General features: G+C 40.6%; 4 protein-coding genes across 7 annotated transcripts; all 4 read right to left on the bottom strand.

Annotated features, from left to right (window-relative positions):
• Positions 1-23,840: 23,840 nt before the first annotated feature.
• Positions 23,841-33,928, bottom strand: elmod1 (ELMO/CED-12 domain containing 1; the record flags this gene model as incomplete). Its single annotated transcript, XM_083986601.1, has 10 exons — positions 23,841-24,016; positions 24,448-24,581; positions 25,342-25,392; positions 27,873-27,941; positions 29,344-29,477; positions 29,602-29,731; positions 29,950-30,047; positions 30,217-30,245; positions 30,566-30,711; positions 33,912-33,928. 10 exons carry the CDS (start codon positions 33,926-33,928, stop codon positions 23,841-23,843), a joined length of 984 nt encoding a protein of 327 aa, XP_083842727.1.
• A 2,315-nt stretch (positions 33,929-36,243) lies between these two features.
• On the bottom strand, positions 36,244-42,096 carry LOC310997035 (heterogeneous nuclear ribonucleoprotein A/B-like). The gene is made up of 9 exons (XM_083986605.1): positions 42,012-42,096; positions 40,495-40,695; positions 39,730-39,898; positions 39,259-39,417; positions 38,450-38,581; positions 38,210-38,306; positions 37,896-38,042; positions 37,394-37,484; positions 36,244-37,166 (listed from the first exon to the last, which is right to left on the bottom strand). The coding sequence occupies exons 2-8, from the start codon at positions 40,668-40,670 to the stop codon at positions 37,414-37,416; spliced, it is 951 nt and encodes a 316-aa protein (XP_083842731.1). The 5' UTR covers positions 40,671-40,695; positions 42,012-42,096; the 3' UTR covers positions 36,244-37,166; positions 37,394-37,413.
• A 3,349-nt stretch (positions 42,097-45,445) lies between these two features.
• On the bottom strand, positions 45,446-47,740 carry btg4 (B-cell translocation gene 4; the record flags this gene model as incomplete). The annotated part of the gene is made up of 4 exons (XM_083986814.1): positions 45,446-45,649; positions 46,133-46,421; positions 46,942-47,079; positions 47,568-47,740. The coding sequence occupies 4 exons, from the start codon at positions 47,738-47,740 to the stop codon at positions 45,446-45,448; spliced, it is 804 nt and encodes a 267-aa protein (XP_083842940.1).
• A 6,717-nt stretch (positions 47,741-54,457) lies between these two features.
• On the bottom strand, positions 54,458-70,162 carry slc25a14 (solute carrier family 25 member 14). 4 transcript variants are annotated; one of them, XM_083987211.1, is made up of 9 exons: positions 69,978-70,162; positions 69,293-69,397; positions 68,352-68,490; positions 67,273-67,367; positions 61,826-61,911; positions 61,527-61,622; positions 60,985-61,109; positions 60,618-60,831; positions 54,458-60,386 (listed from the first exon to the last, which is right to left on the bottom strand). In XM_083987211.1, the coding sequence occupies exons 2-9, from the start codon at positions 69,354-69,356 to the stop codon at positions 60,345-60,347; spliced, it is 861 nt and encodes a 286-aa protein (XP_083843337.1). In that variant the 5' UTR covers positions 69,357-69,397; positions 69,978-70,162; the 3' UTR covers positions 54,458-60,344. The 4 variants fall into 4 exon arrangements, with proteins under 4 accessions (XP_083843337.1, XP_083843338.1, XP_083843336.1 ...); XM_083987212.1 differs by having other exon boundaries at positions 69,293-69,386; positions 69,978-70,153; XM_083987210.1 differs by having other exon boundaries at positions 69,293-70,153.
• Between the last annotated feature and the right edge of the window lie 1,927 nt (positions 70,163-72,089).

Below are 72,089 nucleotides of genomic sequence, written 5' to 3'. Positions count from 1 at the left end.
GATCCACTGTTTGATTATCAAAGGCTTCAAATGCACGAACGGGAGGAGGCTCAGCAAAACAGCGGCCGTGACCGGACATGCAGAGTCGGCCGTTGCTATGGAGTCCCTAGCAACGGTCCGCTCAGCGGTGGTCTATCGAGAAATAAACACCGCAGAATATTGGTGATTGACCAATCAGAATCGAGTATTCAAGAGAGCCGTGTTCTAAATGCAGATAAGGTAGTGTAAGTTAAGTATCATTAACATTAGACATTTTTGTTCATACTTTAATCGATTCAGATCATATACCAGGTATTTTTTTGTATAACCACTTGTATGCTAATTCATTTTTTGATCGCGTCCTAACGAAACACAGTCACACACATCACAGCATAGGCTACTGCTTCTATTTCACTCACTGCAGTTTTACCTTTAACTGCCTAGCCTCTGCTTTGTACCTTATTAGAGCCCATCCTCTGTCTCCTGAATGCTAATGTGTTCTGAACAGCACAGCTGCTCCCTGTTTTATTTAAGGCCCTTTTGTCAAAGTCCAAATTAAAATCTAGTGCATCAATTACATTTTCCAGTGTGGAAAAAGTGTCTGCTGAGGTTGTCTTCAGGGGTAGATCTGAAAAGATTTTGATTTTGAAATTTTACAGTTAGCTTAAGACCCTGTGGTCCCTCAGCCCCATATCTCATTATCAAGTGATGTCTCTCAGTTTAAAGGGTCTACTCTACTGTATCTAAGAAGTCTTTTTTCCCATTTATATATTTATTTTACCTATTGTGTGATGGAATTGTCAATCAGCTTGTGGTGAAAAACAATTATCTGCAGAACACTGCATGTAATTATGTCCTTCCTAAAACTGAGACGCTATGCAGCTTTCTGAGACTATTTGGCTCCAATCCTTACCTTAATACACCAATCTTAGCAACTTACTTGCTCTGTTTAGAGTGGTGACACTCACCATTAACAAATAATATACATGTGCATCTCAATACATTGGAAAAGTCCATTTCCAGTAGTTCAAATCAAATAGCCCCAATACTGAGTGCATAAAGGTGGACATACTGTATATTTCCGAAGGCCAACATTTCCATGGTGGATATGACTGGGAAACAACCACCCTCCATGCCGCTTCAAAATGTTATCAGAGCTCTCATCATGAATTTCCACCGTTGCCCCATTAACTTGGATTTATGCTTGTGTGTCCTGTTTCACTGAAGCATCGACACAGATGCCACCAGCGTGGGCAGCTGATTTATAATTCTTCGACTGACTGCAACAATGGATGGGCTGCACATTGTCAACCACGATGCTTTAATTACATACTGTATACCAGTATGTTAACTCATTGAGTGCCGCGCTCCTTTCCAAAGTTTTAGTCAAGTGTACCGGCAATTTAGACCATTTTTGACGATTTTTGTAGAGCCACAGTGTATTCTATATTATTGCCACCAACACATACTGTGGCTCATTTAAAAGGTGAAACTTTCTGCTTCAAATGGCCACAAACCGTTTGTTTCTACGTGACTCCGTTCCTGAGAAAACTCAAGCTAAACATGGCTGGTTTTCATCAAAATCCCTGCTTTTTTCCTAGAAAAGGAGATACAGCGTCTTTTATGAAAGGTGCTCTGTTTGTGCCTGTCGCTCTTCTGACACTTGCATTTCTGGATCAAAGGGCTAGTGTAAGATAAATATATACAACAATTGTTGTTCTATTCACAAAACCACCATTGGGGGGGGGGGGGGCGCCACTAAACAGCAATAACACAGACGCACCATGCCGTGTCACAGCCTCTTGCCGCGGAATGTGATGGTCTCTCGGCCAAAACAGGTCGGGAACACCGGTCCCACCACCGGTGGTCGTGGTTCTTCTGTGGTACGGGTCGGTGGTGCCGGCCTGCTTTGGCCGAGAGCAGGGCTGTAAACTAAGTTTTGGCTCACCTGCCAAGGGGACCAGTAGATGAAAAAATCTACCGGCCAAGTACATTTTTTACCGGCCAAATAATAAGTTGCCTCTTTTCGTTACATATACATCAGTTTCAGCACTTTTCATTGAGATAACAGTATTTTATAGCAATATGCTTAGAAAAGAAGCCAAAGCCAAATAAATTGTAATCTTATTGAATAATCAAAACATTCCAAATTGGGAATTGCAAAACTAACAAACGAAACACTCATTCTATTCTGGGAAGGAGGAGATTGCCTTGCACAGCACAGATCAGAACCTCACAATGGTGCCGGTGGTGTCACTCATTTGTATTCTGTTACTCAGAGATGTTCACAAGTCTTTTTTCTACTAAGAATACTGCACAGCTAAATCTAAGAAATTCAAAGCATTTACTGTATTATTATCACTCCTTTATTAGCATATTAGTTGTTTATTTAAATAGGCTATTGCAATGCAATATGAAGAAAACACACAATGAAAGCTTTCCTTTAACTCTTTCGCGACCATTGACGAGTAAACTCGTCACAGCCTGCCGAACGTTCACGACCATTGACGAGCAAACTCGTCAAAACCGTTTTTTTACAGATTAAGATAATAGACACTCTGAGGTACCCTGTGTGTGAATATGGTAGTCCTCTGATATGTAAAACTGTTTTAAACTAAAATCAAAACATAATGTTTTTTATAAACTGTGTGATCTTGGTTTTGTTTGAGTAATCGTTCTCCTTGAATGCTGCTGTGGGGACAGCGTGCAGCGCTGTGCGGCTGTCGGCTACAGTGTTGCAACTTTCTCGCTGAATCTGGCGACTTTCCAAACCCTCTTTTGACAAAAGCGACCGACGACAAATCTGGCGAGTTTTTCCGGTGTTGTTTACAAACGTTTCTGGTTCGGAGACTCGGATCTGAAAGCCCGTTATCTCTGCTGTTTTCACGGTGCAGCGGAGCGGGCGCTCTGCAGCGGGGGCTGAGCAGCGGGGGCTGTGAGCGGCCGCCCCCGCCCCAGAGCGCTCATCGCCGGCCAGTCACACAGCAGTGTCCCGGAGCTGCTGCGCTGCGGCCAGAGACCCACACCGCTGCACCGCTGCTCTCCACGCTGCCACACCCCCCAGATTTACCTACAAATATATTTATTTAGCCGTAGAAATGATTTGGGAGACATGCCACACTGCAGAGTAGCGGTAAAATGAGCGGATTGCCACTTGACACAAAAGTGCGTTTTTCTCTGAAACTAGAGCGGGAGCTCCGTTTTTGGAGAAACCCAGCTCTCTTCTCCTCCTTCGTACTCACGAACGAAACGGCAGAAAAACTCGCCGTTTTTTCGAGAAGCACGTTGTAAAGTCACTCTTCAACCAAGTGAAGACCGTTTGTTTCTAGGTGACGTACATAGTTCGGTTCGACGTGAGATAAAAGGTAAACAAATAGCCAAAAACATGTGGTCCTGAGCGGATGTGCTGAAGAATTAGTGTGGTCGCGAAAGAGTTAAAGAAAAACCGTATTCTGAGTCAAAAAAGAATCAAGGCTGCTCTGCCTCTCTGCATGTTTCTGAGAGAAGAACTGCTGTTATTATTATTTTTTAATTAGCTCAGTCAACTAGTGGGGGCGTGTCGACACGTGCAGACTTCCATACGGGCCTTCAGTCATATTTCGCAGCAAAAAAACAAACAAACAACTTAGCCTACAGTAGCCTGATATGTGCCAGACCAGTTATGCAGCAGTCCCCGTGAAGGAGGGCCAGACAACAAACGTTGTGCCTCACCTGTAGGCTACGGACGGTGCGGCTATAGGCTAAAAAAAAAAAAAAAAAAAAAAAGCGGGTTCACAGTCACCTGTCACTCACCCGCAGCTGACTGAGCTGTCAGAGGAGCTCTGCTGTCCCTCTCTCTTGTGTTTGGCTGCACTCTGGCACGAGGCAAAAAAAAAAAAGATTGTTCACGAGTCCCAAAACACGAGTCCAAGTCAAGTCTGAAGTCTCTGTGTGTGCGACTTAAGTGCAAACTGAGTCCCCTTCTCTGGTCTATAGCTCCGTGAGCGCGAGAGAGATAGGCACACATGCGCACACACACACAGCTGCGGGGCAAAAGCGCTGTCAACCGGTGCGGAGAAATGCATGTCTGGTGTGAAAGGGAGGGCTCCGGCTCGCGCGAATTTTCGGTGCGCTGCATCCACATGCATAACTCGGTTTGCAACAGCCGAGTTTCGGTTTGCAACAGCCGAGTTATGATGAAAACTTCCAGATCATGAGTTTTTGATCGTCATTTATTTCAGTTCTGCTCGTCGTAGAGTCCCCAAATTTACACATAAAGCTGTGTTAAAGTGTCTATTTTCATAATAATAAAAAAAAAGCAAAAAACATAAAATTGCGTTTTTGGCACTCAACGCATGGGAACAAAAAACGAGAAATTACGTGGTTGGCACTCAATGAGTTAATTGTGTTTCCAAGCAGTGATTTTCCTAGACCTCACCACAATATTCCGCTATTGAAAAAGATTATTAAACCCTTGGCTGCACACACAGAGAGGACCGCCCCTTTATGCCGTTCTCTCTCCTCATTGGATAAAGGTTGTAGGATACAAGGAAAGTTTTCTCCTTGGCTTACAGCAGAGCAGAGTGACTGACAGACCCGTGTTTCAGACCAAACACTCTATATAAGTGATTCCTGTCGGAAGATATAACTATTTAACACAAATATTCCGCTTACTTCTGCTTTAAGTTCACCTTGACCCCCCCCCTCTGGACGGGATGACATTTTCACTTCTATTTTGAAAATAACTATGATGTGACAGCTCTGTTATAAACATGTGGTCATTTGTCCCTACTTTTGGATATGACCAGTAGGGATGGGCATGATTAATCGATGATCGATTATTAATCGTTAAGAATTTTATCGATCACGTTAATTTTCTATCGATTTATTATAAGGGATCATGTAGAGGGCAGATGTTGTTATGGAGAAATAAACCCTGGTTTTATTTTTTCATAACAACCAATAAACTCTATATTATTATTATTACATAATATTATTATTACATGGTTTAAGAGTGAAATCATTCATTAAATATGACGGGGCGCGCTTGTGTCGCGGACTCGGTGCAACAGAGACGAGAGCTGTGACACCGCGGCTCCGCCCGCTGTGATCAGCAGGTTTGGTTTTCAGCAGCAGTGTGGAAGGAGCCTCCACTCTATCTGTAAGTTACAAGCTACAAGTCATTTATCTAACATCACAATTAGTCCGAAGCTGTTTAACTACGGTTAAAATGAAACTTAAGGTAAATATCCTGCATAGTTAGTTCCTCTTTTCTGTGCTCCTGTGATCAGAGCGCCGCTCCGCCGTCTGTTGGCTACAGAAATAACAATAAAACACACGCTTTCACATTTTGAAAGTGCTTGCAATTTCTTTCGTACAAGTGCAGCCAAACACAAGGCTGAAGAGAGAGGGACAGCAGAGCTGCTCTGGCAGCTCAGCTGCAGGTGAGCCAGGCAGCGCAACAGTGCTTTTTTTTTTTTAAATGCCGGTGTCGGCACCGTCCCTACAGGTGAAGCACAAGCACACAGACGTCCGTGTACGTTGTCTGACCTTCTTCCTTCACGGGGACTGCCCTGGATTACTGGCACACGCCATAGCCACACGCATTCTGTTTTTTAAAATGAATATTAATATGAATATTAATATTAACGATTAATCGATAATTGATCGTTCATTTTCCCGATGATCGATCAAAAAGATTTCTTCAAATGCCCATCCCTTATGACCAGGAAGCAGGTGAATCAGACCATAGATTTAGTCAATTTTAGTCATTTATATATGTGATCGTTTTAGTCAGTTTTAGTAAAAAAAAAAAAAAAAAAGTATAGTCTTTTTTTTTTTTTTTTTTACTTTTTATTTAGACTAAAGTATAGTCTTTTAACAAATTAATTCAATAAGTAGGATATTAGGGTAAGACTTCTCGAAACGGGTGTATTATTTTCTGATGGTACTTCTTGAGTCAAGTAACGCTGATAACCGCGCATCTTATTGTCAGTGACGGTAACAGCGTTGTAACGGGGGAAACATAACTCTTTTGATTACTTGTTAGTGAAAAAAGTAGCGCCGTTAGTAGCGCTGTTTATTTTAACGCCGTTATTCCCATCACTGACCGTAATGGAGGAACATCTTGGTCATGGATAGCATAAAAAAAAAAAAACATCACAGTTGTGGAATGGTCATGGTTTTAACAAAAAATGAAAATGAACAGTTCTGATTATTGTTTTTTTCTGTATTGTGGAGCCATCCATTTACTCCTAACTCCTCCTGATGCTCCTTTGCTCCTGTCATAACTACTAACGCCACATAGGTCGCTCAACAATTTAACATGACAACATATCTGGAGTCAGTTTTTGACAGACGGGTTGAATTAAATATTTAGTTAAGGAATCATGGGGTGGCAGTGGCTCAGGAGGTAGAGCAGGTCGTCCAATAATCAGAGGGACACTACAACAGTCACTGTCCTTGGGCAAGACACCTTACCCACCTTGCCTCATGTGAATGCGTATGAATGTTTGGTGGTGGTCGGAGAGCTACAGATGTAGCTTACCACCACTGGTATGAATGTTGTATGAGTGAATAAAGGTTTCTGTAAAAGCACTTTGGGTATTACATATAAAAAAAACACTATATAAATGTAAGCCATTATGTTGTGGGTAAAATCGGCTTGGAGGAACTAATCAACACATTATTAAGGTTTGAGAATAGTTGTAATCAGACTTTAACAAAAAATCAGTTTTGTTCAACCTCATGTACCCCTTCTTTTGGAAGGACGCGTTTTGTTTTGTTTTTTCTTCTTTTTTTGATGTGTTGCTGATTGAAATAGACTCAAACTTTGACAAAAAATGTTGACTCTTGGTTAGATATGGAATTAGCAGTCTCCATCATTTCATTGTCATCTGTCATCTTTTGTTACCATCATATATTCTATTGCTGCTAATCATACCCATAAACGTACTGTTTATTGTTATAACTAATGGTGTCACTCTTATTCCCCCCAGATGGACCAATGTTAGTGTTAGATATTCCAGGAGAAAACTTTTAAAAACACTGAACGTTTAAGGATTAAATGGTCATAATTGTAGATTTTGCAGAAATTCAGTAAAAGATGCTGCTTGACTGGTGCTGAAATATGACAAGTGACTTCTGCATTTATTATACATCACATGGTCCCCAACTAAACTTGGTCTTGTGCAAGGAGGACATCAGTAATCATATGCTGTTTGAAAAATTAATAGGATGTGCTTGCTGTCTCTAAATTACCGTCATGGGTGCTGACCATAGGTTGCTGACTCATGGATTAGGGAAACATTGAGGCAATCCTTTTCATGGGACTTTCACTGTTTTCCTTTCTTTCCATCTCATTTTTCCTCTCACGGGGAAGGTTTCTAAGATGATTATTCATACATTTACAGCTACTCTGTTTTCACACATTAGTTCTGCTGTGTTGTTTGAGAGTACATAGTACATAGACACACGTAGACACTCTTGGATCAGTGCAGCGCCTTGCCACAGACGTGGGAATTACCCAAACGCTATACTGCTCAGGAAGATAATGCAACACAAATACAATCAACCCCTACCAATGAGCAAAAATTAGCATTTGCACATGCTAATTACAAATTATGATAAGGACAGCGAAATTAACCAGGAGTAATGAGGAAGTGGGTCGTAGAAAAGATGACATTCTGATGGTGATAACGACAGCGACCCATTGATTCCTGATAGCGTCAGTGATGAAGAAAGCGATGCTACTAGAAACGACTGGATTATTATAATGCCAATATGCAGCTCTATTCATCATATTAGCTCATCCTCTACTCTGATGAGCATGTATGAGTGCAGTGGTGGGATTATGCAAATGTAAAATTGAAGAAGCTGGCGGTTTCCCTGGCAGTCGACTTCAAAGCGGCCAGGACTGGAGATGGAATTAGTGCTCTGCCTAATCCCACTGGAGGAGGGCGGGAGGGGGAGCTGCACTTTATTAATGCACCAGCAAGCTTAATCAGAGACGGGAGAGGAAGAGGAAGGAGTGGTGGGTAAAAAAAAAAAGAAGGTATAAGACGGTGACAGAATGAAAAAAGGAGGGGAAGTAAAGGAGGTGAGAAGGAGTGGGAGGGCAACGAGGATAAGAGACGCAGACTGTTGGAGAGAATACGGATGGATCGTGTGTTTGTGAACGGGGAGGAGGAGAAGAAGTGCAACACAACAAGGAGCGGATCAAAGAGAATTTTTATGGCAGACCTGGAACACTGTGATTTCCCTAACACGGATACTTTTCCTGCCAAAACACCACACCTGATATTCACTCCAACAGCAAGAGCACATCAGGGTGGGAGCTGAACCTTAAGGGCAGATCAATGCACAAGCTGCAGATGCTTGAAGTCAGGAAGCTGATGTCAGTGTATCAGCAGGAATCCACAAACACACACACACATAGAGCAGAATCACAGAGCAGGTATTTCAATCATTCCTCCATGAATCACACAGTTTGGCGTGGACTGTATTATTAGTGGGATCATTAGGGATTATTGTCCAGCATCTCCATGTGTCCAAGACAATGTAGGACTTTATTAGTCCTTGTTGAACTGACACTTCTGAGAATTCATGTGGTTGTGACCTTTACAGACAAAGTGATGAACTGTATATTGGTGCGTCCTTTAGCTATTCACAAAACAGCATCTCAAAGACACATGGTCAGAGTTTTAATGAGAAACCCTGAGACCCTACTGGATGAACCACTTTATTTTGGACTAGAACTACTACAATTATTGCCATAGTTAAATCTATTTGTAAAGAAATGAATTTTCATCTATAACAGCTTGTTTTATTCAGCACTTTATAACCCAGTCTTAGGTCAGTTTACATTTAAAAATGACAAAGAATCAAATATATTTGAGAAGCTGGAATTGGTGACTAAAACACTTCATCAAAAACAAAAGAAGTTCCACACCATTTTTCAATTCATCGACTCAGTGATTATGGAAGAAACCATTGTAACGGTGTTTCACCAACTATATCGGCAGCAATTATAATAACCAAGCAGTAGACTAGGCACAGGAGCAGAATGAACAGAGATAGATTTTTTACCAAAACGAGGTGTACTAAGCAAGACGGCAGGATGTTCAGCAACGGGTCAAACACAAACAGGCCAAAGTCCAAGAACAATCGACAGGTCATCAAACAGAGGCTGTGGAAGGTGTTTACCACAACAAACAATCTGGCAAAGAACTTAAGGACAGGCAGGCACACACTGGAGTTAATTGACTTAGAGGAAGTTGGAGAGATGGGGTCTAACTGCATTTGAGCCGAAAAAATGCCAATGCATTTAAGACAGTCTACTACACTACTACTACTACAGGATATTAACGTACAATTGAGTTGAGGCAGAACATACACAATTGGTTGTAATATGCTATTAACAATCTGTCTTCATGTCAAGATAAATATTAAATGTATCACTTCATCATAGGTCTTGAGGATCCTCATAAATGTTTGCATAGACCGCAGGATGGATGGATTCTTAACCATAAAGGGAAACCATTTAAAATCATGACTTATACACACATACACACACTGTACCTACGTGCCTCTTGTTAACTTAATTTAATGTCTTTATTGATTGTATCTCTTCTTTCAGCTCATGAATGCGAATCACCTGATTGTACTTGTGATGCTGTTTGCTTGATCTTAGTTATTTGTTTCAATGAACCACCTGAGCTCCATTATGCCATGAACAGCGTTTGTATTTGTGGGAGTGACAGGGTGTCCTTTTTAATCAAGTGCATCCTGGTGAGCAATGATAAACCACCACATGTTTACGGTCCAACAGCCCCTCAGGCACTGTGGCAATGACTGGCAATATGTCACAGTAGTCACAAATGCCACATGTGATGTTACTGGGACAAACCCTTGGTGAGGTGGCATGAGGAGAGGAATGCTAGATTTATGGTAAGAGCAGTTTGTTGATAAGCATGCCTGAGGAATTAAACAAAAGATGCAGATGATTGTGATAATGACGCTGATGCTGTGAGAAGATAACCATGAAATCTACAGAGCATCTTAACGCTTCTAAAAATACACCTCAGGTACCAAATACTAAATACCCTAGTTGAACTGCTTTGGCAAGTGAACACTGAAACACTGAACTTTATGTTGTTTATGTTTTTACAGTAACTTTGAGTTGCAATTTCAGACACTTCAACGCGAAGCTGGAGTTGTTCAAATCCAAGCTAGCATATACAGTAGTTTGTCCTCTCAGTGTGTAGTGATATTAAACAGGCTGGCCTAAAACTTACATCAAGATAAATTCTCACATTTACTTTAAAAAAAACACATAAAACCAGATCTTAGAAAAACATTATTACTTATAAATTTGATTGATCGTTTAGTCAATGAAACCTTAGGGATATTGCAAATGACTAAAACAATAACCACTTTATCAAAATGGTTAATGATTAATTTCCCATCAGCCAGCTAAATTGATGAATCTGATAAACGACGACTGTCGCTGAATTTTAAAGCTATCCTTGATTGAAAAGCACAACATTCAGACTGGTTATTTCTTGAAGATGACTTGAACATTGAGGACTAAATCTACAAATATCTGAATACAAGACAGTCAGTAAATTCAGTTTATTGTCCATTGATGAGTCTGTTTCCTCATTTTGTCAGAGACATGCCACAGCCAGTTCTACAGGAGAAACAAATTGGAGAACATGGACATGCCTCCGCTCACATGCATCTGCTTTATTTATGAAATCATGGCATGGCCCCTGACTCACAGATCAACCCATTTGGACTCATATATTGATGTGTAAATCAGCCCGCAGTGCTGGTGACTCTTTGATATACACACAGTTTGATTCATGAATTTACTACCTCGTACTGCTGTATAACATTATATCTGCATGACAGCCCCAGAGTGCTTGGAACGGCTGCAGCCGCCTGTGCTTAATCAATAAGGCAGCGCTGATGAATTTAACATGATTAGAGCTGCACATATGAAATCTGTGGCAGGAATTTCCCTCTTTGTTGGCATGAAATTGATTATGTTGGAATACAGGGGAATTGATTTTCTTGGAAAATGAGGCACTTCCCTTCATTCATGAAGAGACCATTAAAACTGAGCAGATTACTATTATGACAAGTGCGTGTTTGTATGTGTCTGTGTTTAAATGCTGATAGAGAACCAAACTGTCAAAGCAGAGAGTGTGTAAAACGACTGGACTGCAGACTCATTCCCACATTCCTGGCTTCACATGTGTGCTGCAGGTAGAGCAGGGCTGATGCAGTCCACTGAAGGTAAAGGAACTAAATTATGTTGCCCACTAGCACCTTCACATGGTCGTTCCCAGGTACTGCTTCACTGCCTGGAACAATAACCGATAATCTCCCCAAGGTGAAATTTCATACTGAGGCACTCTGTCATGGCGGTGACTTTGTTGATGGATTTTTGAGAGTGAAACACAGCTTCTGGCGAAGGCTTTTGTTGGCTGTGGTGAATAAAAAGAGCTGAACTACAAAGATAGGGCACAGGGCGTCATCAATCTCTTTCTGTCACAAACACACACACACTTCAAAACTGGGTTACCTCTTTTTTTTGTTCAGTTGAAGTCATATTTCTTTACAACTCTCCGAATTCAATATGACAATTGCTATTTTTTTCCTCATATCTGTTTCATTAGCTGTGAGTCACTAACTTTGTCTGTCGAAGGAAGGATTACTGAACGGGCTCCAGGGGGGTAAGTGGGTCCCAGAGCCTTGGTTTTGAAGTGACTTTGAACATTTCTTGTTGGAAAGTCAATCAAACTGCCACCATGAGACATAAAAGACGAAACCACTACAAAGAAACACAAAAAGGCCCAAAATGACCATAAAGAGACACAAAATGACCTTCACTGCTCTCGCCTTTCTCATTGGCGTCGTTTCCAGGCAGCTGTTTTCAACATAAAAGCTCTAAAAAGCCAATGCACACTGCCTGCTCAACTCCACTGTGAATACTGGACTTTAATTCATCACCAATATGACCCTGAATGGATGACAACGCCAATACTAGTGTTGTCAGAAAGCCTAAACACAATCAGAGTTCAAGATCCATGAAGTCAGAGATAGCTAGGAGACCAGCCCCAGGGCTGAGTCTGACTGAGCAGTGATTCCACACAGTCACTGAATCATTAGATCCATTGAGACCCACAGATGAGGAAATTATTTCTTATACTAAACACTACTGTTACTGTCATAATTTGACAGTTTTGTTTCTGCTACTGGATAAATATAGTAGGTGCACATTTAAACTGTGTCTAGTGTTGTGTGATGTCATGTTTTGACAAGAACAACAACCACCATGCCCAATCTGGAGACAGGAAGTGTAAAACATTTCATACAAGTGGCGCTGTTCCTTGAAAAACATTGAATTCTAGCTGGGTCCTTTTGCAACGATGAATGATGTTTTAACCGCAGGGGATAGAAAGATTAGCATGGGAAATAAAAAATTTAAATGATGGGAAATATATTTTATGATAATAGACATAAAATAGTAATAATTACAGACTTTTTCTTCGTTTTCCTTCCAATTTGCTGAGGACTGTCTGGTATCTCCTTGGAGGCCCTATTTTGAAAACCACTGGTATAGGGTATCTTGTTTTTCAATCTGTTGCATGTCTTTACATTGACAGCATATTAGACAAGGGAGGAGCCAATTTTAAGTATCAGGAAAAAAATAGATTAGCTCCCATCAAACCTAAACAGTTTCTACCTGCTCAAATAAATCAAAAGGGGCCCAATGAATGGGAAATCACCCAGTGTGACAGCACTGTTCACCAGTGAGGTGACGATATGTCGGGGTTTGTCTCCACTGCCCCCATGTGGACAAAGAAGAATCATCAGTTGTTTCAGGTTTACCCTTCAAATGCTGTTTGCATTTGTCCTTTGCAGCAGTTGGCTCAGTATCAGTGACTCCCCCCTCCCTTCCCCCATCAGGCTTGGTTGGTGATGGAAGAAAGCCCAGACCTTTGCCCTTCCTGTATGTCAATTCCTTTAGCAAGTTTTCCCAGCATGCATTTCATCTGATAGACTGCCTCCTCAATGAAAGGTCGCAGAAGAGATGTGAGGAGAAGCTGGTTGTTCTCTGAACCGTCATCACTGTCACCGCGCTACAGTGACGTCTGACATGTCTTCCCCAGGCTCCGCCCACCTCGCCCTCACAAGCGACGGCTGCTTGAATTATTCTACGGCTCGTGTCTCAACTTCTTAGAAACATCTTAGCTGTGTTAACCCTTAAAGGGCCTGCAGCTTTTTTGATGTTTTCGCTCATTAACTTCAAAGTGCGTCGATCGATCTCCACCCTCCCAGGTTCTGTTCATTCAAACTGCTGGAAGAGACTCACTTAAGATGCAGTCATCATCATCCATCTCCTGCGATTTGTTTGTGCTAAAAGTTTTCTGAGGTCAATCCCCAGAGTGTTTGAGAGCTTTTTTAGCAGTGCTGCCTTCATGTGCACATGGGTTTGAATAATTTAAGCCCACAATTGTCACAGTCACAACTGGAGTTTGTACACACAGGTCTGTGTTCAGGTTTAGGCCACAAAAGCTTTTTGAGGTTGAGGTTGGGGAGAGACTGAGACTGTGTCAACAAGATCTGGTCCTCTATCTTTTAGCCGCGTCTCTGTCAATATCTAGGTTACTGATTTTTTGTTTATATTGTGTTTTATCAAAATTTCTTTTCTGTGTCAAGTAATTGTTACACAGAAAACCTCACCATTTTATTCTTTCAAAGAAACACTATAAGGCTGCAACCAACAGCTGTCTTCATTATGACCGCGGCTGCCATTTATCTACTTGTTAAGTCTGGTTCCAGTTCATACAGTACATAACAATTTTTGTGTCAAATAGAAGATAATTAATGCAAATAGTGACCTGTTAAGCCCTAAAGGCATGGAATTTACTATGACTAATCTTTCTTGTGAGAGACTGCATACTCAGTTACAAAATTGAACACAGAAAAATTCTTATGTACTTACAGTAAATAACCTCTGGCTGTCCACTTGCAGTATCTTCATGGCCCACACTTTGCAAATCACAGGTTTAGTCTATAGAAAGAAAAAAAAAAAGTCTGTCATCTCCTGAAGCCAAAGTTGACACATTCAAAACCCAAAACGACTTTACCATCACTGAAAACTGGGGAGCTCACAGTTTAGTCACATTTGAGAAGCTGGTACCACTGGATTGTTTTAATAAATGACTTCATCAGTTAATTAATCAGGAAATCAAACAGGTGCAGAAAGCTTTAAAAGAGTCTCTTGAGGAGAGTTTTCAATGGCTGGATGTTACAACGCTTTATAAAAAACAACTTCTTAGTTGTTTTCCCTGCCAACATGTTTTTGTTGTGTGAATCAGTGAGATGTGTTTTCCGAGGGCAGACAGCTTAAGAAGTGCTGACTAAAGCAGCGTTAATGTGTGGAGCTCCAATGCTGCCCTGCAGTTCTGACTTAGCTCTCATTACCACAGAGTTTGTCTGGAGCTGATCCGCACTAATCCACTGCTTTGATGTGGTGTACATGTATCTCCACTTGCATTATCATTACACACTGTAGCTTGCTGCAGCCTCTCTCTGATGTTAGGAGACTAGAAACACTCCTGAATGTGGCAAAACATCCGTCTGACAAACTTTTGTGTTGAACCGTTTGAGTTTTCCCACAGTAAGACTAAAAACCGCGTCGACAAGGCTGAAAATGTTTGTTCAGCTCCACAGAAGAAAGTGTTACTGCTGATTTTGCTGTTCTAGGAGCCTGACCATGTTCGTCCTGAGGATGTAGTTTACTGAGGTTTTCTGATGCATAGTTGCTTTTTATGGAGCTAGGTCCGTTGTTGTAGGAATTATAACAAAATTATCATTTGTTCAGATTAAAAACTGTCATTGATGGAGGTCAGTGCCTGCAGAGTGGGATGTTAATCAAATGCAAAAATCACACTAATCCATTTTATTCCCTGTTACATAAAATAAAGACAGTCTCAGACCCAATCCCAGTGTCCGATTTTGAGGCGAGTCCATGAGCAGAGGACATGAGGGCTTTTTATGAACGCTGTGTGAGTCTGCATCTCTGCAGACGTTGCCTGAGGGAAGTAACTGATGTTCATAGCATTGTGACGTCAAACTAGCGGTTACTGAGGTTGCCAGGAAGTGTAAAAGAAACGGAGAAAAATAGAAAATAATAAGAAAAAAATAATAAGGTAGAAGGACGGTGAACAAACAACCCTGAATGGGTCAAACCCGGACACTGACGTTACTGTGTGTACGGTAGTTATAAAGACAGGACAATAAACTCCAAATACACTGTCATCAGATCTAATCCAACATTATTATTTTGTTTACAATCAGGGACTAAAGAAAAAGAATAAAGAAGGTCAAATCAAAAGTCCTAAAGCCACATTGGCATCTTCAAGGTAACATGATATGTCACCAAATGCTGCCTCCTCCTCTTCGTACTGTTTTGAGCCCTAGCATCCCATTTCTTATTCATACCTCTACCCCTAAGCCATGCAACAGAGTGGCAAGAGGAAGAGGTAAAATATATTCTCCTACAAACATAGACACTACATGATACAATAATACAGCTTCAGCAAAAAAGGATCTAATTTAACATAATAAACAGCATAGCTACAAGTGATACAACTGTTCTATAAAGAACGAGGTGGTAATATATAAACACATGGTGTTTATAGTGTTGCACTCAGTTGTTCTCACAGTGAAATGACAGATCAGAGCTGCCTCCTCTCTCACCTCTGCACAGCTGTGTGAAGCGGGTATGAACGCCGGCAATCGTCAGTTTCAGGAAGTTACTGAAACAGTGGGGCACAGGCGTCTTTAATCCAAGGCCGCGAAGGTGTAGAGGGAGTTTTCCAGAGCTGTCCCACCGTCCGTCAGGGCAGCCGATCAGATTATCCAGACTCCGACCTGCCTGAGAGGCAAAGTGTGGAAACATTCCAGATTCATGACCACGTTAAGAAACAATCAGAGATGAATTTACTTCAACTCTAAATAATGGCAGCTGCATTCAGTGGTGTAATATTTTACTAAAGCTTCACAGATCAGTTATGAGTTTTAATGAGAAAAACACTCAGAAGACTAAGATCAAGCCTGATTTAACGAATGTTAACAATATAGGACCAGTTTTATCATATGCAGCAGAACTAGTGACTTGCATGTTAAGACAAATCCAGCAGGTTTTATGTTTCAAAAATCAATAAAAGATATGGGTCAACCTCAACAAAACGTTCTTAATAATGGATTAACACCAACCTTTTATTAAATGTTTTAATAACCAACAACATCCATATTAACAGCTCAGTGAAGAGTGGAAGTCCTAAGATCTTGTTTTTGGAAATTTTAAAATGTCACTGCTTATCACGTATTTTGGAAATGAATTACTTTCTTATGTTGACCATGCAGGGAACAGTTTACAGTACACCTCTTCCCCTTGGATATGCATTGCACTTGACTTGGTCAATGTGGTAATTGTGTGTCGGTGCTGTTTTTATGTATTCGCCTGTATTTTGGTTTGTGGTCTGTGTCCGTTGTGTCAGTGTTTAGATGTGGGACTACAGATGGAAATTAGCATTTTACTAAATCTTGTGCAACCATCTTGTCATTGTCATGCACACTGTCCTGTGAATAAACTAAACAACCGTATTTAATGTATTAAAGGTTCCTGATGTGATGCTGCACCAAAACAACAACCAACCTCTTCTACATCATGTCAAGCAGCGGGAAAACCCAGTTTCCGTGCAGAGATAATACAACACACACACACACACAGTACATGATGTTGTCTCCATTAATCATCTTTGCAAACACCGAGCAGCAGAGGTGGCTGTGAACATGTGTTCAGGACTGTTTGTTTTCTACATGTCATCAATTACAGGATTATAATGTGTCTGTTTGTTCCTGCGTCCTGGAGAGTTTAACTCAATACGCTGTTTCCAAGGACTGCATGTTGATTTCTATTTATTTATTTATTTATCTTAGAGTCTTTTCAATCCAGTTTGCCAGGTGACTGTTATTGACCTGTTGTGTAACTGCAGTAAATCAGATATTATTCACTCATTCTGTAGCATTTCAGTCTTCACCTCTGCCAGCATTGCACACACTGATGAGCAACAACTCCACTAAACAATAACATACAGAACCTATTAAATTAGATAATGTGGATCTAATTAACGTGAATCTCATACTATGGCCTTAACTGTCATTAAAGATGTGTTTTTAACAGTTCTTCAACAGTGACTTAGGTGGGGCCTTGGCGATCCCTGTCGGTGCTTTGCCCCCTGACTGGCTGTGCTAGTTTTTCGGCGGCTTGTCCGGGTGGTTGCTGTGGTCTTGTTGGGGGCGGCTGACTGTTCATGGTAAATGGTGTGGGTTGGGTGGTGGGTCGGCCTTCCTATCCTGTCCCGACTCCCTTTGGGGCTCGGCTCTGGCGTTCGGGGGGGGGGGGGGGGGGGGGGGCTGGCCATTGCCGTATAATGGGTCCCTGGGCCCGTGTGGTGTCCTGTGGCTTCTGCGGCTCCCTGGACATGGGGTCTAGGCGCTCCTGTGGCCTGGGGGGTCCACGCTGACCACTTGCTCCCACTGGGCTGGGACAACGACCCTGGACTCTGGTGATGGTTCCACGTGCACATTGTGTAGGGCTCAAATGGTCCTCAGCTCCGGGACACATCGTAAACGATGGGATCACCCAAATAAAAAAGGGCCAAAAAGGACCGGTGTTACTTGTCTACCTGTCACACTGCTCTTGCAACTCTCTTCCACAGTTGGGCCATCCTCCACATCCAGGACCTTCACATTTCTGGTGTTCTGTAGGATAGTGTTTTTCCCCCCCAACAACTACCAGGCTACACCAACACTGCCTGTTCTCTTCTCTTTTTTTCTTTCCATTCCTATGTAGCATCTTTCTTTGTCTTTTACTTTCTGTCCCTCACTTCCACCTTGACCCACTATTATGTAGCATTCCCCTCTCTGGCTCACACAGAAAACACACCTCAATAAAGTATGATAGCCTAGTTGGGTTGGTGACAGTCAAAAACTTCAAACAAATGCAAACATGAGGGGGGGGGGGGGGGGGGGGGGGGCAGTGACTAGTGTCAGTATGAATTAGCTCTCCCCTGGCTGAGGACACTAAAACAATCAGCAGCTTCTGAACAGTGATGCATTAGTTTAACTTGAAAAATGTGTTGCATGATCATCAATTTCCAGAGAAAAAAGTAAATCTGTAAATAAAAACAGGTGTAAACAGCATAGTGTGAGTGATTAGTTCCTTTTAATAACTGTTTTGACAGTTTGTCAGTGAAGCACTGCCTCTTAAAGACTGTGCTAAATGCTAATTTTAATTTTGTATGCTTCTCATTAATTGTGTATGTGTGGGGACTGGGGAGGGGAGTTTAACCAGAGCTGTCAGGAGCTAACTTTGTTAAAACAGCTTTGTTTAGCTATTCATTGTCAGTCAGTGGTGAACACAGAACACAGCTCCATTATTTGACTCACAGTAAAAATCCTTCTGGTCAAATGTTACTCACATACAAGTCTCATATTACTTGAGTTAAAGTCCTGGAGTACTTTAACTCAAGTAATGTGACTTGTATTATAACATTATTATTCAAAAGTAGCCTGTGTTTTTGTTTGGTAAACATTTATTTTTCAAATTAAATCAAAAGACAAAAGCTTTAGCAAACCTCTATAAAAACAATCTTAGCTACTGTCAAATCAGGAACATCACTGAAGAGTTTAATGTGTATTAGCCTACTAGCCTACTGTAATCAACACACTGTGTGACCACGAGGGGAGTGCAAAAGTGCAAAAAAAAAAAAAAAAAAAAAAAAGTAATACGTTTCCAAAAAATAATAGCATACTCACTCAAAGTAACGTTACAGATACTACGAAAATGTAGGCTAGTCCTCAGGTAGCTAAATGCTAATCCTGTAGCCAGGCAAACTAAGTTACTGTTCTCTTGGTAACCACGTTACCTGACATTGAAGGTGTCCAACACTCGTACTGTCCTGACTTTCTACAATTAGTCACCATCACTGTCACACTGTAAACACCTTAAAATATTAAATCCAGACACTCACATTTTGAAGCTGACGTTATTGAAGTCACGATGTCACTTTCACGATGTGAAGTCATCCCGCGCTTTTTCATTCTCTCGTTGCTTCTGCATTAGTTTTCTACGGTGGCCCGGAGGACTCAATGCACCTCCCACGAGATTACGCACTTGGCTGGACGCACCTGGCTGATTAAGAGGGATAAACTAATGCAACAGTTCATCACTTTTTATTGTTCCCTGGAAACACTTCGGTCTCTGAAACTACTGCGTTTGCTTATTTATTAGCTACGGTTGTTTTTTGTTTTGTTTTGTTTTTTTGATTATGATGATTTTTTACCCCCGAAGAAAATGAGGGGGGCTGACCATGGATGTATTATAGACACAGTCGGCAAGCAAGGAAACGTCACTTCCGGTCAGGGCCGTGGGGGAAAACAAACCGTTTTCCCCATACACACTCATGCAAAAAGGCGGCATTTTAAACCTTTGTCAAACGCTTGTTCGCCGTCCTGTCTTAGTTTTAATCACATGTATATGCTGACAAAGAGCTATATATTAGAAAACTCATCACGATCTGGGTCGATTGCTGTCCGTACATCTTAAAATATAAAGTTTTCACAGCCATAGCCTACACCGAGTCAGCAGGGTCGGCAACCTTCACTTCCGGTCAGAGCGTTACACGTTTGGAGAAGATGAGCGAAGTTCCGATATAAAAGTTCAGGTTGTGGTTTTTGAATTTATTTGCGGTGCAAAATAATACACAATAACTCAGGCAGTGTCTACGAGTGTCTAGAGCCGGCCGGCGGCGACTAAGAGAGCGTCAGAGCCGTGGGGGAAGACAAATATGACTGACTGTGAAATACCTAATATTTTTAAATGTACGGACAACAATCGACCCAGATCGTGATGAGTTTCTAAAAATATAGCTCTCTGTCAGCATATACATGTGATTAAAACTAAGACAGGACGGCGAAAAAGCCTTTGACAAAGGTTTAAAATGCCGCGTTTTTGCATGAGTGTGTATGGGGGACACGGTTTGTTTTCCCCCACGGCCCTAACCGGAAGTGACGTTTCCTTGCTTGCCGACTGTGTCTATATTAACGGTAGCCTCGCATCACCAGGCTCTTCAGACAAGCGAAGAGCCTGGTGTCAGTTACCTCCCAATTAGTCTGCATTCTGGTTCCTGTCTGTAGCGGGGACCGAAATCACCAGATTCACCAAAATAAAAGTATTCACCAACATAAAACTTGTAAAATAAACATTAACTTACAATACAATAAAAGCAAAATGTTAACTTAATGACTCGGGGACTTTCTTGTAAATTATATTCCTTAAATTAAAGAGTTTTACCGCATTTTATTAGCTCGGTGCTTTTATTTTGAAGGAAAGGTCTGTCTCTCTCGCCCTGGATCCGTTTCCTTCCCAAAACAGCGGGTCAACGGCCCCAGACTATATTAACGGGGCTGACTCATAGGCTGACTGAGCTCTTCAGGGCCACCGTAGTTTCCTTTCCTTAAGCTACCATGTGCCTCATCTGTTAATTAACCTGCGGGTGACATCTCTTCATACACACCTGACTGACACGCACGCACACAAAATAGCCAGAGGATTAGAGGAACCTAAAATTCTTAAAACAATACCATTGTGATAACTAGTAGGCTAGATTACAATGTTTGCCAAGTTTATTAGTTAGTTTATTTTTAGTAGCCTAAAATATCTACCTGCTACCTCTCCAAAATGGCAATGGACACAATCACCTTCTGCATCCAGTGATAAAACGTAAGCACTCAAGACACAGGATCCTCTGCTGGATAACAAAACAAAAATTTAGCACAAAAAAAGGACTTTAATATTTTCAACAGAAAGACTGAGCATGGACTGTAAAAGACTGAGTTGTAGGCTATATTACCACAATAGCTCCCTCTGCCCACTGCTGCCTTTCTTCTGTTTATAGCCTATTGGCTCTTGTTTTATTTATTGTCTCGTTTTTTGTTTTTAGCCTATTATAAAATAAAACCTTGTATTTATGTTGTTGATATTTTCTTGCCATCAAAACTTATGTATGCACCTCTAGGTTTTCTCTGCCTCATCTTGTGCATGCCCTCCCTCTACTGTTCAACATAATAAGTGCAGAGACACCTCAGTGTGGAGCGCCTTTATTAGAAAAGAAAAAGAAGTTCAGCTTTAATTTTTCTTATTGACATTTAGTTTTTATTGTGGTCTCAAAAAGTACAGCACAGACAAATGAAGCGCACAGTTACAATATCTAGGTTTACTTTAGGCTTTACTGAAGAATACAGAACGCCAGAGCAAGTGACAATGAAAATATCATCATGCAGTTTGCGGTCTTATAGGCAGTTTCAAAGCAGAATATACAGCAGCATGTATCTAAAGTCATCTACAGTATCATGGGACACACTGGCCCTCATATTCCAATACACAAATTACTGATTTACTATCATAAAGGAAACTGCATCTTTCTTTCTTTTTTTATACAGTAGTGCAAAGCTGACCATAGCAAAGCAAAACCAAATTCAAGCAGGAGATGAAACCAGCACTGACATTCACTGAAGTAAACAGCTGCGTAATACTGACAGAAAGCATTGACATTCACCTCAATGAGACAAAGATACTCAATACTATTAAAACACAATCAACAGTGCAAGCATGGCAGTAAATTAATGTGGTTTGTCTTTAGGTTTTCTGATGGGAACATTTGTCAGAGCTGAGTGTGCCGACGCTTGACGCCAGCACTCGTGAGAGATACTGTGGTCACGTGATCATGAGAAGACGTGTCACATTTGGGTTTTTGTTTATTTGTCATTCAGTGGGGAAAAAAAGTGTGACTCAGAGCGGAAAAACAATCAAACTGATGCTCCACAGACAATGAACTGGCTGTAAAAACTGCAGCTCTATTTAATTCCAATTGTGTTCTCCTGTCTTGTTCAGACCGTTTTAAATCCAAGTGAGACTCTCTTGGTAAAATAAAGATAAAATTAATTAATACATTAAAGAAAAGAATACAGGCTGCCCACAGTAAGAGTGAACAGTGAAATTTACCAACATCATGTAAATAAAAAGTAATCACTTGAAGAGATTTTTGAAGCTGGTGCATTGACTGGCTGGTCAACACCTCCATCTCTTCAGTTTTAATATTGATCTGATTAATTCTCTGTGGAGCTAATGTCTTCTTTCTCTGGTGTTTGTTGTTGCTTTTGTAAGAGATACTACTCGAAGCTGCTATGTGTAGCATTTAGATCATTAATAATGAACTGAAATAAGAAGCAAATGAGATCATGGTGGAAAAAATGGAGGCCCCTCTGCTTCCTCTGTGTCTCTGACAACAAACACAGTTGCGGGGGCCATTTGTTTAAAGTAATTACACAAATTAATCAAAATGATTGCAGTAATACTTTGCCTCTATTAAATGCTACATGTAGCAGCTACTGCATGAATTCATTAGTGTTCCAGCTCTGAGTTTAAAAGCAAAAAAAACAACTACAACAACAAAAAACATTCAGGCACGCGTGGTGCAAATAAACACATGTAGAGAAATGTGCAGTGAGATGAATGTAAATTATTGCTTTGGCTGATACAACAGTGGACACAGTGTCACATTCAATGGATTAAAAGAGAATCAAACAATCATGAAAGTGAGCACGTGAGGAACATTCAAAACTGAATATATGCACAGGGTTAAATCAAAGGCAAAAGCTTTTGCAAACCTCTAAAATAAATGTTCATAAATGTTTTGTTTTATAGAGGAAAAAAAAAAAGATTGTACTATCCAATCAGGAACAACGCTGCAAAAATGCTACACATTTAATATCCTGAACAACAAGTTGTTTTTTTTATATTTATGAACATCATTTAGCAGGTTTACAAAACTGAAGTCCGAGCTCACGAGAAACAAACTGCTGCTGTGATTTTAAATTCTCCACATTCGAGATTTTGGCAACAAGTAGAATCTTAGGTGTTGATGTCACATTGACATGATATTAATATTAATAATAAAGTACAGTACAATCTATAGCAACTACCTAATACAGACAAAGTTAAGAGATGCACTGGCTTTTGATTTGACTTTTGATTGAATCGGCGCCAGCTACATTTCTTCATTTAAATCATATATCTATAGCTCTTCAATTTGAATATAAAATTTGCCCAAGCAGCTGTAATTGCCAGGATATTCTGAGCTGATGATCACTAAGAGGGATTTTTTTTTTGGTAGAGAAAGTAAATTTGGTTTGTTGTTAGAATAAGCAGAATAAAGGTTGCGAACTGAGGTGTAACGGCTGTGATACAATCGTCATGAATCATTAAAGCAACAGAATAAGGATGAGTCTGTGGTGATGGTGTGGTGCAGCCTCCTCATGCACAGCTACAATCGCTATGGTCATCTCTGATGCTGGTGGTCTAACGCTGCAGTGAGGGCGTAGAGGCAGTGTGTGTGTGTGTGTGTGTGTGTGTGTGTGGTGGTTGGATGAGCCGTTGGCAGTGACAGCGACATGATGTTTACCGGGAAAAGTCGGGCTGAGCAGAGGAGGAAGAGAGCCTCCCCAGATGTGTGTCCAGCTGTTTGAGTGTGAGTGTAAAGGGTTTTCTGATTTCTGATTTTCAGTTGGCCTGCAGGACACCCAGGGAGACCTCTGTGGGGGGGTATGAAGGGCTCAGTGCAGGGGTTGGACGTCAGGAGTGTGTGTGTGTGTGTGTGTGTGTGTGTGTGTATGTGTGTGTGTGTGTGTGTGTGTGTGTGTGTGTGTTTGTGGTGTGTGTGTGTGTGTGTGTGTGTTTAGAGGTTGACCAGGTGGAGGTCGGAGGCGGAGAAGTGGGGGCACAGAGCCATGTCCGGGTTCTTCAGCTGCCGCAGGATCCTCCGGTGGAACTTGGAGCGGACCCGGTTAAACTCCATGATGTCGCTGGGGTCCTCCTCGATCCAGAAACGGTGGAACTCCTGCATCAGGTAACCTGTCAAGGAGGAAGGGAAATAAAATACTTTCATATTGATGGATCACATGACTCTAATAGTCTGCGTTCAAGTTCTTTCAGTTAATTTTCCAGAACACAGACTGGGAGGTTGATTATTTATCAGGCCTGAAACCAAAACATTGAGCTAAAAGCTAAAAACCTCATAGTTTGGATGTTTAAAATGTTGTATATATTAGAAAAAGACAGTCATTTGACACTGAATATTGAGGAGGTGTTATACTGCCCTCTACTGTCTACTTCTGTAAATGTTTTTGTTCTGAATAAACACATGAAACAACTAGATTTCTGAGTTACATATGGTGTGAGCATACTGGTCAGACTGAACTGTCCCATGGCCATGATGCATTGCAGCTCTTCAAAAAAACAATGACGTTCTGCCTGACACATATATATATCTTATTGCCACTCACAGAAGGTCTGCTGGAAGTGCAGCAGACTGGGCATCTCCGGGGCCACGTTGTACAGGTGGGTCTTCAGAGCGCCGCTCACCAGCAGACAGTGAGCCAGGTCTGTGATGTTGATGCCCACGATCGCAAAGGAATAGCTGGAGAAAGGTGATAAAAAAAATACATAGTGTAGTTAATTTACATGAAGCTAGTTTTGTGTTTGTTTTAAAAGAGAAATTTGGTGATATTTTAAGCAAAATATTATATTTTTTATAAAGACTGCATAAATGCTGACAGATTACAGAAGTGGGTGGAGCAGTGTTTAAGTATCTAAATAATTCTAAGACTAAAACACGCGTACATTTATGATTTCAAAATAATGCTTTAAAATGGAAAACCAACCAATATCAATGGTTAATACTGGGTTTCTACTAGACATTACTGTGTCCCTCAACAGTCGATGACTTGCAGTTTGCAGCTCGTCCTCATGACTGTGTGTAACTGTGAGTGTGTGTTTTTATAGTGAGTCCTTATCGGAGCTGCTGCAGACTGGAGGCAGAGGGCTGAGTAGGAGACCACACAGCCTTAACACACTTCCTGCCTCTTATACACACACACAGAAAGAGAGAGAGAGAGACAGAGAGTCTCTCTTTACCCACAGCGGTACGATGGCCACTTTACAGAGTCCTTCCACTGCTGTCACTGCCTTATTGAGGTCAAAACTCAAACAGCTCCAGCAGTTGCCCAGTTTTACCTCCACACACACACACACACACACACACACACACACACACACACACACACACACACACACACACACACACACACACACACACACACACACACACACACACACACACACACACACACACACACGCATGTCTACACAGAGTAGCCTACATGTGCTCTTACACTTACCCAATAGCTTTGTCAAGGCTCTTCTGCTCCCATTCAGGCTTGTTTATTTCACTGTGAAGGACACACACTGAGTTATGTGCTGTTTGCATGTGAAGCAGCACTGAGTGTAGCACAGTGTGGAAGAAAACTAAACCTACAGAGAAAAAATGACACAACATCTTGCGAGGTTTCTTCTTTAAACGGATGCTTCTCTTGTGGAAGCATCATGTAACACGTGTAAAATATTACATCTCGTATGGCATCATGGGAAGTTTCTTTCTATGGATTTAGACACAGTCCAGTCTAGTCTGAGAGCTCCAGAGGTTCTGAGACTGGACTGCATGTGCAATTCACCCAATCCACTTCAATACAATATGCACATCACCCCAATTATCCATAAAACATATTTATTATAATAAGGCTCTACTATGTTTTAGTGATGCTATTTTGTCTAATTAATTCAACGAAAAATATCCAGGCAACAGATGCACAAGTGGCCCAGTCCCAGTTCTATACTGATTCTCTTTTGGATTAAGGAGGAGGCAAATTAGTTGAAAGTTGTTACCGCTCATCTGAGATTAATGCATTGCGATGCGAATGATGACGTATGATAAATTTGGTGAAGTGGGATGAATGAGACATGGGATAGGGTCAATGTGTTGCCCCTGCTATAAAGAAACCCTCATTCAAACCATCTAAATTAATCTACAGGAACTAACAGGGATCTATACAAAACGACTGTGGCACTGTGGCACAAGACTGTGTCACTCTGGATACTACATACAGTTTTTAATTAGAAATACTGTCTGTACTGAGTTACTCCTGCCTGAGTTCAAGAGAAGTCGAGATATGATCACAACTAAGAAACCTTTGATCAGTCCGTTTGGCTCACATCACACTTTTTTTCTACCATAATGGGATTTTGATGTGAAAATAAATAGAGAATTAATGTGTATGTGAATGGAACTTAAGGTAAAGAGGGAAGAAACCTCACTTATTGGCTCATTGTGACTCTCCCATAAAAGCAACATTTATCATAAAGTTTATTATTGATTATTCTAAATATTGTGAAATGCTTTGTTGTTCAAACTGCACTATGCAACAATATTAGTTAGTTTTCTAATAAAGAGGCAGATCCAGTGAGTTAAATGTCATATTGGGAGCTTTTCCTGGTCTCTGTTCAAAAGACTGTCCTGCCATTATTCTTCATTTTTAAAAAGTTGAATCTTTTTAAAAATCTTTTTAAAAATCCTAAGACTTTCTGAGGTCTCCACCCCGTCTTTGTATCTCAGCTTCAAATATAAGATAGATCATTTATCTTTAAAAACAGACCAGGCTCAGACTATTCAATTTGGAAAATGCTCAGTAATTTCCTAAACAGCGCTGTCACAGTCATTGGGATCTTCCTCTCTGCCTTCAGCCCTGTGCTGCATTCAAGGTTGATAAGACAGCAGGGTGTCCACATGGTGCGGCTTTATACTGTGCATGAAACATCAACCAAAGAAAAGAGAGAGAAAGCTATGAATAGAGCAAAACAGCAAGTGAATGAAAGTGGAAATCGAGTACCTTGGCTTTCGGTGTGTGCTCCTACAGTGCGTGTGATGAGACAGAGGGGAAGAGGCATGGGCAGAAGGAGGTGGAGGTGAAGAAGAGAAAGAGGAAGAATCTTCATTTGTGAAATGAGGCAGCTCGCTGAGATGCCAATGACAAACAACTCAGGCAGCAGCAGTCAATTAAAGAGGATGCAGTGAAAGCCACCAAGCTGTAAGAATGAATATAGTCAAGCAGAAGGTGGTAAATGCAGCGTTATGGATGATAAAGTGCAGTTTAATGTTGGGGAGATTACACCAAGTCTCTGGTAGAATATTTTGTAGCAGTTGATTTTTAGCCGCCGGGCGGCAGCAGAACAAACTGGAACCAAAACATTGTATACATTATCACCTGATATTGTGAACCTGTTATAAAACGATTCACGTTACACCATAGCAGTCACTTGGAGACCTGTTTTCACCCATTTAAGGGATATAAATTCATATGGTGCTCTGTTCTGGTCTCCACCATCTCCTATTAAAATAAATCTGTGACTGTGGAGTACAGAGGGTTCATCAGAAGCTTGCTCATTGTCTCTGAGCCTAGTTTCTATGCTGCAAAAATAAAACAATGACCTAAAGCAGGCTGAAAAACCTTTGAAAGCTGATTTAGTGAAATTTAACACTATGAGCAACATCATGTGAAATATAGTCTTTGATCCACTATTGGTAGTAGCAATATAAATGAGTACAGGCTTGTGGTAAATGTCAAGTGTTCATGGTTAGTGTTTCAGCAAATAACAATAATGGTTTATGGTTATAATAATAATAATAATAACTAAGTGGAATCTATCAGATGTTGAGAAAATTTGACTTCTTATCTTTGGTAAAAGTATAGACCATAATTCCCCGGCATCCATTAGAATATATTGATCCACCAGAGACCTTCTACCAAAACACTTGGTGTATTCCTTTAACATGGCCGTGGTGCGGTAAAGGTCGAGATGACGGCGGCTGACGTACTTGTGCTTTGGTTGCAGGGAGTCGTTGAGCATCTGCAGAGCAGTGGCCTTGTCATGTTCTGCAAAGTACCTGCAAGGAGACAAGAGCAGCTTTAAGATAAGGAAAACGATGAAACACATCCTAATGTCCCACTTATGCCCGTGCAATGTGACAGATGATTTATTATTCAAATGAAGTAATTTTCTCGATGTTAAGTTTTTTTTATACCTAAAATACCTCTTTATATGTATAGCTGTGGTGTGTGTAAAAGTTTGGACATCCCTCTACCTGCCTCCTCTGTTAACTGACTCAAGAGCTGTCATTAGGAAGATTCAGCTGATGGTTTTTCCAGAGCTGGTAAATTCTCTGACTCCTCAAACATCATAGTAAAACTCAATCACATGGACTGTGACTCTGAGCAGCTGACTGAGGATCTGACAGTGAAGCTAACTGACGGCAGCAAAGTGCTTCCAGCTTAAAATTTCCCCTGTCTGAGATGTCAGTAAGAAGTAGCAGTGAAAGAGAACTGTGGAAGTCAAGACAAGATCTGAAAGACCAAGAAAACTCAGATAAAACTGTACATCTGCTGGGCTGCAGAGGCAAGGCGAGGCAATTTTATTTGTATAGGCCGTTTTTACAAACAGTTTGTCTCAAAGGGCTTTACATGGCATCATACAGTAACAACATACTCTGCCCTTAGACCCAGGGGCATCATTCAACTGTGCAGCTCTGCAACACCTGAAGTATTGAAAGCAATGGTCTTTTTGGAAATAAGTGCAGTGGATAAAGTGAAAAACTGAACTTCAGTCACAACCAGGAATGAAAATAACTTATCAACTGTTAATCACGATGGGACAGGGTTGGCCCGAGTCAGAGGTGACAGAGAGGCGCAAAGTGTCACTTTACTTTTCACTTTTTGGTTAAAATCTTGCCTTGGATGCCTACATCACCAGGACCTGTCCTACATGCGTTCTACTAAATATGAAAGTGAGAAGCAGCTGGTTTCTAACAGCAGGACGATGATCCAAAAGCAGATCTCAAAATCTGCCATGAACCACTTTGTGAAACACAAACTGGAGTTGCTGGAAACCTCTTCACAAGCTGACCTGAACCTGAACATCTCTACCAATCTGTGGGTGGATATCGAACATGCTGAGTGAGCAGTAGAGCCTAAAAATATCTTTAATGTGAAGCGATCTGCAGGAAGAGCAGGTGACACTTTATAACACAAGAACAGGAAAGACTCTCGTTTTGCAAGCTGAGGTCTATCTGCGAAAGGGAGGTCAGTGTCCAGCCTACTGTAAATATCACATTTATCATTTAAATTTTCAAATATAGTATATAAATATAAACATTTGAAGAAAAGCTCACTTCACTGCTAAAATCATACATAATTTTCTTTGCTCAGAACTGTATTTCCAAATGTTTTTTTTGTGTGTGTCTTGTTAACCATGATCTGTGTTGTGTAGGTTGTGAGGAGATGGGAGCTTACACCAGGTTGTGCAGGCCCAGCAGGCCCATGCCTCTGAAATCAGTCTTGGGGTCGCTGCCCTGGAAACCGATCTCACACCACTGTTTGGAGATTCTGCCGGTGAGGGGTGTGTCAGGACGCAGCTCCTTCCACAGCTGCCAACACACACACACACACACACACAGGGTGTAAACCAAGGACAGGCCAAGGAGGTCCAGTAAAACTAATACGGATGATTAGTGTTTACTGATTAACTGTCACTTTTTTTGCTCTCCAGACCTTCATCAGCATGTCCTCGTGCTCAGCGTTTTCACAGTCGTAGGGTTCCCTGCGCAGCTTCTCCACCTCCATCACCAGGCTCCTGTAGCCCACGATCTGCAGCAGGCTGGCCTGCAGAGAGATGCCCAGCCTGGGGACACACACACAGAGAGAGGGAGGCCTGTTAGTGTGAAGGGCTTCATGCAGTCACTGCAGTTAGTCTATAATGGCCACACTTTAACAGGATGCGAGCTGTGAGCGTTGACAGGCCTCTGTGATAATCTCTAATTTGTCACATCGGCCTCATGTGTGCGACAAAGTGTCACAAATGCGGTGTGTGAGGCGGCGGCGGCGGCGGCGGCGTCTCACTGTGGGTTGGTGTCGGGGTTAATCTTCTTCAAGGCCATGATGTCGTCGATGGTTTTCTCCACTTTGTCGGGATGGACGCTGAGAGCAGACTGCAGCAGCTGGAGAGGACAAGACCAGAGAGGAGGACGAGGGACAGAGGACACCGAGGAGACAGAGGAGACAGAGAGGGAGAGGGTGGACGTGAACGGACTGAGAGGCACACACCTGCATCACATCCAACATACTGTAGGCTATGTCAACCTCGTTCACAGATTCAGAGAGTCTTACCCCATTCTTGGAGTACCTCAGAGACGACTCTGGAAGGAAACGGTTGCAGAGCGTGAGCGTTAAATATGAAAAGCAGCTGTTTAGAAGCTTCAAAGAACAAATTTTAGTTCAAGGCAGAAATTAAAAATGAATACACCAGATTTAATTATAAATGGACATTATATGAATTTGGAAAAGATGAAGGGTAAATGGATGGAAACCAAACCGTTCAGTAAATAGTAATGAAACGCCATTTCCATTTAGAGCAAAGATAATAATACACGAATCATATATAATTAAAGAGAAATATGCTGTTCGATTTGAACAATGCACATAATTAAGGGAAGCGTGCAGGCGGTATCTGGCCTACCTATCTTGAGGGTCCTGCGGGCTCCGTGCTTGTTGTTGTAGCAGATCCTCTGCAGCTCGCAGCGTCCCGTAAACTTCCTGGCGACAAACTTGAGGCCGCGCCACAGTAGTTTACAGTACAGGAACACGAAGAACTGGGTCACCACTCTGTAGAGGAGAAGATGGAGGGTTGGATTAGACTAAGAGGAGGACAGACAGGATGATTGGTATTTTTTACATACAGTATACATACGTACATATGTAGACTGGTACAGGGGAGTGTTTTTTGTCTGTGATGTCTGTTTGCAGGTACATATTCCAAAAAAACAGGATTATATGTTTCTATTTGTGCTGAGGAAACTGTTTTACCTTTCATACATATTCATATAAATTATCATCCATTTTTACTCGGTGAAAAATGCATCATAACAAACCCTTTTCTTTGCCTGAGAGACCTTTTCTTTTCAATAAATGTTTCATCTGCACGGAAAGAAAAACTGAAGAAAAAATAAAACTGCTCATTGTCTATTCTATTAATCATGTCAGACCACTTTTTGATCCAACTGCATGCTCTGACTCATCACTGGATTTTCTCATTGAGAAAACAAATCAAAAATATTTTAGTTTTATTTTTTTTAATCATTGTTCTCTTTCCATTTATTCCTGTCTCTTTTTTCTACCTCCCTGCTTGAGCTGCTGTAGATTTCCCTACTGAGGGCTGAATAGTCTTGATAAGAATTAACATTTAACGGCTCTTTATTTTACAAGCACAGCATCCAGGCTGATGGGACGTGTGTATTTAGGTTAAAATCAATGTTAATCTTGCCATTTTCCGACTGTTTAAATTTGCCCTGATCGTAAATTTCTTCGGGTGGACTTCAGAGTTCAAACTAAATATCTGGCAAAGTGAAGACATGACACTAATGAACAAATAGAGGAGTCAGAAGAGGAAGATGTATAAAAGAAAGGAAGAAAAGTGTGAAGATTGTGCTTCACTTGTCATACCAGGGGACGCTAGCAACGAATCAAAGTGTGCTATTTTTACAGGTGGCACTGAGAATGAAAATGGAGCTGTGTATCCTGGGAAATGTAGAGTGACCCATTAAGAAACTTGAACTGAACTTATTCTAATGTTATTCTAATGTAATCTGCAATGCTCTTGTAACAACTCTTCTTTACAGTCACCATAAACTTACTCATGTTTTCTGCGGGATTTCAAGTGCATACACAAGAACCAGATGCAATAACGCTGTGCAATATATTTCAGTATTTTGAATTGTATTTTTGATTAATTCTATTTAATTGCACATTCTATAAATGTATTTGGCAAATGCATGTTCTTATTATTATTTTACGTTTGTCATTTTTCTTACACTTAGACATTATACATCTTCTACCTCATTTTTCTCATTGCAGTAACAAGTGAATATCCCCAGTGTGGGAACAACAAAGGTTTATTTTAACTTCTATCGTTTTTACCAAAGATACAGAGAAGGTCATTTATCGGGCTCCACAATGTCCGTCTTTGTTTGTTTTTGTGGAACCCGTTCAGGCAGAATTAAATCCCTCTGATGCAAAACATCATCTTCCTTGTCAACAGAGGGAAGGTAAGTGATCAGAGCACACAACAGTAGGATTAATTCCCCCTTCTAAGCTTCTGGATGGGACTGGCATGTTAAACAGCTCACATAGACACTCTGTCATTTTCTTAACCTTCAACGAAGTGAGTACAAAGTAAAAGAGGGGATGGGAGAATGGATTCACATGTGGGGAGTGAGTGCTGTTCAGTTGGAGAAAACACTTTTGTAATATCGTCTCTGGCTAAAAGGATATTTCTGAGTGGTGCCTCTTATATAACCTCAGTGTAGTTGTGTCTCTTATAAAATCTGTGTGTTTGCTTTTCATGTCTCAGATGTCTATGGGAGAGCTTCCCTCTAAACTTCTCTCAGGGTTTCATTTAAATAATTACTGATGATCCAAATATCCAAATCTCTCCTCCTCCTAATCATCTGATGACCCCTTGACCCCTCAGGTTAATCTGGTGGCCCTTTGAAGAGCCATGCCCCACAGGTTGGAAACAACTGGAACAAACCTGTAGATATAACTGTAGCACTGTAGTATAACTGTAGTAGCATATTTTAAAAATGCTGATTACACACTAATGCATCAATATTATCATTTAAAATTGTATTTTTTACTTATTCTTTTCTCTGTAAGTAGGATTTTAAATACATTTTTTTATTACACAACAATTATCATAGAGAATGTGGATCATATTTTTTAACTGATGAATTTATGAGTTCTGTAATGCAAACCTATTGCATTATGGGAAATGTAGGATCCAGCTTATTGAGGAGTGAAGGTGAGTTGTTATTAAATATGTCTCCGGTGCAACATGCAGCACTAAGTCACTAGAGAACACAGTTATGAACCAAAGCTATTAAAGGTGCTACATGAATAATTTTTACATCAGTAACCTATTACCACATTCCTTTTAGTACATTAGTATAATTACTGTAAACAAACACAGTCATCAGCAGGAACTATTTGGCAGCCTCTACTGGCCTCCATTGTTCATTAAAAGTTAATAAAGCTAAAGGTCTTTGAGACCAAAAGCAACCTGAAAATGAAAAAAATGAAGCAGCAACACAAACAGCAAGAAGACAAGCATGAGAATTTCTGGGAAATGTGGTACAGCAGTACTTTTTTAGTGACTGTGCAGTAATAGTACTAAGATAAAACTTTCCTATTGATGTCTGAAGTGGACCAGTCACTCACATTGTGCAACTTCTCCAAATTTTATTCTGCTGAATTATCTGCTTTTGTTTAAATCTTCTTTTAAATCCTCTTTGTAGGCTTTTACTGTTTGTTTTATATATCAAAGTGCTGGAGCCTAATTTATGCAAATGTATACTACAAAAGGGGCATTTAGAAGCAGTTGCCTATGTGTTAAATATTATACCTGCCATAGCCTGCTTTTTAAATGAAGACTGCCATCATAATATTCACCAGCCTTTTAAATGCAGATCAATCTATTGAACATAATGAACAGAGCCAGAGGAGAGCACTTGGTTAACATGTGCTTCATAATTAAAAGGCCTCCTCTTCAAGCGACCCACTCAACCCCATTTACACCACAACAGCCACTTTACTGGACACACAATATCCTAATCGATGATGAGGAGGCTCAATGGGAGAACTGGGAAAACACGGTAGTACAGTATTTGGTATTTACAAGTGATTGCAGCAGATGGGTAAGAAACACAGATCAGAGGAGAAGAGCAGGAAAGAGGGGGGGTCATTTACAATGAATTTCTTCACGTTTGGACCTAACTGTAAAAATGAACGCAACAATGGAGGCTCTGTACCTGAGAAAATGCTTCATGTTGGCGGCTGTCAGCCCTCAGGTGTCCTCGGTGCTGGTTTCTGGAGAGATCGCCTGGAAACAGAGGAGGAGGAGATGGAGAGGGGGGTCAGGTTGGTGGATAAGGCCGACATGAAGCGCTCAGGTCGGGCCCGAGGCTCCGGAGCTGTCCGCGGTGCTGAACAATTAACGCGCATGTAATCTGCGCCTCTCGGGGTATAGCTACCTCGACCCTCCCCCCCGCGGTTTGCAGCGTTTCTGCTGGGCAAGGTACAGTCGGTAAAACGAAACAGAAACACACAACGTTAACTATGCTCAAGATTTGTGAATATTTACACTACAATTCACCTGAATCAACGTGTAAAAAAAAGGCAGGCGATTATAGCTCGGTCGTGTCTGGCAACCCGGAGCATAAACACTAATCCGTGGCAACAAGACGAGCTATATAACATCTGCTGCACAAGAAATACATGCAATATAAACCAGGCTATAACAAACAGTAGATCCACTCTCACCGATTTCTTATAATAAGAGGTGAAACAAAAAGGCTGGGATGCGGCGGGCTGCAGCGCTTAGTCCTCTTCACTCTGCTACAGTCGTCTGCTCTTCCTCCATGATGACACTGAGGCTGAGCAGCTCCAGTCTAAAAGCTACAGCGAGCCAATGCAGTGCACACTGCACAGCACACAGGGTCAAAATCTCGTGGTTGATTTATACATCATCTGCTACATGAAATGTTTGCCCATTTTCCCCAGACACAATACAATTAGCACATTTTTTTGGGTTATAGCCTATATATATATATATATATATATATATATTTTTTTTTTAATAGATAAAGTTCCATTTTAATTGATTTTCCTGAATGACTTTAAAATGTCAAACAAGGTGGAGGGTTAGTGCCATGGTCAACAGCACTTTGGTCACACCTGAATGTTGGTGGGAATGGACCTGTGACCTCTTTATAAACCTGCATGAGACAGGTTTTGGCCACACGGGGGCAGCGCAACAAAACAGTTAGGCTACCTAAACCCAAAATGTAGGGCCTAAAATTGGATTCAGTAGTTTTGGAGCTCAGGGGTCTAGATGTCAGGACACCCTGTTTGATTTTGACCATTATTGGTGTAAATTTGTGACCTCAAGTCTCACAACAGTTATTGCCAATGAAAGACTACACTTTTCTTGTTCTTTAACCTTATCACCAGATTTTCCATTCCAACCCACAACCCAGTGCATAGACAGGTTATCTATGCTGGTGGAGATGTGTATCTCCATCACACCACAACTGTCAACTACCCATACAAAAGTATAAACATGTAGGGGAGACCGGGGATGGTTGTAACACTTTTGGTCTCTGCTCAACTTGCAGAGTGTTCATGGAAGGGCTCTCAAATTAACACAAAAAGTCCCCTCATTTGTCCACTAAAAATAGTAGTGCCTTAAACATGAATGGAAACCTCCAAGAGGTCAGATTGCAGACCATAATCCAAACCAACATGGTGGATTGAAATCAACATTGATGAAATGACTCACATTTTACCCAAGAACCTGCTCTTTCATCTCAAGTTACCTAATTCAAAGGGCATCAGTAGAATTAGATTAGATTTAGACTTTGTCCAAAATATTAGTTTCTTACCTTAAAAAAATGTTTTTTGGCTGTGAAAACCTACACACTTCTTCATACAGCCATGCAATTTCACATGCAATGTCAGGGAAGGAGTGGGTACCCATGATATTGATCACATAACTCTGCTATCCCTTATTGGTGAAAGTGATGCTGTTACAACCATCCCCCGGTCTCCCCTATAGCCTTTACACATGGCCTACTGTGGGCATGTCAGAAAAAATGCATTACCGGTAAATAGAATTTTTTAAAAAGCATAAGTTAATATTATCTCCTCATATAGTAAAAGTGTATTCAAAAAATATAATAGGTTCACCGATATTTAGATAAGTCTGAGCTGAGGCCGTTTCTCCTGCTCAGCCACAGTAGCTATAGCCAATTTATATGTTTCTATCAACTTAACTAAACCTAATGTTCAGTTACAGGAAATTTAGTTTCCAGATGTGTTACTTATTGTGACCCCTAACCTTTACAGCAGCCTCACTCTCAGGCCTGTTGCTCCACTCACCTGAGTTTTCAGTCCTTCTTCCCCTGCAACATCTGTGGGAACTTGTGAACTGGATTCACTTCCTGGTGTCTGGGAACTAAAATAAAACATATGGCTAACCCGTTTCTATTCTGTAGGATTCATAATTATTAACAGTAACATTAAGCATTAGAAAAAGACAAATGTATTACAAACAAGAATGTTTATTACTAATAAATTGCCAGAGACACTAACTGAGGAGACTCCATATTGTTGAAGTCAGTCCAGAAATTTTAAGCAAACATTTAACTTCAGAGCTAGTATTTCTAAAAACAAGGAAAAAAAACAAAACAAAAAAACACTTAACAAAAAACAAACTAAACCAGAAATGTGTTTAAAGGGTGTTCAATTTAGGTGGTTTTACATTACATCTACTGCTACCCCGTTATCTCAGAACAATCCTGAGGACAGAGGCTTGCAGGAAGTCATTTCAGTTTGAAGGGATTATAACTCGAGTTAGTATTCACTCTTGGTACACTGACTCCACATACAAAAAAAGTTTTAATAAAAGCTGAGGGAATATTTTAAAAAGAAAGCCTTTGAAGTTTATTACACTTAATATTCTTTAATTCTTCACATTAGATTGTGTTGCTGCAAAAATTTGAGAAAATCCAGTTTGGCTTTAAATTTGTGAATTTCAAATTTGTGAATTTCAATTCTAAACCTATTTCAACAACTTTTTTCTTTATCTTCCACCCCAAAACCTGGAAGCATCAAAACAAAATTACTGAAAACTGTTTTTATTTGTCAAAAAAAGCTCCTTTACAGCGCCAAGATTTTTCAACCTGTAAAGCCAGCAAACATGTAAAATACAACCCTTACAATACATTAGAATCAAAACAGGTACCAAAAAGTACAGTAAAAATTACACTTCCATTGTTGGAAATGTGCAAGGGAAAAACAAAAAAAAAACAAAACAAAAAAACAAAAAAAGGGGAACATAAAACCTAAAAATGATAGGATTAAGAAAAAAAAGGAAAAAAAAAAAAAAACCAAACATGGAAAAGTTACATTTCAGATGTTTTCTGTACAAATGGTCGTCTGTCATAAAAGAGGTCGAGTCAGGCCCAGTGTGTCTGTTCGGTCGGTCTTACTGGATCACTGCAGCCCTGAAGGAGAAAAGAAAACTCAGTCACATTGATATCAATCCATCATTCTCCAGGACAGTTTTAGTGATGAATTTACACCACACGCTAATTAGCACAATCATGACATGTCACATTTGCAGTCTATCAGCTAGTGTCAGCTGGACCAAGCAGAAGGGATTTCATTGTCCGTGCTTATGGACACTGTGACCTTATGTAAAAACAGGATGGCAGTTCCAGCCGCGCCATACCTTGTAATACCATGTGATCTTCAGTAGGGCTTGTAGCCTGTCTGGTGTCCCCCCCGTCTTGGGGTTTTCCCATAGCTGGCATTGCCTTGGTCTGCGAGTGAGAAGAGAGAGGACAGGTTACACACAGTTGTTGTATAGATTTTCACATCCAGTGACACCGAGGAGGCAAACTTCCAAAAACGTCAAAATTATTCCCTTAAACAACGACACACTCACATGCTAGGAGTGGACGACTGAAGCCGGTAGCTTAGGTTTCTAAATTATGTGTTTTCATACAGCGAGCAAGATAGGAAATATGTGTTAATACACAAACTGAATAAATAAATCAACTGACCATTTGGCTTTTGATTTGCCTTTGGCCAAATGTGACTTAATCCTCATAGTGGATCAAGAAAAATACTGTTGTGGAATCAGTATGTAGCTCATGTGTAGGTGTCAGGAGAGAGGGAAGTGGAAACTAAAGGATCAACTAATAAAACTGCAGTTTGAGTTAAAGGCTTACTGTAATCATATCCGGGACCATAGCCATAGTAACCAGAAGAGTAGTCATAGTTGCCATAGCCGCCGTATCCACCGTAACCGTAGCCTTGGTTACCGTAACCCTGGTTCCAGCAGTTTCCATAGCCCTGGTTCCAGCCCTGGTTCTGACCTGAGACAAAGAGTTTTTAAGATTTAATAAGTTTTAATCCTTTTTTTTTTTGTTACTTCCCCCTACGTCACTTCTTCTCCATTTCAACACACTTTGAGAACTGCTTTTTACAGAGTCAAGGAGCCCTGCAGAAGAAAACACAGACAGGTCGCTGCCGCCCTCCTTACCTCCACGCTCCCTGCCCCGGCCTCCTCCATAGCCGCCACCACGCCCATACTGCTGCTGCTGATACACCTCCTTCGGCTGGGCGATCTTCAACTCACACTGGAGGAGAAGGTGCAAACACATTAAATCGTGATCCACACAGGTCGGGATTATAACATTACTGGTGGTCAACATCAACAACTTCCCAGTGGTATCAAGCACCACGCAGAACTGCCGAGGTAACGCCGTTTGAATGCACATACCCTGCCGCCTTCGATGTTGTGGTATTTCTTCTCCAGACACTTCTTGACACTCGCTTCGTCCTTGTACGTGATGAAGATGAAACCCCTCCTCTTCTTGGACTTGGGGTCCATGGGAAGCTCAATGGTTTCGATCTTTAAGAAGGAGAGGGTGAAGGTAACCAAGTTGAACAGTTTGGTTAAAAAAAACAAACATTTATGCATTTTCACATAAACATTTGCTACAGGTAAACTGAACTTCAAAGCACCCTCCCCTCAGTATGTGTCTAAAAAGGTGAGCCCATGAATTAGCAGACATGAATAGGACTAAATGTATGAAATTAAATGTATTTCCCAAGCTTGGTCTGTTCTATGTTGCACTGTTTGTTGTTCTTTATGTGAATAAATATCAAAGTTTTTTTTTAATCAAGGTGATGGCAATCTAGTGGCTCTTGAGCTCAATTAGACTGATTTACCCTGTAAAATGTATCAATGCCTTCCAACCAGACTTCAGTAAAACACTGAAAGCCACGAGGCCGAACATACAGGGTTACTTTGCTCTACCTGGAGGTCCAGTGAGTTGTCTCATTTAATGTATAGGTTTATTTGACAGGGTTCCTGCAGATTAATGTGCCAGAAAAGCCATTTTCCATCTTTCATCATCTGACACAATAAAAGCAGATCCACAATAGGACATGCATGCAGGTACATGGAAGCAGTGTGGCTCACCAAGATAGCAGCAGGTAAAAAACAGTCAGCAAAGGAAGTGCAGACCAGACAGACTGAGGAGGTGTGCCTGAGTTTTAGTGCTCACTCCAACTAGAAGAACTAACCTCTCCGAAGGCCCCGAAATATTCCCTGATGGCGTCCTCCGTCGCCTCAGGGTTCAAACCTCCGACAAAGATCTTCTTGGCGGGCTCCTTCTTCATGGCCATTGCCCTCTTGGGGTCAATTTGGCGTCCGTCCAGTCTGTGTTCCTTCTGCTCCAGCACCTGCAGGTTCACACAGATTTGTTATTGTAGACATTGAATATGTGACCACAGCTTCTGAGGTAATGTGTTCGATCAGCACATCTGCTCTTTGTCAAGACCTACATTAGATGCAAGTCAACATCTGCTCACTACACTACATTTTGTCATGCTGGCCACATATATCAACATTGCAGGTGTTGATCATGTTGCACGGTACACCGAGAGGCCAGAAGAATAGTCCAACTATGATAACAGATAAATTATTTGCATATCCATGTGTTGGCCAATGTAAATGCAGAACAAACAGCTATTGGGTGACTAGAGTTGACTCACCTTGTCTACGCTGGCAGAGTCTTTGAAGAGAACGAAGCCGAAGCCTCGGGATCGGCCGGTGTTGGAGTCCATCTTGATGGTGCAGTCTGACACTTCGCCAAACTTACTGAAGTAATCCTTCAGGTCCTTTTTACTCGTGTCCCAGCTCAGGCCACCCACAAACATTTTACTGCACACAGAGAGGGAAAATGCACCAATTAGTTTCCATTCTTTAAACACATGTGGCTCTGTTTTCACTTGACTACCAATTTCTCAATATACAATTAGGCAGCAATTTTTTTTTTTTTTAGCTTATTTGCTTTTACCTCTGCCTTGTCCCACTCAGCACCTGACCATAATATGCTTGCCATCAGTTGCTTGGGAACTTTGTTCACAATCGTCTCTCAATCATAAGTTGAGATTAACTGCAGTTTTACTGATGCCTGCGTTATGTTCTCTTGTAAACTCAAGGACATTTTTTAAATCGAAAGCAACTGGATTTGGTTATTTGTCTAGGAAGACACCTCTCATCCAAGAGGCTTCATCAGTTCATGTACGCATCTGACCAGTCCCAGTTGCCTTCAATTTAAAAAATTTGCTTGAGATAACTATGACCTGGACAAATGAGAATATTCAGTTTCTCTGGTAAACATTGTCACAATGACCCTGTCCAGTTACATTACTTGATCAAACTTAAAACTCAAATTAGTTTCTCCATGACATCTTTTTACTACAAGGAAGTGCTAATCTGTGTTGTGTGTGAAACTTCTGGGAGAAACTACTCACCCGGCATCTTCCTCTCCTTTGCTGGCATCAATCTTGCCTCCGTCGGTGCCATTGTCCTGAACATCTTCTTCTCCGCCCATCAGCTCCTGCTCCTGCTCGGCTCCGTTCTGGTCCTCCTCTCCCTCGTTTCCATTCTGCTCCGACGTTTCCATGAGCAAATTCTCAGTGTCCGACATTGTGATGGGTGGGATCTTCAAGAGACTGTAACAGAAAAGGGAAAAAAAAGGTAAAGGTGTGTACAGCCGACGGAAATTGTTGATGTTAGGTTAGGATGTTAGGTGATTGCTTGAGTTATTTTTTGATGTTGGGCAGCAGTGAAATACTGAGCTTGTTATCCATCCTCTCTATCCTGGAAGGTCACTTTGAACTCCTACAAATCATGCAATTTAGACAGAATTATTGTTGTCCTTTTCATTTTTGTTTGATTTTTAAACACTGTAATGGCTATAACCTAGGGAAGAGCACCAAGGCTGTCCATTGCTGCTTGCAGCTTTACCTATTGTCTCCCCTTGCATAACCAGTTGCCCCACAGTACATAAATAGCGCTCAAGTCGACAAAGCTATCAATAGAAAAACATTACTCTACTAAAAAACAATGATAAATATCAATCATCAAAATATAAATTGGATTGTTCTGCATTATTTTTGTTTTAACCATTTGGTAGGGCCTTGAGGCACAACCAAGCCCTGAAGGGCTCAAACTAACAATTGTTTAAATTATTGATTTTTAAACTGGCAGACTGTGTTTTCTAGTGTATCGTTTAATCATTTAAAGAATGAAACAAGCCAAAAAGCGCATGTCTATTAATGCCCTCATGACCAAATATAACTAATAATGATACTAGCTTTTTATCTTTATTTTAAATAAAGTTTGTACTAAATGCATATTTCACTAATTCAGACAATCGCTACCCGTTTACTTGTAAATACGATTTAAACAAAAAAGTCAATAATCAAGCTGCAGTTTTAGCTTGAATTGCTTAATATCCTCCACACATTTAAAATAGCTGATTTGAAATAAAAATTGAAATGAATATTGAAGTAGTGGGCAATAAAGAAGGGTTCAGAGCGTCTCCTTGTTCACAGAGACAAAAAGCAGCACAAACCCGGCGTGAATCTCCATGTTGTGGGTTTAAGCGGACCGCGCTTTACTCCGCTTGGGGGGGAGTGCAGGCCCGGCCAGTATGTAACTAACGGGTCCTGGATAATATAAGCAGCGCAGGTAAACTCACAATAAAAGCTCAAGGAAAAATCTCTTAGACAATTAAAATAGTGGAAACGCTTCATTTCAACTGCGATCGTTTAACGATGTTTTCATTCAATGTAACAACAGCGATAAACCACATTAGCAGCGCTGCGGCTAACGGACAGCTAGCTGGCTATGCTGCTAACAAGAGGACACCACACAGATTAAACCTGCACAGATAGAAACGCTACCGTTAGACTGGTTACTATATAAACACAAACATCCTCACACATATTATACTGCGCAACTGAAAACATGAAAATGTGCTTACTTTCAGGGAAAATACCACAGACGCCGACTCGCTGCTCAAAATGGACACTCTCCAAATTCGCCGCTAACTCGTGGCATCATATATACGACCGGATGTGACCGAGCGCTGCAGCACGTCCAAATAAGGAGGTCTCTGATTGGACGCGAGGCTCTCTTGTGTGACTAAAGCTGCTGCATGATTGGCTGATTGTCCGCACTTGATGACAATACAGCAAATAAGGCAGCCTACTTCCTGTCCTGTCTCTGCTCCGGGAACAGTAATTTCAGGGATACGACGACATTTTTAATGCTTCGCCAGTAGATAATATTTATTTCCATGCATTTGTTTGGCTTGACGAATAGGAAAATTACCATCTTGAAAAGTGAAGCCGTTCTTCATCCGCCTGCGCAGTTTCAATTTCTGCACGGAGCATGGCCGGATCAACGTGCAGATCGGGGCTCAGGGGGCCAGAATAGATGGGCACTCGAGTTCATGTCTAGGCCTACTAGTGCAGTTCAGTTTTTGAAGGCATAATTTTCTCTCCGTTTCCTGCTTCATCTGAATTAAAATTGAACTTTCCTCCTTTAAAACAAGCGCTTCTGTAAAATGTGTGTAAAACAGAACAACTCTGTTTTAAACTACAATCATGCAGCCATTGCAGGGCTCCAAATTAACACCCACCAAATGCTGGTTAAAATTCAATTTGGCAGTATCGATTAAAACTTACCGCCCAGTTTGGCTTGTGATGAATGAGGTAACTGTAGCCTATATCTTATCGTTCAGAGCATACAGTCTGTGGTTCAGAGCTGTTCTCCCTGTAGCTCTGTTCCTGGAAATACATTTCCCACGAACACCGTGCTTTGATGTATCATGCTCCATTGGCTGTGGACTTACTTCACGATGTGGCACAGCATTTGCCTGGGTAGACAAGGCTACTGTGATAAAGAGACACGCTAAGCGGAACAAATTCAAAAGAAAAGAAGAACTTGAAATCTTGGAATTAATAAATTGTCTTGTGTAGCTCAAAACTTGCTGTTCTTGTATTAATGTTTAGTTAAATGATCAAATGCATTCAGTGACACTCATAATCTGTATCATAATCACAATTTCATGTCATTTAGCCAACATTAAGAAAACAATGAATATAGCTCTTAGTGTTTTTTCCAAAAAATGTTTCATTGGTCCTTCAAAAATAATCACGGATACTTGTATAAGACATTCACTGCATGTTATAAAAAATAGTAGCTGAAAATGACACATTTCACATAGCCTACCGGTACAATGGAATCAAAATTTAAGCATGACTGAGTTAAACAGATTGTACCAATGTGAGGACAGAGTTAATAAATAGATAAAACATGTAAGAGTGCTGTGGAAACACAGCAAAACCAGCAATTCCTGTGGCTCAGGGTGAGTGTTTTGCTGCCACTGACTGCTTCACCCTGGTAACATCAACTATACCTGCCAACAGGGGCAAGTCGAGGCACGACCCAAGATATGGGCAGACACACACATACACACACATTAAAGCGTAGCTGTGGATACGGTTGTGTGGTCACTTTTAAGCACAGCAGTGAGAACTGCAGCAACCATAGATGAGCACACAGCTCCCACCTATTCACTTAGATGTGTATAGCCTATAGCCTACTCATTTTGATGATCAGCAGAGACCATCAGCCACAAAACTTAACCAACCACTGTCCTCAGTCATTTTCAGCCAGTCAGAATTCTGCTTCCTCACAATTTCAATGTGATCCAGCTTCATGAAGATCCACCTGGAACGGAGTTGTAAACGGCTGAATATTCATCTTAAAAGCATCGGTTGGAGCGTGGCTGCCTCGGCCATTGGTAATCTCTGAGTCAAGCTATCATTTCAAATAATTAATTCAATTAATTCAAAATTTTAATAATTATTTATTTAACTATTTTTTCTCAGTTTATGTTCCTCTTATTGTAATTAATTAACATAAAGTTGTATATATTTGACTTTTTGTATGAGGTGTAGGATTACTTTTTTCCCCTCTCCCCACTCTTTTTCTAAGTTGTCAAGTGTTATTGTAATGTTACTACTGTAGTTATAACTTAAGCATTTTCCTTTGTTGACTTCATCATCTAATTAATTAGAGTATATTCAATTTCATGTTGTTTTTAGTTAGACTATGGTGACTAATACTACTAGCCTAACTCTTGTGAGAATAATTCACTTGACTGTTGAGACTCTGGAAGTAAAGGAAATTACTTTTGCTGTTCTGTTTACACCAAGATTAATTCAACAAGTGTTATACTGACTTTTTTGATATTCAGATTCTCTAGTTATCTCTAACTAACTTATCTCTGAACCATTTCCAATGTTTGTGCCAAGCTATAGCTAAATCATCTTACTGCAACCTTACATTTATCAACAGGCAAGTCCAAACTATGCCTAAAGGGCCGTGTGGCTGCAGGTTTCACACAGTTTGACTAGCAGCTGTCTGAAGACTAAAATCAGTTGATTAAATGAGTCAAGTCTGGTGCGCTGCTTCTTGGTTAGCATAAAAAGCTGCAGCCACACAGCCCTTGGTGGCATGGTTTGGACCTGCATGGGTTAACACTACAGTTGATAAATAACTTTTGATGATTTTGCTATAGTTTGGCACAAACACTGGAAATTACAAAACTGGAGATATGGCCTGCATCAACCCTCACCTCCAATTTTCAGAGCACAAACGTGTATAATCCAAAGTGTTAAACCATTTCTTCATAGGGATTAACAAGATTATCATATTTCTCCAGCAGAAAGACTGTGGCTCTGTCATTTGAAACCTTCGCACAAAAATTAATTAAATCCGTTTTGTTTTTTTGTATAAATGTGTTTAGTAATCTCACACACACACACACACACATCGCCTCTCAGTCTGTATTGCAGCAGTGTTACAGGATCCTGACTGACTGGGGTTGTTGTGCAGGCAGTGTTGTTAGCTGATTGTTCTTACACACCAATCACTAGCCACACTACCAGAACAACTACCACCACACACAGCTGCTCTGGAGCAAAAACCTCATTGATCACAACTTAAGCATGAAAGCATCTAGAGGATGTATATAGACCAAGTTCCTCAACATAGAAAGAGACTAAACAGTTTCCAATAACCAGCAGAGCTGACAAAGACACATTTATTTCTTTTCAACGACAGGTCAATGTTACTTTATTCACATTTACTTTAATTTTAGTTTAAAAACACATTTAGAAGGGAGGGTTTGATTAAAATACTTCAATATTTCAAAGTTTAAAAACATGCTTAAACAGCATTATTTTAAATCATTATTACTTTAAATCATGTATGAATAATAAACTTATACTTTAAAGATCAACTGTCCTGACTTTTCTTCCCTGACATGGTGCTTTGATCCAGCGTTGCAGCTCCAGAGCAGCAGCACGGATCCTGGTTCTATATTCGTCAGGAGCACAGCTCGCTCTAGGATCGGGATTTGCTGATCCAGTGGTACTTGTCCACACGTGGCCCGATGAAGGTGAACGACGGTCGGTGTGGCTTGAAGGCCTTTTGGCCTGGGAGCGGACCTGCAGCTGGAGGAGGGAGAGGCGGGAAAGCATCCGCAGCGAAGGCTTTACGTTTCTCCCACAGCCAAGTCTGAGGGGCCCCAGGAGAAAACTCACTGAACTGAGGAGGAGAGAGCAGAGGTGCACCACGTTTAAGTTTTCATTACTTTACAAAATACATTTCCCCCATCTAAAACTGAATAAAAAGTGTTGCTTTGTTTTGAAACTATATTTTGACACATTCGTCAACCATTTTTGATCATCATATTTGTTGCAAAAATACCACAAATATTTGACAATGATTCAAACTTCTCAATTGTGATTATCTGCAGTAACAACATGATGCATTTTTAATCTTTTTGAATGTGGACCTAACTGTTGGGGCATCTGACACAACTCCTAAAGTGCATAGAAGGGAAAAGTCCAAATAGGTCTTACATCCAGCAGCACTTTTCAACAGAATTAGGCCCCCAGAATCCTGGGGCTCAGACACTGATGAGGGCCACAAGCTGAAACATGTCTGTTACAACAATCTTGTTTTCGGTGAATGTGACTGTTGTGTGGCTAAAGGGGCTGTGACATGTTCCCTCATTTATCCACCTACCCTGTAGACACTGTTGGGGTTGCTGACAGTCGGGATGGTTTTGGGTTCAGGGTTGGCGGCCGGGCCCGGACCAGGGTAGAGAGCAGACAGGCCGATGGTGCTGCTGCTGGTGGTGCTGCTCATGCTGTTGTCTCCTCCTCCTCCATCCTCCTCATCTGAAGAGCTTCCCGATTGGACATCTACGCTCGCCCGCTCTACGGCATCATGGATGCGCCGGGAAAACTCCCCATCTCTACGGCGACAGCTGTCCACCGCAGAGACGCAGAATGGAGCACACTGTTCACCGTACCTGCAAGCAGAGGGAGAACCAAACTGCAAAATCTATTCTCATGAGCCCTATGGCCTAAACATGGCATCATGTTGGCAGCCAATTTAACTCAATTTTCTTGTCTGGCAGAAAGGTGGTGGACAGCTTCTTAGATTTGCTCTTAAAATATTGGAATAAAGAAAAAGCAATAGTATAAACACATTTTCTTGATCCAAAATTAGATGCGAGTGAGTTTTAAAGTGATAGTGAACAGCCATGTAGTGATTAACCTAAATACAATTACTGGGATCAGTGGGATAAAGAGTCCACTTAATGGCACCATTGATGTGCTGATACCACTCAGTGTCCAGACACGAGTGGTTATCGATATTCATTAAACTCCTGCAAAAGAAAACTGTATCAAATTATAACTGTAAATTATCTTACAGGGTAAGACAAGATCCTAGTAGTATACTAAATGAGCTCTCTTAGTCAATATTTAAAATAATCTGACATGTAATTGAAATGAAAGGAAACAAAAGTTTAAGGATGGAGGTCTGACCTGCAGGACACCTCTCCAGGGTCGACCCACATCGTGAACTGTTGGGGAAGGCCCAGATCTTCATATCGCACCGTGCTGCGTTCACAAGCCTGTTGCAGCACAGGGTCCTGCAGCTGCACACGGTTCATACGGAGACACCTGGGAGACAACATCCCTGTTACTGACTGGACAGTTTTGTGTCTACTTCATATAGAAATAACCCTATTCAAACCACTGAAAGTGGATTAGAATAATTACTAAAATAATCTGATACAAAATCAGTTCCTGGTTGTTTAAGTAAAAGGAGGATATGGGAGGGTTTGTAGCTGACAGTCTCTGGGGTGAAGTGTTGCCTTGTTTTTCCTTCTGCTAAATGACGGTCACAATAATTATGGATTTACAACACTGACAGTAGCACAAGAGGGAAAGAGGAAACTGCCTGAACCGAGGCAGCTGGGAGCTGGGTTGGTTTGAAGCAGTTCAATATGGCAGTTGAGTAGCTTTACATTTGGCACATCCTTAAATTAGCTCAAGTTTATACTATTCAACAAGTGCATTTTGGGGGAACTTGTAATTTAAAACTTGAAGTGATTTGCAATGTGGATCACTGACTAACACTGATGGCTACTTCCTGTTGTGTTACTGACCTGTAGGCCTGTCCCTTGGTGGGTGCGTTTGGGTACCAGTGGTTCTTGTAGTTCTCAAACAGGACAGAGGTGAGGGCGGCGGCGAAGCGCTCCCTGCTGTCATTATCCAGACAACCATATCTCTTCACCAGCCGAGCCACAAAGAAAACAGCAGCAGCGATCTCCTCCTTCATGGCTACAACACCAACTCACTCACTCACTCTCTGTAGCTTCTGGTTCAAGGAATCCAACCGGACTCAGCAAACTCAAACCTGTAGGCTACTGTTAAAACCTCTTCATTCAATAAAACATGTAGGGTGATCCTACTCTTACAGAGAAGTCAAAAAAAAAAGAAAAAATATATCAGATAAAACTAACAGCACAAACTGGAATCCAGGTGAGTCAAGCAAACATATTTGCTGCTGGAGCTCTGGAGAGAACTCAGCTTTGATTTCTTCTTCCTGCTACACCACCGGTGAATAAGATAACACACCAATCTGCAAGCATCTACGTCTGTGTGTGTGGAGCAGCAGCTTGTCTCAGTTGTGGGAAACTCCCCATACATCAGATACTCAGAGAGGCTGCCTTCTCAGATTCTCATGTGGTTTAATAAAACCACATTCAGCTGTGTGACAAGCTGACACACCTGAAGCTGCTTGGCTTTGATTACCCTGCCTGTATGTGTGTGTGTGTGTGTGTGTGTGTGTGTGTGTGTGTGTGTGTGTGTGTGTGTTTGTCATCCCCTCTGTAGCAAATGTCTCAAATATGAAAAAAAACAAGTGACACCCTATGAAAACGCACTTACATGCACGTTTCACATTTAGCCTATCTCTCTGCATGAAGTTAATTCAACTCAGGTTTTTACTCAGATTGGTCTGATTTAATTCTGCCAACTGGCTGTTGGTGGGTCATGTGTAATACACCGCCCTCTAGTGATTCAAATCAGAAGTGACATGCCTGGCTGTTAATTTAAAGTTTTACTTCACATAAAAAAAAAGGTTCACCACTATATGCTGAACCATATCATTTATTTGGCTTTTAATTAATTTACTCACATTTTATTACATCAATATATTGTTCACACTTTTGTTTTTCTTCAAAATCTGCTCTACTATTTTGCCCTTGTATTAATGTGCAACTTAATTCCTAAAGCGAATAACACATCCTGTGTCAGAAGTCCTCTGAAAAAGTTATTATCATCATTTTATTCAAGGTACATTTATTGTCACTGAAAACATGCTTTCACTTGAAAAGAACGAAATTTGTTCATAGCCTTCTATAACACAAGTGAAAACAAGTGATTAAAAAAGACATCATAAAGTCCGATCAGCAAAAGCAAGGGAGTTGTTATTATTATTATCATCATCATTAGCCTATTATTGCTATTGTTAGGGCGTGGACCAACCCGAAATAAGATCTTAAGGTTTGGTCACACAGGACAAGCAGCGTAAACGTGAACATACATTTTAAAGTAAAACAAAGTAAAAATACAAATGTATGTTAGCAGCTTGTTTTTACATTTCCTGGTGAGTTTGTAGTCGCGCCATGTTGTTTTTTCAACCAATGACGTCATCAATGTTTGAATAACAAGGGGAGCCAGGCCCAGATCAGGGCTAATCAGGAGGGCTGGTGCTCACTGTTTTCTTTAAAGGTGTTAAGTTGTGGCATTGGGTTGAAACATGTATGCTTCCTGCATGGGTCGCCTCCACTAGCAGCTCTTGGCGTTGTGGCATATAGCCTATCATAACATTTATTGCTATGATGCGACGCCACATTAGTCTTTAGATTAGACTCGGCAACAAGATCCTGCAGAAAGCACCAGCCATAACACTGGGTCAGACTCGCAGGGCCTAGCTCTGTCTCCTTCAGTATCATAAGGCTACATCATACCGTAACAGTAGGCCTACTGGTAGGCTAAATGTCACAATAAACGTAGGCTAATCGCGTATGAGCGGTAAACATGTCTCTGACAGCACTAACAGTAGCCTATCATTGACCGTCATTCTGCTCTGTGGTGAGTTTAAGGTCTCTGTATTGAGTGTAGTAAGGTCTCTCTGTGGTGAGTTTAAGGTCGAGGCCAAGGGGGCAGTTGTCGGTCTGAGAAGTGAAGCTAACTTCCGCGTTCAAAAAACTGCAATCCCCCCGGCTTCCTCTGGGGGCTGGTGTCAGAAGGGAGCATTCTCTATAGACCCTCATGTTAAAATCGCCGACTTTACATCCTCAATAAACATGTTAAAAGCCTGGTGTCAGAACGTTTTTTTTTTCTCAATCGATAGTTTCTACCCCCGCACACACTCTGAGGGGGGTGAATTTTTTTTTAACTCTACCGTTTTACTGTTATTAGGTTAAAATTCTGGCCAATTAGGGCGTGGAAACGTTGAGTGACAGGTCCGAGCACCTCCGTGGACAGCTGCTTCGAGGCCAGTGGGCGGGTTCTCGGCCGGCCAATCCAACATGGCGCTGTTCAGGCCGCCATATTTGAGTCACAAAAACGACTCCCCAAAACCAATGGGTGACGTCACGGGTGCTACGTCCATATTTTTTACAGTCTATGGTTAATTTGACTCGCCCATCTGAACCACTATTTGATTGGCTCTGGGAGCCACAGCATGTGACATCATCTACATGTTGGAGCAGGATGGTTCTTATGACATCATCATCATTTTATTGCGTTGGAATGTTTGATGATGTCACAGCATCCACCTGATGTGTCAATAGAGGGTATGCGTTTACGTCACGTTGCCCTCGGCAACGCCCCGTTCGATCGGACTGAGTGGCAAAACAAGCGTCCCTCAACGTGCTGGCGGATAGCGGTGGACTCATAAACTGGATAAAATATCTTATATCAAAACAAATTGATGTCAAAAGGAATCGACAACCAGCTCCCCAAAAGCGCCTGCTCCACGGACACTGACACGCAGTGTGACCGCGGCACCTGCAGAGTGACTGAGTTACTGTGCAGAGGGACGAGATTACAGCTGTTACTGTCGTCCTGACTGACTCCCGACGCTTAAACCTGCGCGCTGCTTTTATTCTGAAAAGCTCTGACCAGTCAAACTGTAGGTTGTGTTAGAGGACTAATTTATCTGTCAAAACATCAGAACTATGACACCTGAAACTGTAAACACAGCTGATCGATCGAAAAAAATGACCGCTCCTGTTAATTTACTTTCCGTCATTGAGAACAGGTTCTTGAATGTAATTCGGTCAAAGTGAGACGTATCCTCAAGATTTCTAGCAGCTCTGTTAGGTCATGCATGCTGTACATGCTGGCAAAGCTAGACATGTCAGACTTGTGTGGGCTCGGAGGGAATCGCTCCGTTACTTGCTCGTTTTTAAACTTTGGCGGCTCTGCCACTCGTCTTTTTGCCACTCAGTGGACGTTCCACAGCGACGTCCGAGTACCGTGACGTCATGTGCATACCCTCTATTGGAGGATTTTTCTTATGACATCATCATCCTTTGATCTGTTGGAATGTTGAATGATGTCACAGCCTATGCCATTTATCTACTTTTGACCAGACATGTCAATGTTAGATGAGGACATTGCGTAAAGAATGAGTAGTTTATGTACTGAAACACACACGCGTCAGGTAAACGATAACGATACTTTATTAATTCCAATAGTAGGCAGTAAAAGCAGATACTAAAAGCGAGAAAAGCATATAATCAAAAGAATAATTAAATAGTAGAGTAAATAGTTATATACAAATATTAAAAACAACCCCCGGTGTAAAAAAAACAAAAAAGACTGCAGTTCCAGTGGAAAAACAGAGTCAAAGAAAAACAAAGGAAGACACCTTACGATCAAGATTGAAAGAGCACTCACCATGGAAAAAAGAGAACTTCAAATGACTGCCTGTATCAAATGTCCTCCGATACAAGCAAGTGAATTCTCTCTCCCAGAGATTGGGACTTTACTGAGACAACACAAAACTGAGATACTATTGGGCATCCAATACCGGTCAGTGTCGTTGCTGGCTGATGTTTGTAATAACATAGTTTCCTCGTCTTACACAACGATCCTGGAGTACATTCACCCTATTCTTGAGAAATGGTACGAGAGAGCCCCAGAAATACATGAACACATTGCCTCTGAGCACTGTTTCTTCGGTATTGATGAAACTGACGTCCTGGTTAACATGAAAAACATCCTTCCAAAGGTTTTCATTGAAGTCTGTTGCTTGACAGATTTTAAATGTGAGAGTCTAAAAGAGTTCAGTCGCTTGATTGCCAAAGAGGTGACAGCAAGAGTTAACTACCGAGTAGCCCTGAAAATGAACTCCTCAAAGTCTCATCTGAAACGTGATTATAATTGTAACTGTATCAATTATGAAACTCTTCATGCCATGATTGGTCTACTTACTAAAATACTTAATTGTATTCTCCATAACAATTGCAATTGCTATCCAGTGCCCAGGAAACCAGGGGACATAAGCACTGCAATGTTACATGAAACCCTAGTACACACACCACGCGTGTTGGCTGTGGAGTGGGTGTGCGGTGTTACCTATTGTTGTCCAAACAATGATGTGATCAGAATACTAACAGAAATCCCTCGAGCAGGCCATGACTCCAATATATCCGAGCAAGATTGCTGGTGGGAAAACTGGACTGGCTCGGCATTAACTGACAGCATTCAGACTTGGGACTCAAGCTGGACCACAGATGAAATATATTCCGATTTAGAAGATGCCGGCGACGTCCTTGCACCAGAAAACATTGGAATGGCGAACAGGGAGCAAATACAAGGAGACAACGGTGCCGTGGGCCGGATCAGACCGATATCAGCTGAACGTTATCTAACAGTAGATTTAAACAGGGTCCGGCCTCAGTCAGTCAGTTCAGCCTCAGCACCTGAAGTTCCGTCTAATACCTTCAGTGCTGATGCAGCTGATCCCACTCGCACCACTGTAGAAATGACAAGTGAAACCAAGTATGCGACGGCTATGATCACGTTAACAGGCTTGCTATCGCGTGTCGTAAAGAAATGCGGGAAAACATTAGTTCAAGAAGATTTAGTCACGGCTTTGCGGACACTACAACATGAGGTAGTGAAAGGGATCAATATTGATCAGATCCAGGTGACCTCAAATGGCAGCCTCATTAAGAGCATGTACAACTCTCTGTTGGAGGAATACAGCTCTCCAGAGGCAGTTCTGAAAGCCTTGACACCACAGGATAGTCCTGTTGACAGTGCCATTATCAAGAGTTTGACGACCCATCTTACAAAGCCTGCAGAGCCTAAGAAAAGTGCGTTTTCCAGGTTCTTTTCATATTTAGGCAAGAAGATTAGGAAACCATTCCTCTGTTGTCTCTCCTCTCAGGTCTATCCAATGAGTTGAGACAGACAACGTCTGACATTCATGTCTCATCACAGTTGGTAATTCTTTAGTCAATCTAAAATCTTTTCTCCTCTCTCTCTTCTCTAAACTCTCTCCTCTCTATCTCTTCTCTAAACTCTCTCCTTTCCATCTCTTCTCTAAACTCTCTTCCCTCTATCTCTTCTCTAAACTCTCTCCGCTCTATCTCTTCTCTAAACTCTCTCCTTTCCATCTCTTCTCTGAACTCTCTCCTCTCTATCTCTTCTCTAAACTCTCTCCTTTCCATCTATTCTCTAAACTCTCTTCCCTCTATCTCTTTTCTAAACTATCTCTTCTCTAAAATCTCTCCTCTCCATCTCTTCTTTACACTCTCTCCATCTCTTCTCTCTATGTCTTTTCTAAACTCGCTCCTCTCTATCTCTTCTCTAAAATCTCTCCTCTCCATCTCTTCTTTAATCTCTCTCTCCATCTCTTCTCTAAACTCTCTTATCTCTATCTCAAATGAAACCATAATAAAAAATAAAACAATAAAATCTCTGTTGAAAGAACACAACTCTCCAGAGGCAGTTCTGAAAGCCTTGACACCACAGGATAGCCCTGTTGATTAGGAAACCATTCAAGCATGGGGTCTAACTCTAGTTCCTCTTATGTCTCTCCTCTCAATTTATCCAATGAGTTGAGGCAGACAACGTCTGACAATTATGTCTTATCACAGTTAGTTCATCTAAAATCTTCTCTCCTCTCTCTTCTGGAAACTCTCTCCTCTCCAACTCCCTCTTCTTGCTTTTCTCAAATAAAACTAAAACAAATAAAACACTTATCAAAAATACTTTCTGAACTCTTGAAATTATTAACAACCGTTAGTTTCAACTGTATGGCTAAAATAAATCTGTTTAAGTTTTCTCACTTATTTTTAACCACTTTTTTGTGAAACATTGTTATAGGTTTCAAAAGATTTCACAACTTTTTATCACAAGCAGTGACCTAGTACATCACTGGGTCAGAAAGGTTTGTACTAATCATTTGTAATCATCTCCTCAAATATTAGTTTGATAGTATACAGTGCTGTTATTGAGATCCCACAGGCTCCCACATGTTCTTAAAAGTGTACAGAAAAGAAAATTGAATTTAAGCCCACTCTGGGTCATAAAATTAATGTAATAACTCATATTTCAGACGATGTAGGCCAAACTTTGTGCAAAATTCTATTTTTGAGTAAATCCGGGATGAAAGTGTGTATTTTTTTTTCCGCATTGGATAATGCAGGCGCACGGATTATACGTCAGCCTGCACACGATTCACCAGCCACTGATATTGGATCCGTCATCCGTCATTCAAACGTCTGAGACACGCACATAATAATGGTGGGTGTTGCTATGTTAATTTGATGCTTTGTTGCTCATCATCATCTCTTACACATTCTTGGGGAAAATATTATTCTGAAATACTCCATGTCTAGTGCAGGAGCCATTTTCTTTTCTGCCATTAGGAGCTCTAATATTTTCTATGCACAATTAAAATTATTTTTTAATTCAATCAAATTATTCAAGTGAAAAGAAATAAACATAAAAAGAAACGATCACAGCATATATTTTATTTAAGTGAACACTGAATTTATATAAAGCCAAATCCATTCTGTCAAAGAAAATGAAAACTAAAAAAGTGCTCTCCACCATAAAAATTTGTTGGGTAAACAAGCGAAAGGGTAGATAAATAGACAGTAATGTTACAAGCTAACACCAAAGTGCAAATGATCAGTGGACGTGATGAGAAAATTTACAAAAATATTTATAGATTTTCTTATCCATGATAATAGTTTCCATACTCAAAGTATCCTAAAATCAGAATGACAAAACACCTTGCCTGAGCTGAAGCCTCTTCAACAGCATTTTGATGGAAGTGGGACAGTGGGACACTACACACAAACCTAGGCTACATGAAGTTTGTAGTAAAAGTCGCACTACATTGGCATTAAGATTAGATTTAATTAAAGGAGGCATCAACTTAATGTCCAGAGACAACAATTCAAGTCAAACTACAGGTTCTCAGGCTGTTTCTCTGCTCTGTTCAGGAGGAATATGTGACTGGAATCCAATATTTAATTCATGCAGAATATCGACTTTAAACAGTTTAAAAATGTGGGTTTTGTTTAGTGTGTTGAGATAGGGACACTGCGCTCTGGCCAGGGAAACAAAATGTAAAAACAAAACAGACTTGCGTCAATGACAGGCAGAGAAACATGCTGCAAGGGGAAAAGTCACATTTGGAGGAGAAGGTGTTGAGGTTGTGAAGAATAAATAGACAAATCTGGAACTAATTTTGTGGTAAAACAAATAGAAAAAAAAAATCTAAATAAACTACCATATACCAAGAGCATTAAAAGAATGAAACCTTAAAAAAAACAAAAAAAAAACACACAACACATGGCACACACTGGTGGGGAAAAACATTTTGCAGCGACTCTTAAACAATTTTCAGATTGTTTCTATCAATCACAAGCTCTAATAAACACAAAGCACTACAGAATCACAATCAGTTTATTTATGGAGTAAAAAAAAAATTCATCAAGCTCCTCTGCAAAAAACACAAACAATCTTTCATATCATTTCATTTCAAGTGTGTTCTATGATTAGGGACACAGAGCAGTTTTGTTGAATGAAAAACCCATCTGTCGTTGACTGAAATGCAAAGGGCCTTAACAACGAATGGATGGTGACAATCCCACTCTGACTTAAGACCAGGGACAGGACAGTCGCTGTTTGCCACAAACCATTCAACAATGTGATCTCTGCTGGTGCACCCTAAAGGGGCCCGGGGTGAACTTCCATGCTGCTCAGACAGTTTATTAGCCACCTATACACACTTGGCTAAGGAAATGGACGTGTTCAAAGTAAGGCCACATGAGAGTCCTTTTTAAATTAATTGTGAATTCATTCATATTTTGACCCCCATTTGCAGCGTTGACTAAGTATTTGCAGATTTGTCTCACAGCACCGCTTTCTGATGTGAGCAGTGAGTAAAATCTCAAAAGAGAAGGTGCTGGACAATCTGGGAAACAAGGAAAACAGCTACCCTAGTAAATATGTTTATTAGTACCGCTCAAGTATAACTGTGTTATATCTAAAAGAATGAAAACATGAATGTAAGTTGTGGTACATGCTATAAATATTTCCTGACAAGCAATTGTTTGTTTGCCAACCCACTATTTCTCTGAGGTGATCGTATAACACATAACTCCACTTGTAACCACAGCTGCCTTTTTAAAACACATTTCCCAAAATGCCGAGCTACTCCTTCAAGAATAACTTACGACACCGCTCTGTCAAAGAAACAAACAAACTGTTGTCACTATGAATTTACAGACAAGTCAATATTCTTCTTTTCTTTTGGTTGTCATGTTCCGCTACGCGCTGTGCACATTAAGGAAGCTCCATCTGTTCACCATGAACATAAAATACTGATAAAGGGAATGAGTACTTAATAAAAGCCATTAATGTAGCAGACTCGGAGCACTTGCAAAAACACAAACTTAACCCACAAAATTGTTTTCCCAACAGTAAAATCAAATAAAAAGCTAGCATGAGCATTATATATTGTGAAAGGAATTAAAGCAGGAATGAAAAGCAGCCTCAGCTACACTGTATTCAGGTTCACTGAACACAGTGGGTAAATAAATATAGGTCAAAATACCTAGAAAACAGAATAAAACTCTGCATAAGCTTAAAATATAAAATAATAAAATGGTGCTAAAAACCAATTTGCCAGAATTACAACTTTATTACAACACAAACAATCAGAGTTAAGCGAGAGGAGGACTGTCATTTGGATCCACTGCTGTGCTGGGCTTCTCCACTTAACTTTAAAGTTCAGTTAGTTTCCATAAATAGGTAGGTAACAGAAACACAGCTGTGGTCGCATCACTACAGAATCTACATTCACAACAATGTGGCAAGCAGCGCACAAAGCGAGTTGTTGGTCAACATAAAGCAGCTTTAGCACACACCATTAATTGTTTTGAGATGCATGAAGGCTCTTGTAACTCTTTAGATTTCAACAGGTTTCAAAATGTTAAAGTGACCTTACGAAGTACGTTTATCATGTTCAAGCATTATAACTTATGTCCAATTCATTATCTCCACACTAATACGTACAAATCTGAAAGAGCTATTTTCTAAAAGGTTCCTTTCCACACTGACATCCTCAGGTGTTTTTCCTATTTTGCGATTCATGCTACAATCTATGAAATGTGACAAACATTTGACAAATTCCTTCATGATATTGAATTACCTATTTACCTTTTGGGGTTAGGGCTCGGGTTCATCAACTAACTAAACAAAAAAAATGTTTTGGAACTAAAAACAGTTAAGTAACTGTTCTTTTCCATGCTAAAATAAAATAAAAATAAAAAATCTCAGCATTTTGAAGCATCTTCAGTTGGTGGATGAAACCCAAAACCAAAGACTGGATTGTGTTTTTACATCGATCGGTGTTATCTGTCACTGGCTCACACAAACATACGCTGTATGTCCACATGACCTCTGACCTCAGTCCTAGACCTGTAGCTACTCCTACGATTAACCCCCTGGTCTCAGACAGTGATCATCTACAGTGTGAGCTGATTTTCATTCACCTGAATGAATGGTTACGTGACAAAGCTGATTTAATGCCACATGAGCCCACTCAGACTCTCTCTGGGGAAGGGAAGGGTTACGAGTGAAACAGGAGCAAAACTGAAATGGCTCAGAAAAGCATGACTGCTGAGGTAAAAGTGCACATCTCACAACAGCATCAACATGTATTGAAACTATTTACTTCAGGATTGACAACTGTGAGCACCATGTGTGGACAGTAAAACTACAAAACCCACTGACTCAAAGTGGTAATGAGGCAACAGAAAGGGCAAAGGAGCAACAGTGTCCTAGAAGATAATCAACCGGGGATACTGTATATGAAAAGCAGAAACACACTACACTGATCTGGAGTCAAACACACACTCAAAACGAAGCCTCCCAAACCGATATAAGCTTCTTGTTTTGTGTTTGTTGCAGATTCACACTGAAACAATGACAAAATGAAGTACACTTACAAACTGCAAATAGCAAACTAAAAACTGCTTTGACGTGAGGACAGACTTGACTGTCCCACAGTGAAATGTGAAATGTAGTTAACAGACAACGGCTGGGAAAAAAATACAGAATGTCAGACATGAATAGCTCCGACCACAGCTTGCAGAATAAATAACCACTCCTTCGAAGGTTTACCGTCTTGTGGTGATGTTTGACACCAGAGACCGGGTTCAGCTCAGGACCCGGTGATTGTGGATTCTGGGATTGGGATCAACACAATAAGGAAAACTGGGAAAATTCTCTAAGTGCAATCAAAGATTGATTTCCCATCATCCAAAGAAACCAAGATGAAGCCAAGATGATTCACAATCTGCTGCTCAAATACAACCGACCAGGGATTAGAATCAACAGAGATAATTGCCCACAGCTGTTTATGTAGAAAAGTGCTGCTGGAGTTTCTATGACAGCAGATTTTTAATCTGCGTCAGTGCTACAGTACAGAATTCACCATGTTTGGCCTTTACAGAAGAAAAACGACCACGTGATGGAAGCTGCGCAGCCACAAAAGATCATCTTAGAAAATCTTGTTGGGGGAAACCTTTAAAAAATAAAATGTTGCTGTGACAATAACCAGTTTTTTAACAGTAATAAAAACACAAAAAATATAATATCTAACATCTAAAAAAAAGGTGGATGAAAGCGTGAGGTCACCTGTGGTGAAAATAAAACTTCAATGAGTCCAATGACAGAAAATTAGCATTCATGTGTTTGTAATCATTACTACTCAGATGTTGAATTGATGTTGATTAAAAAATTTAAAGAAATTTAAAAAAAATCAATTTGGTCTGTTTTTACATGGCCAGAGTTCAGATAATGTGTTTCACAAATTCAGTATATTATAACTACAGTGACTTTCAAATACCGTACTTTCCAACACATAGCTGCTCCTGCAGAGCAACCTTTCTTCTTTTTTTTCGGATTAGCTGCAATCAAAAGAATCATTTGCAAATAAATTGAACCAAGTTTGCTGGAAACACAGTTTGGCACAAAGGCCCCTTCTCTCTGCTCTCTTTCCACGGCAGCTGTCTCTTTTCCATTTGTGTTAGGACTTTACCTCAAACGAGAGACGTAATGGTAAAAATAGCGCATCAAGGCATCATATGTACAGGTTGACATGCCAAAGGCATACAACCACCTATATGTGAATGAATCTGTACAGCCATTTACATTGTGTACTGGACTGTTGACTGTGGCGTAATAATGACATATGGCAACAAATCACAACTCATTAAGTCCTAATACTACAACAAAAAATAAAGCAAAATTATTCCCCCATCCCATTCCAAAAAAAAAAAAAAAACTTCAAGAGTGACTTATCTGGATTCAGTGATTCTTGAACATTAAAAAAAGACATTTTGGTTGTCAGTGAATAAGACAACAAAGTGTCTCCCTTTCTCATCAGACGCTTTGGTTCAACAGGTTTCCTGATTGTTTTCTTTAACTTCACAGAATATTAACCAAAAACAATCAATACATAGAAAAAAAACTTTTTCCCAGCTTTGGAGTAACAGAAGTTGGAGTGTTGAGTGATTTTCTGGCAAATAAACCACTAAAATATTAACATCAAAATGTAAAATTTCTTTATGGCCCTTTTCTGACCAAAGATCCTTGTACATCACCAGGTTATTATCAGACATAACCCAGGTGGAGTGCTGCTTACAGCGTGAACTCATTCTGTGCAGTAACTACTTGTAACAGTCCGTTGGTCGATTCTACGTCTCTTCCATGCAAAGTCCTCAACATTCAGATAAATCTGAGTTATTTTCCAACTACTTTTCATGCCGTGCCTGTGCCCTGAAAACACAGGCCTTCTACACATCATTCACTTCTAAATTCCAATTTCAACTGCGGAGTCATGCATGTCCGAAATGACATTCTGCAATGCCCAGATGTAAGGATAAAATAATTTCCTATTTTACCAGATGTATTTATAAATGAAGAGGTAACCATTCCCCATCTTTTTTCATTCAACTCACCCAATCCACAGAGGTCAACTCTGTCTTTCTCATCAGCTCTTTCAGTCTTCAGCTACAAGCAGACATTTAGCTGCCTGAGGAGTTTCAACGGTGGTTGAGGGTGACATTAAAACATCAAAGCAACAATCCTTCAAACTGCATGAAAAAAACAACAACCAAGTGACAACAAATAAAACATTCAAAAAAGGGAGAACTCAGTGAAAGATTTTGATGAGCATGGGCACATGACTGACGCTGTGTTGTATCGTTTAAATGGATTTGGAGGGGAGTGTGAAAAATACTGGTGTCAAAACTCCAGGTGCTGCCGTGCTCACACTCCACTCATCCCTGACACAGTCTAGCAGACCAGCGAAGTCCCACTTCCTGCTGGCGTTAAAACGGGAGCTTCTTCAGCTGCTCGAAGGTGATGAAGAACTGAGACGCGTGTTGAGGAAAACTTCACTGGGAGCTGCTCTGAGCTCTGAACTGAGAGTTGTTACAGTTGATACATTTCATGGTCTAAAATGTTTCTTTTCAACGTGTTTACAGTCTGATGAACAGTGTATCACACAAATCAAACCTTTCAGATCCTATTCTATGTTTTTTTTTTTCTTACTGTTTCCTGTTTTTCTCACCTGAGGAAACTCTGCAGGTTTAAAAGGATACGATGATGTTCCAGGGCCCCAGTCGCAGCCAGTTCGGCCAGAATCCTTTATAGAGAGCAAAGAAGCCCTCGTTCTTCCACGTCTGCATCACACCATCCAGCGTCCCTTTGTACATGGGGGCTCCTGACAGGACTCGCTGGTTCATCATACGAGTCCTGACCACGTCTACAGGGTTGGAGGCCAGAGCCCCCGCCAAGCCACATGTGAAACTGGAACTGTTAACACACATACAGACATGGACAAGGTTAACAAACCAGGACAAAGCCGAGTTTCGTTCAAAAGTCAAATGTCCTCCTTTTTTAAAAACTAGCTAAAATACTCAATCACTGATGTGAGGTCTTAAAAGTTTAAGAATGATTAAAACTAACATGAAATGAGTCAAAATGGTGTCTCCCATGGCGCCAGAGCGAAGCAGGTGCTTCTTCGTTATGTCATAGACAGGAAGTTCCACCCCGACGACAATGGCTGCTCGCTGCGCTGTGGGAATGACGCCCTGTAAAAAAGGAGGGTAAAGAAAATGAGTCTTTACAACAGGCATATAACAAGTTTAAATATAGCTATAGCTTTGTGCTAAGCTAGGCTAAACATATCCTGGACCAATCTCTGAAGTGACTGCATCTTCAGTACAGCAACTGAGCAGTGGGTACTGAGTACTGAGATGAGAAGATCGCTGCAACTCTTATGCATTAACTACAGCCGATGTCTGATTAGCTTAGCTTCACACAAAGCTTAAAGATTAAAAAAAGTTGGTTCACCAGCTCCTCTTTACACATTATAGTATATGCTGTTTGTACCCAAAGTAAAGTAAAAAAAAATGTCTCACCCCGTTATCCCACAATCCTAATCTCCCACTCTCAACACACACATAATGCACATACACATCCCCACACAGAGTAAATGCAGCACTCACTCTCCACAGTCCTCTGGTGCCCTCTGTCTGGTAGATGTTCATGAAATTGGACATCATGCTGCCTTGGAGCAGACTGCCCTGAGCTTGCATCCTGATCTGGAACAATTACAACAACAAAAGTACATTAAAAAAAAAATCAAATTTTCATCGTTCATTGTAAAGTCAGATGTTTTATCACTATAATAGACATGGTTTGATGGGATTTTGAAGGGCTGAATGGTCAGTGGATTCAACCTGAAAATGCCTACGAGTAAAAGGCTCGAAAGCTTTGACATTTCAGTCCAAGTCTCCTTATTCACCTTGAGGACGTCAGTGGGGTTGGCCAGAGAGGAGGACAGAACTCCGGAAACAACACCACAGAAGACATTGATGACCATGGTCTCGTCTATCAGAAAAGAAACAAGGGATGATATTAATTACAAAAAAGAAAAGAAAAAGCAGTACAAAGCGTATCAACACGATGCAACTAAGATTAGCCAGTGATTTACTATGTACAGGTATCTAGAGGGACGGTGTGGCATTGCCATACACAAAATCCCTTATGCAGACTCTCCACTTTAAGAAATTGTGTCACTTTGAATACACTGGTTGATTTTGTTTGGCTGAAAAGGTGACGGATGGACAGCTGTATACTAATTTACCTTGTAGTTAAATTATTTCAAATCTGTTACATTATGTATGTTTGGAGGACATGGGAATACAGTGAGTCTAGTCTGTGAACAACCAGCTTATAAGAAATTACTTCTGCGTGAAACAAGTTATATTCTGCATTTAAAAATGGATATGGTTTTAAGTAGACCAACACCATAACTGATCCAGTATGTGTGGTCACTGGTACTCTGGGGTTCTAGTAGCTTTAGTTGTATTGGATTTCATACAGGACCACTGACAAGATGTTTTAATAATAATAATAACTTAAATTTACTGTATATAGCACTTTTAGCATTGCAGTGGTGTAACGAACATGAAACAAGAATGGGTCGCAAAATAAAGGGACAGGATATTGACACATCCAGTACAACTCATAATTCGCCCTCAATACGTGGTCTATCTTTTAGTAAATATCTTCCTTTAGTTTCACTTGACCAAATAGTAGTAGTAGTTACTATTACCATCAGTGGACTCTAGTATCACTCAGGCTTAGAATAAATGTAAAGCTTTTTTGGAGGCAGATGGCAACCTACCATGGTCTGGCTTCTGTTAAAGGTTTCTACCTTTTTATAATGGCAGTTCTTCCACACCAATGTGCGTTTGCCCATGGCATCATGTTGGGTCTCTGTAAATAATATAATTAAGAGTAGATTTGCTCTATATGGATATGCCATCATGCGATAATTTGTGTTTGGCACCAAGTAAATAAAACAGATTTCTTTCTTCACTATAAGTCTTCTCTGATCCAAACAATCCTCAGTGTGTTGAAAGTGACACAAAAAGGTACTAACATTAAAATAAAACTCTATGTCGTATTTGTTACAAGCTATAAGCAAAGCTACAAATTTAGGATGACTATGAAAATGACTATAAAAAAAGGTGTCCTACAGTGAAGTGATCTTTTTCCACTGTGACATGGCTTGCCTAATGTCTTCAAACAAGTTTTGAGGTTTGCTTAGATCCACTTGGAGCACTAAATGGGTGGAGTTAACTGTATCATAAGCAATACAAGTGGTTGGCCACAAAGCCTTGTTAACAGTCTAAACTTCCTCATACACACACACTCATATTGTGTAACACTCCCCCTGTGTGCCATTTCAAGCAAATCAAAACAAACCTTGATGTTATTCCATTACATCATTATTATTCTTATTATGATCAATACATTATTATATTATTGCACGAGAGGTCTGTTGGAGAGACTGCACATTACATCGACTTAAAATGAACAGAAATCATTGTTAGCTATTAGCCTCGGCAGAGTGTTAGAAAGTGGTGGATCTCATTAGTAGTAACCCAGAACGGTGTGTAAGAGTACAGCAAGAAAAAAGGAGGAGGAGGAGGAGACAAAAAAATAATGGATTGAGTTTGGAACAATAGTTACAGTGATCCTTGATCAATCTGACCAACAGTTAGTGTGGCGCTCCTCACGCCGCTCATTTTTTGGGGAGGGGAACGGGCGTTCGATCCCACCACAACCACAGGGCAAACCCAAGCCTGCATCAAAACAAGCATTCAAAACACAGTGGCACCAACGTGGCACAGGGCATGCAGAGTGGAAAGACAAACAATGACAGCAACAAAAAAAAGAGTGCTTTGTATTTTGGCAAAACACACATCGTAAAAAAGGTAAATCTTCATCTCCCTTGCTGTACGTTCACACCAAAAGCGTCTTTAACGTCTGCAGAGTAGACGCTCTGGTCACTGGCATCTCGCTAAAGGGGCGGGACTTTCAAGTAGCGCTGAAGATGTGTCCATTCAGGCTCTCTCAATTTCTCCTGCTGTGGGAATCCCGGTCTGCAATTGGCTGCTGCTTCATTTCATAAAGTAGCATCTCTCAACTTCAATTTGATGCTCTGGGCGCTCGCATCGCGACGCCCCGTCGATGCCGGCGTCCATTGAAAATGAATGACTTCCGGCCGCCACAACGCTCCCGGCGCTTTTGGTGTGAATGCACTATTAGATTTACACCTCCCTTTTCTCTTTAGATTCACAATCACTCATATTTTCATTAAGTGCATTGAAGGCACAAGACATTCACCCTGGTTTGTTGGTGAAACAGATGCTTAAGTTGCAAATATGCAAAGTTATCTTATTTTGCAAGTTAAATTATGCAGTCTATTACTGTGTGATAGGATCATTGCAGTCTGTGTTTTGCTTTCTTTCCAAAATGGACAGTAAAGGCTTAATCTAATGTTTGTGTGTGAAATGCTGTCCTGGTGTCACAGCGTTAGCTTAGCTTTGCCTAAAGATAGGCAGCAGATGGTTGCCATGTTTTCCCTTGCTGATTGTGCACACAGCAAAACCTGCTGACACTGTTATATCTGGCAAGTAGCACTGTAGCCAGAGATGCTGCACAGAGGTAGCAGGTGAATGAATGAGCTGTTGTTTGCTAAGAAATAGCTTCATCTTGCAACTCCCCCCCCAAAAATTACATTTCTGGTGACACATCTTTGTGTTGGATGGTATGTTTTTTTTTTCCACTTGAGTCAGGTTAGTTGTTTCTACCTGCCTTTTCCTTTTATAGAAGTCCAGTAGAGAAGTACAAAATAAAACTCTGTCCTTCCTCTAATCACTCCTCTCTGTTTTCCAAGCTCTATTCCATTATTCATATAATAAAGCTTCAGTACACTAATTGGCCATTAAATATTGAGGGAAAGAGAGAGAGTTAAGAGAAACAAATGATAGTGAAAAGAAGGACAAATTCAGACCAGAGTAATGAGAAGGTTAGATAAAGAATGACCAGGGCACTCAGGAAAAAGAGGGATGACAAATAAAGAAGCAGACAGAGAGGGAATAAAACACAGAGAGAGATAGAGCCTGTGAGTCTCCGAAAAGCTGCTGGTACCAGCCAATCGCTGATAAATATTGTGCAAACCCATCAGAGCTGATAACTGAAGTGTCTCTCTGCGCCTGTCAACACACAGCATGAAGTGATGCTCTGAGCACCTGCCAACACTGATTCACTGTCTGCTTTACTGGGATTTTCATCTCTATTGTCGAGACGGCCTCTTCCTGCCCACTTTACCTTTTCTATGTTTTTGTCCAGATGCGTTGTTGCTGACTGGTTTCTGTGCTGCAGATGCATCAAGTGCAGAAAGGTTGTGACTGGTTGTGTTATTAACTACACAGAGACCAACAGCAACTGTTAGTTATTCGTGTAAACAAAGCATGTATTGATGGATAGTTATAAAGGGCAGCCATTCATGATTATTTTGTATCTATTCCTGTTAATGCCGTTAATATTTTTCTCAGTTAACCATGTTGTCATTGTGTTAGGCCAACGGTTTTTTATGTCTGACTACCAGTCCAAAATTACATACTCAAATTTGAGAGGTTTCAATTGTTTGACTTACTGATAACTTTTTTTGTGGCTGCTTTCCTTCTCTCTTTTTGTGTCATATTGTTAAAAGCAGCTACTGCACATGTTTCATGAAGCGCTGACTGATTTGAGAAGTTAGAGTCTAAAACGAATGCAGCCCTATTTCCATGTCAGTTAAAGCACAGCAGCACTTATAGTTGCAATGTAAATGTAATCTGACTTTTTCTGTCTGCACTATTCACCATCCATACCACCCGTCCTTCCTCCCTGGAAGCTCTTTGCCTCTTATTTAGCTTGCAAATTAGTGCCGGCAGGTTAGCACACTCATTCTGCTCAGTCGGGTTAATGCAGGTTGTAATAGTGGCTTACGGCTGCACACTCAGACGCTCGTGTGGAATTGTTGCTGTGTAAACAAATCTGGTCAATGATGATTTGTTGGTAAGAATAAACATCACTGCACCAATATCACCAGGGTAAATTGCCGTACACTTCATTTGTTTGTGTATTGATCCCACATTATTTACTTTACCGATTCAAACTGTGATGGTACAATTAGCAGATATGATTGGACTTCATTGGCTCCCGTAGAAAATTCTCTTTTCCACATTTCTGAATTTATCAAAAGTGAAACCATCTTGTACTTGAAGCCATTTCAAACAAAACGTCATTTACATTCATCCACATCTGCACTGTAAACAGGTGTAATACCTACCACCAAAACACCCGACTTGCATGCAAAGTGCACCAACATAAACAACATCAGACAGGTTTGTGCGGTCTGAGGCGCACAAAATGTCCAAGCAGAAAAAAAAAGGGAAATGACGATAGAAGATAAAGCAGAATGCGGCATGAGCAGAGTTACAGACAAATGTATTGGTGCTGCCTTTTGAAGTTTACAAACACACTAACAAAGATTTTTTGAAAGCCATAACATTTTTTGCTCCAGTACATTACTGACTTGTTTAGTTTATGACATTGAAATAAGATAAATTTAAATCAAGATACTATTAAATATCCTTAAAACACTAAGTTGACAGTAGTTTGAGCCATGCTCAGTGTCAGTGTCAGTCTTTCTTGGTGAATTCAACTGAATAGTCCATACACCTCAAGGAAAGTTTATTCAGTGAACCCATATTCTTAACTGTATAAAATTATCTATTTGTCTTGTGTGGAGTAAATGTATTATATCTCACTACTGATGAACATCTGCAACCTTTGCTGCTCCAAAGAGCCATCAGTCAAAGGTGAACTGCATGTGGGGCTTACGCCTTGGCTTTCACGCTACATTAGTAAATTCCACTATATTCTTTCTCCTCTTCATCTGATAACTGGATAAAATGTAAATCTAGTAAAATGGCTTGACTGCTACTGACAGAGTATCTCTGTTCCTACTACTCTCACCAGTAATTTCAGGTTGTTTGTTTTTCCTTATTTACAAACCAAGTTGGTTTTAAGGAGTGTTTCTCAGGTGTAAGATATTAATAGAATATTAATATTCTTAATTGAATATACAGCGCTGCCCATCGTCAGTGTCCTGTAATGTACTGTTGGGCACAAATGAGTGTCTGTGAATGTTTCCCCACACTAATTTCTTACTTTCCAAGATTTTAAGTGACTTCTTTGACACCATCTATCTTAAGCCTGTGAATTAAAAAGCCAGTCTCTTTCACTGTAGACAGACTGGACGTTAAAATGAACGGGATTATAAGAGAAGTTAGCGGAAAGGAAGAAGAAAGGACACAGGGTATTTCAGGGAGAAATGGTGACACCCACCTTCTGGATGAGCGACAAACAGCCTCTTCAGAGAGTTGTATGTTCCTATCTTGATTGTCCCATAAGAAGCTTGTCTCAAGAGAGCAGGGGAGATCCTGAGGGGATAGGTACATTATATTTATAACCTGAACCATGTGTGTTAAATGAAAGCAGGAGATGGGGCTTATCATTTACTTCCCTCACCCAAATTTTTTTCACTTGGCTTAGGATGGATGCAAATCAACAAAATGTCTGCTCAATTGCAGAGCGTGACATCCAGGCGTGTTGTCTATGACTCATACCCACTGCTTTAAAAGCTTCTTCTTATCTAGTTTCAAAATGGAATACATTCTCTGTCCCACTGGGCTTTGATCATATCTGTAGCTGCAACAGTTCAACCACCCACAAAGTAACGCAGCTCTCTGTGCAAAGCTCATTTCTGCATGTTGCACTGAACACATGCTGTTTTCATTTGGATGGAGTAAGACGTACAAACTAGATTTACTCTTAACTGCCATCCCTCTCTTCCTGGGAAGCAGCAAGACATCTGAGACAGACTGTATCTTCTGTCCTGGACCTCAGTCTTCACTGCTGGAAACCTACGGAAATCTTATGATGCTTTTTTAGACTTACACTTCAAATCTGAATCCTGGGTTGAAGTGTATCAGCTCTCATTGAGGGTGCTCAGGTGAAAAACTCTTTTAAGCAGATGTGTGTTAAGAAAAGGCAGGTGTTCTTTGGTACCAGAGCTGATTGTGCAGACAGAATTAACCCCATTAAGCAATTACTGCTATATCACAGCCTGATCATTATATTCCCACCAACTAAATGGCAGTAATGGATATAGGAGTGCGCTTGCGTTCAAAGCAACACTGATGGCACCTACATCCCTGTCAGTGCTTGTCTAGGCAGTTCTATGAAAATAGATTCAGTAATAATTACATCAGTGATTCATCCCCACTTATTGCTCAATTGATGTAAAAAACAACAACAACAAAAACAGGCAATACAGGCACGACACATCAGTAACTGTGAAAGCTCAGTACAGCATATACTTGGTCTGATCTTGTGTCCCAAGAGCCATAAAAAATGTTCTATACCCAGAATACAACGCCCGGATGCCCTCCTCCTTGCCGATCCTGAAGAGGGCATGGAACATGCCTCTATAGCGCACCTCCGTGTACTGAGACTGACCCTGGACCTGCAGTCGGGTCTTAGTCAGGTCAATGGGAAACGTCCCTGAGGATTAAAAAAAAAAGTATTAAGAGTAAGAAAAAGAAAATGACAATATTGATTATCACCTGTGAAAAGAAAATGGGGTTATAAGAGGTAGGTAAATGTGTCACAAATGTGTTATGGTGCTGATGGCTCAATTAATAATGTCATGGTGGAATGGAAAGAAAAGCTACATTTATCACTTAAAAAAAAAGAAGGATTTTTAACCCAGTTCCAGTGTCATCTCTGTCCTGCTACTAAAAATGTCAATCAAAACACAGCAACATGAATAAAGACAAAATTAACTTGTAAAACTTTTTTTGTCTGTTTTTTTGGTTAGTTAGTTGTTGTTTTTTTGACTTAGGAAATGGGTTGAATATCTTTATCATGCATCATTTTTGCCTTACTGCTTGATTCAAATGTTACAGCATTACCTAAACTAGACAAACTAGGGCTAGCTACCAGGTTAAATGCTACAATGAAATTAACAGATTATTGTGTATTGTGGCAATTATAACGTCAGCAGTAAGGATATCTACCAATCACTCAACTGAACTCTAACTTTATATATTGTGTGTATTTGCAGTTGCAGGACAATGCATGCAATGTGCACCGCCACCAGAGCATGGATATTAATTCAGCTGGGTGCATCATTCCCGTCTTGAAGCCTGCACTGCCAACAGACGCAGGTGCAGAATTTTCCTATGGCTGCAAATTGAGAGAGCATTTGATTTCCATAAATGCTATACTGCCATTATCATCAAGACGTCTACAACCAGTATCATGTATCTCGCTTGGCGTCTCTGTGTTGTGTTGCATCACGTACCGAATTCTGCGACAATCGAGGCCATGCCTCCGTAGATGAACGGCTTCCAGTTCAAGTTGGTCATCTCCGCGGCGGCGGCGGCAGCTTCCACCTGCTGCAGCCCCGCTAAAAACAAGAGTAAGCCGCCGAGGCAGAGGTCAACACAGTGATGCAAACTCAGACTATACAACATGTCGAGAAATATTGAGCTCCAAAGATGCTACGGATCAACGAGGCTCCTCAGCATCAGCATCCCCAGCATACTGCGCCGGAAAGAGACGCCCGCTGTGTCGAACACCGCTAACAAAGCCATCATATTTGTTGTGGGGTTTCTATTGGCCGTTGGTTCTGTCAATCAAACACTTCAACGATCCGATTGGCCGACGTGTCGGAGGACAAACCATGACTGACAGTGACAGCAACAGTGTCCTTAGATTTAAAGTTATTTATTTTCGTTACCGCATGTAGTCATTTCACCAACACAGAATTAAACAAGTATTTATCACCTAACTTTATATGATGTGCGAGTTGAAAAACAAAAAACCGTGCCAGTGACAGTGTTCATCCGCGATGTCCGTGCCAACTGTGTCCAACGGTTAGCTCCAAACAGATGGCTGCTGCACACTAGGCTAACAGCTAGTCAGCTAACACTTCTGGAAAGTACTAGCCCGCTGGTTAGCGGGGTTACCGATTAGCAACTAGTTACCGTTACATTCAGCCGAGACGTCAACTGCCTGCGGTGTCGGAGTTGGTATCGGTATCGGTATCGCGGGCTGCTATTTCACGTGGTTTTCTATGACTTGATGCGTTTTCATGGCTTGACTTTGATAAAGTGCAAGCTGAAAACTTCTCGCCCACCGTTAGCTTCCCATTTCAGCTAATGTCAAGTACGCCAGTCAATGGTAAGAACAGGATATCCGTTCATATTTTCAAAGTAAAAGTCTCTCTCGACGAAATGAAGTAACTTAGGGTCATCACATGGTCATGATCTTCTTTTTACAGTCTATGGTCATGATGTAATGTAGAAAAACTGACAACAACAACAATAATAACAACAATACAAATAATAATAATTACTATGAGCTAATTAAAGTACATAATTAAGCCTACTTGTTTGGTTTAAATGATGAATAAAAACATCACTAGGTTAAAGATAAATGCTATTTTTTTATCAGCATCTTTATGCCTCAATGAAAACAATTAAGCAACATAGATTGATTATTGATATTTATTTTTTCTTCATTGGAGTGTTTACATTATATCCTACATAAAGAGTACAGTCTACATATTTTGAAATCATGATAATAAATAACTAAAAGTCAACAGACACACGTGCTGTAGCTATATTCAGTTTAAAGTCATCAATCATAGTCCAGTGTTTACACTCCATTCACCTATTAGCCACTGGATTTTTTTTTTTTTTTGCCTATAAATGCCTTGACAAAAAACTAACTTTTTGCCTCCACTATGGAGTAGTTAACACATTCGTTCAGTTCATACAAAAGTGAGAAAAAGTAGGTGATCACCACAATAAATACAACATCTTTTCAGGCACATGATATTAAAGCTCCTTCACTTCACTCAAGCATTTTCAACTTTAATTTGAGAATTTGCACAACAGAATGTGTGCTATTTTAAACTGTACAGAGAGTTCAGATGCATTACATTTGTCATAGAATCTGTTTTTACCTACAGGTGCCTACAGGTGACCCCTGACTTTTTGTGACCAAACATGTTTCATGCACTATCCATGTTTTTCAGTATGTATGCAGCAGATGAGAGACAGTGCTCATTAAAAGAAAGCATTGGCAGTTTATATCAACATATAGGCCTACATAACCTATGTTTTTTAAGTTGAGAAATGTCATTGTAGGCTCAGTCCCTCCCCTTTTAAAGAAATAGTCCCTATGAAACTTTTTTTTTTTTTTTTTTTTTACTTTTTGTGGATTATTTCATTTTTTTTTTATGTATTATGTGCTGTGAAAGACATTTTGCTGATGGAATTTTTAAAATGTAATATTCCATCTCTTACATTTACCTCCTCCATACTTGCAAGGTGGCAAATCGTATTTATAAATAAAGCCAACAACAGCATCTGCATGCAACTATACTGTAGGCTAAGTAAAGTATGTAAAATTAGTCAGAAAACAGGTTTACTGTGTGTAAAATGATCCAATCATCCCTCAAAGTAGTTTTAGCTGCCTATACTTGTATGCAATGACTTAATTTTTCATTTCCAAGTGCACCCTTGTTAAATAGGAAGCTCCACAGCAGCAAAGTACCAACAAATGGTGTTTCTAGCAAGGCAAATTTCACTAATTATATAAAGGACAATCTTTCAGCTTTAAAATTAGGCTGTCTTGTCTGATACTTTTGTTTTACCTACAGCTGTTACACATATTTGGAAAGCAAAAGCTATATGGTTTTTCTGTACTAAAGAGTAGGCCCTCACAGGTTGGAGCTGGATTCAATTGGTATTCCGTGATCTTCGTAGAGTTCACTTGAGCATTTACCTGGACCGTTTTTTCCACATTTTTGGACCTGTGAAGACCTCTGCTATGTTTGTTTTTAAGCTTCACTCTGAACAATATTCACACTCAGCTCCACATGATGAATAACTCTGGTCATTGTTAATGAAGGTATGGGAATATTTGCTCCGTAATGAAAGATTCCAGAAGTCCGGGAATTTCAACCAGCATCCTCCTGGTCACAGGGCTACCTCTTCAATTTTCATTTCTCATCAGTAAGCAGCACAGAAAACTTTAAAAGCATTTAAAAGATGACTGTTTCCACCTCACCTGCATCTCACACAGCAAAT

The sequence above is a fragment of the Trachurus trachurus genome (genome assembly GCF_905171665.1).
Source record: "Trachurus trachurus genome assembly, chromosome: 14".
NCBI lineage: Eukaryota > Metazoa > Chordata > Actinopteri > Carangiformes > Carangidae > Trachurus > Trachurus trachurus.
Note: the sequence above shows the minus strand (reverse complement) of the source record. Positions and strands in the feature narration are given on the sequence as shown.

What these genes read in the sequence shown, in the direction of transcription:
- LOC310997035 (XM_083986605.1), bottom strand. Translation starts at nt 40,670, where the DNA reads ATGTCGGACACTGAGAATTTGCTCATGGAAACGTCGGAGCAGAATGGA. An exon ending in AAAGGAGAGGAAGATGCCGG is followed by an intron (nt 39,899 to 40,494) that starts GTGAGTAGTTTC and finishes CTCTGTGTGCAG; the next exon opens with TAAAATGTTTGTGGGTGGCC. An exon ending in ATTTCGGGGCCTTCGGAGAG is followed by an intron (nt 38,582 to 39,258) that starts GTTAGTTCTTCT and finishes TCCTTCTTAAAG; the next exon opens with ATCGAAACCATTGAGCTTCC.
- slc25a14 (XM_083987210.1), bottom strand. Translation starts at nt 69,464, where the DNA reads ATGTTGTATAGTCTGAGTTTGCATCACTGTGTTGACCTCTGCCTCGGC. An exon ending in GCACCAGAGGACTGTGGAGA is followed by an intron (nt 61,110 to 61,526) that starts GTGAGTGCTGCA and finishes CCTTTTTTACAG; the next exon opens with GGCGTCATTCCCACAGCGCA. An exon ending in ACCATTTTGACTCATTTCAT is followed by an intron (nt 60,832 to 60,984) that starts GTTAGTTTTAAT and finishes GTGTGTTAACAG; the next exon opens with TTCCAGTTTCACATGTGGCT.